We start from the raw sequence: 72,089 nt of genomic DNA, 5'->3' as shown, positions 1-72,089 counted from the left end.
AAAAAGTGGCATTTAATTGAACTAATCTTAAATATCCTCTTAGGCTGGCACCAATATTCTCTCCCCCTTCCCATTTCTCTTTCTTTTCAATCCTCCATAGTCAATCAATAAACATTTATTAAGAACCTACTATGTGCCTGGCACTGTGCTACAGTGGTATACAAAAAGAGGCAAAAGACAGTCCCTACGTTCAGGGAGCTTACAATATAATGGATATGATCAGGATATTCTGCATGCTGCCTCCACTTCCTTACACTTTATTTAGGCCTCATTGCCATTTTAATTGATTATGAACCCAGCCCCTTCCAAAGCACAGTTTGGCATGACTTCTTACAGGGGACCTTTTGGATGGTCCATTTATTAGCACTCTCTCCCTCTTGAAATTGCTTTGCATTACTTGGACATGAATGAAAGGTAAAACACTTATTACTACGTGCCTACGGATACAAGTACCAAAAAGCAGAACAGTCCCTACCTCAGTGAAACTTACATCCTAATGAGGGAAGACATATACAAAGGAAATTTAAAGAGGCAGAGCTGAGTGTGGTTTGGAAACCAAAGGAAACTTAGGTGGAAGTTTGGTTCCAAACCAAAGAAAATAGATGAAAGCTCAGCTATCAGAGCCTGGGATCGAAACAGGGACAAAGTCCAAGTTTCTGATGGGAGGAGGATGAGTAGTTTGAAGCTAACGGTAGCTTGGTTTAGAAATGGCTGGAGACTATTTCTCATTTTTGTCATTGTATCCCCACCGCCTAGCCTAGCTCCCAGGATTGGCCCACAGAAGGGGATGAATTGATGTTTGCTGAATTGAATTAAATGCTCTATGTTCTTGTGCAATTTCTATCTCTAACTTATCTTTGAATTCGGAGAGTATCTTTGCTATGTGCTTGAGGTCTCTCTCTTGGTCGTTTAATATTTCACAGGTATGGAATCTCAGAGCTGGAAGAGAAGTGTGGAGATTGTTTCTAGCTCAATCTGTAACTGAACAAGAATTCTCTCTATATTATAGTGGACTATAAAGGTTGTCCAGCCTTGGCTTGAAAAATTCTAGTCGGGGAGGAAGAGAGGAGAAGGAACCTGCTACAACCCATAGCAGCTATTTGGGGGGGTAACTCTAATTGTTCGGAAGATTTGCCTTACATTAATAGTTCAATGTATCTGTAATTTCAGCAATGTGAATATTCCCTTTAAGAATGCAGATCACATAATTCCAAAGGACCCATGATGAAAAATGCTATCCACCTCCACAGAGATAGCTAAGGCACACTAATTGAAGCATACTTTTTAAACTTTATTTTTATTTTATTTTGTGTTTTCTTTTGCAACATGGTTGATATGGAAACATGCTTAACATGGCTTTACATGTATAATTAAATCCAAATTGCTTGCCTTCTCAGGGAAGGGGGAGGTACAGGAAGGAAGGAGAGAATTTGGAACTCAAATTTTAAAAAATGAATGTGAAAAATGTTTTACATATAATTGGGAAATGTTTCATAAAATAAATTATGTATACATATACATATACATATGCACACACACATGTACAAAGTTCAGATCACAACCCTACCATGCCTGTACACCAATGTGCAACTTTTGTCTACGATTTCCCATAAATCCTCCAAAGGTAATCTACTCACAACATTATGGACTTTCCCCACCCCTGCTTCTAGACTTCTTGACATCAATGAAGCACACAGGTTTTTTGTAAGTTATCTTTATTTTTTAATAACAGAAAAGAAGGCCGAGAGAACATCAATGATCTACCAAATTACATTTATTTGCCTGCTTTTTCATCTACATGAAAATGAAATGAGGGTTATTTCCACATGTACTAAGAGCATCTTCAATTAAGGATATTGGTAGGGAAAAGGGAGACTTTGGCAAGCAATAGTACACATATTTACCATTACACACAAGTGACTGAAAGATGAAGAGAAGCCAAGATCCTATGTGTTTATTGTTTGTTGGTTTTTCCAAAAGCATTTGATTAGTTAGAACAAAGTGCTGTCTTAAAAGATTTCATCCAACTAGGGGTCTGCCATCCATACATCCAAATCACTTATGATTCCTTGAAAGATATAACAGAGAGAACTTTATTCAACAACCCTCTGATTATAAGCACCAGGTAAAGGATATGTAGTCCCAGTCTTAAAGATCATAGGTATGAGACTCTCTCCTCGTTGGTGGAGATAAATACCTTGCCCTGCATGAGGGGCAGGATAGAGTTTTGAGTTTCTTCAGGCCCTGCAGTTGCTTTGGATTTTCTCAGCTTTCAGCTTTGAGAGAGAAGATGGAGGAGCCAACTCCCCTTCAGGTTGCTAAATGAAAAGGCTCTGAGAGGAAGCTAACATGAGAGGAGCTGGCAGTCAGGCCTTGGATATAAAGCTTGGATGAGGGGGTCTTCTTTCCTCCATTAATTAAACAGTGATCAGAAGTTAATCACATCCTTTAAGCTAATAATAAAAGCGATAGATATAATTCTAGCCTGCCACCCCCTCCCTCTGAGGAGAGCAGAGTAGACTCTAGCCTCTACCTCTTATTTCCCCTCCTGGAAGAAATTAAAGTCTCCCTTGGAGAAGGGTAGGGGAAGAAGAATCTAGAGATGTCCGATGCTACACTTGGGTGTCTCACAATATATAAAACAAAGAGATATATGCTTCCTAAAGGTGTTCCCCACTGTGATAGAGGAGATCCAATGTAAAATTTAAATTCAAGAGGGACTTCCTATGAATGGTGTGGTTCTCAAAATGCTCTTGTTTGCAGGTGACATTATACTGATTGCATCAAACTCCAGAACATTTCTGAGCCTCTGAGATCTGTAGCCATTCAAAAATTTGACCTGACCTTCTACACAGAGACAACCAAATGGATGAATAATGTCTGTTGTCCAGATTATGGCATATAGTTGGGTGGACAACCTATATCCATTAGCATTTATATCTGGGACAGACAATACTATAATGTTGATTCCCCTAGTCTTCACTGCCTGAAGGCTAGGTACATTACATCTTCACCCTTCTCCAGGGTTCTCTAGTACACTCAAGGGGGTTTAGAGTACTTAGTCTCTCTGCCATTAGCTTCATCCCCTACCACTGGTGTTCTCCTAAGGGTAGGGGTGGCACTCCAATTCCATTTAGCCACTAACAGTTGGATTGGCTTTTACAAAGAGATATTTACTTCAAAAGGTATAATCACAAATATACAAGCTTACTCTCCTAATAGGAATAACAGGCAGCTAGGTGGAGCAGTGGATAGTGTGCCAGGCCTAGAGTCAGGAAGACCTGAGTTCAAATCTAGCCTCAGATGTTTGCTAGCTATGTGACCCTGGGCAAGTCACAACCCCCATTTGTCTCAATTTTCTCATTTGTAAAATGAATTGGAGAAGGAAATGGTAAACCACTCCAATATTTTTGCCAGGAAAAACCCAAATGAGATCTGAACGATACATAGGAGTACAAATACGCAAACTTATTTCTCCTAACATTTGGGAAGCATAATCCCCCCTACCATCTCAGTTTACGGATGGGAGGGAATTAGGTTCATAGCTTAGCTCAGTTCCTATACAGCACAGTCCCAAATTCCAAGTCCAAAATCCTCTTTGGGCTTGAGTCCAAGGCATTATGACTTCTCAGGGCTTTCCTGCTGGGCTGGCTGGCTGCAACATCCAGCCTGGAATTCAGGATTGGCTTCCTCTAGAAGGTGGGATTTTAACTAGGATTTAGAGGAAGCCAAGGAAGCCAGGAGGTAGAAAAGAATTCCAGTCATAGGGGACTGCCAGAGAAAATGCTCCACATCAGAAGATGGAGTGCCTTATTCAAGGCATAGCAAGAAGACCAGTGCCACTGGATCAAAGAGTATAGGAAAGAGGAAAGTGTAAGAAGCCTGGAAAGGTAGTCAGGGGTCAGGTTGTGAAGGGCTTTGAATGCTGAAAAGAGGATTTTATATTTGATATTGGAGGTGATAGGAAGCCACTGGAATTTATTGAATGGTGTGTTGTGTGTGTGTGTGTGTGTGTGTGTGTGTGTGTGTGTGTGTGTGTGTGTGTGTGTGTGTGTGAAAGAGAGAGCAATAGTGAGAGACAGAGACAGAGAGACAGGCAGAGAGAGAGATGGTCAGACCTGTGCTTTAAAAGGAAGATTAATTTGACAGCTGAGTAGAAGACAGGATTAGAGAGAGTGAAGATAAGGCAGAGAGGTCAACTGAAAGGTAATTGTAATAGTCCAGGCATGAGCTATGAGAGCTTGCACAAAGGTAATGGCAGTATTAGAAGAGGGAAAGGTTCATATATGAGAGAAGTTATAAAAGTAAAATCTTGGCAAGATTTGGCAGTAGATTGGATATGGGGTGAGAGAGGGATATATCAAGGATAATATCTAGTTTTCTAGCCTAGGTATGATTGAGAGGAAGAATGTTCCCTGAGAAATAACAAGGAAGTTCAGAAGATAGAATAAGTGATGAGTTGAGTTTTGACCATGTTGAATTTAAGAAGCTTAAGATACATCTTTTTGAGATGTCAAATAGCAGTTGAAGATATGAGAATGGATAGGAGAGAACCTAGGGCAATATAAGTACATCTGAGGATCATCGGCATAGAGATAATAATTGAATCCATGAGAGTTTATGAGATCACCAAATAAAACAATGTAGTGAGAAAAGTTAACTCTGGGGGGGCACCCAGTTTAACTTACAATATAATTTTAAGTTCTTTAAAAAAAAAAAATCTATGGCCTTAATACTTCCAGGAATTCTTGTTGACTTTGTGGTCAAGCTGTGCTTTCCTTTTAGACATTACTTATAGATATTTTGGAGTTATTTTCTTCTGGGTTTCTGCCTGGGCTATTCTTTTCTCTATAATGAATCTTTATCATAGGCATCTCTTTCTGTTTATTTCATCTTCCAGCTTTTCTTCTTGATTGTGATTTTGCATTAATGCTAAGCTATGCATATGCAGAGAAAGAATGTTTCAGCCGAGTAAAATCGTGGTCTGTCCTGCCTCTGATCTTGTGGTTGTATGGATATGTTAAGTGATTTTTGAGTATCTCAGGGATGGTTCAGGATAGAAAGATGCAAACTTTCAATGTGCCTAAAGTAGTCTGATCTAAGACATGGTCCAATCACTGCTTTCCTCCACTGAGTTTGCAAGCTTTGCACCTCAGTTTGGATATGTACAACTTCAGATTTACCCCTGGGTATAGTACCAGTAGATAGTTGCTGACTCCATCTCCTATCAGTTAGCTAGAAGACACTGAAGTTTCAGAGACAGAGCTGAAGGAAGATCTCTGATCTCAGTCTGAATGTTAAATCCAAGATCCCACAGAGGAGTTCACAGGCCCACCTCTAGACTATACCCCTGGGTTAAATCCATTATCCTGTACTGAGATCAGAACAGCAGAATTGCTAACTCATCCTTGTTCTACATTTCTTGCCATGGTTCCTACATGATAGTCTCAATTTATGATCTTGGCCTTGAAAAATGACTGTGTTTTTTCTTTAGATTTCCCAGTCACTACTTCATCTGGCACTCTTCTTAGATCTTTGTTAGAGTAGGTATGGGAAAGAGATAGGCTGTTCTAATTTCTCCTACTCTTCCATCTTTTCTGGTCTCTGTCCCATTGGTAACTTAGCCAAGTGAATATGAATAATTGTAAAACTTCTTACAGGACTATTCTACCCTTTTGTATTCTTTCTTCATCTTCCTTCCATCTTCTATATACATTTTGAAAATCCAAATTGGTTGAATGAATGAAAAAACCTTTATTTAGCCCTCATTATATCTAAAACATTGTCCTAAATGCTGGAAATATAGACAGAAAATTGCTTTTCTGCATATTCACGTTGCTCCTTTTTAGATATCTTCCCCTTCCCTTTCCTCATCAGAAGAACTTTTCCTTTGGCTTTCAGGATTACATTTTTGAGAACTTTCTATCCTTCCTGAACTGACTCCCTTTAGAGAATTTTAGTTCATAACATCCTGGCTATCTTTTCTTTGTGCCACTTTGGAATCTGTTCTCTCTAATGGTTTAATGAGGAGTAACAGTGACAAAGGGACAAGTCTGATTCATAGCAGGGCTTTATGACCAGAATATGAGTCCTGCAGGTGCTTGTCCAAACTCAGGGACCATCTGGGGCTGGTGGGGAAACAATTCAGGGATTTAGATGCAGCAGAATTTATCCAGAAGATGAGTGCAAAGGATTGTTGTAATGCCAAGCTCAAGGCATGGCTTTCTTGCTGTGCCAAAGCTCTGGAAAACAGAGTGTCTCCTAATAATAATTTTTTTAAAAAGAGAGGAGTGGTCTTGGCATGCGGGTCCCGATAGCATGAAGGGCAAAACAACCAGAATGAAGTGGTTTTTCTTGCCTGGATTGCCAAGGGCCACTGAGATCTCATGACCACGCCTTGCTACCTCATACTATCTTCCCCCCCCCCCCCCCCCACCTCCTAAAAGTATAAAGAATATTCCATGGGTCCCATAATTGGGGAAATCTATTGTACTCTGCACTCATAGGACATCCCTCAGAGTGGCAGGTTTGCTACCCTATAATCCCAATTAAAGACACTTTATTCCTTAACTCATGGCTTTGATTTATTTCAGGATTTCAGTCTTGCTATGCTTTGAGCTTGTTGAAACCAGAATGTTATCTACAAACTGAAGTATCTGGAGGATTACACCATTGATAAGGGACTATCTTCCATTTGAAATCTGTGTAGGCTGCACTTCACGAAAGTGGTGAACACCTTTGGTGTACATAAATGACTGGCCTTTGAGTTATAAGATTGGGCCTGGTGGTCTTGAGCTCACCACGACAATCTCCCTTTAAGAAAAGCTGTAGCTTTTAAAATCTATTCATGAAAAAATACTGGAAACAATATTTTGAGGGCATTTTTTTATTTAGCATTTTACTTTCTCCCGATTACATGTAAAAGCAATTTTCAACATCCTTTTTTCCCCCTCAAAATTGAGTCCCAAATTCCTTCCCTTTCTCTGCACCTCCCTCATTGAGAAGACAAGCAATTTTCTATAGTTTCTACATGTGGCAACAATATTTTTTAAGGTTAAGGCAGTTGTGTATCCAAAAATAATCTTTCCAAGAGTTAGAGTGCTTTCTCCCCAAATCTGTGCACCCCCTAAACATCCCCTGTGTACATTGAACCCTGACATGCAAAGCAGCCAGCTCCAGGTGGACATTAAAATCAGGATTTAAGCATGCCACTCTCAGAAAAGCACTTTAGAATACACCTTTCCAGATGAATGGACCTGTGTCTCTGTATTCCTCAATGCAGGGCTGCCCTTGTGTGAGTTAATACTCTATGTTAATGTGTGTATCTGCATTGTGTATCAGGTCCCCATCTCCTTTTGCTTTTCCCCCTTTTCCCCAGTACTTGCCAATAAAACTTTGCATTAAACTGACTTCCATTGTTTTACATGTTTTCTCAGCGTCTGAACTCTGATGTATCTGGCTGGCCCATGAACCTTCCTTTAAACATAAACTGGGTGTCCAGATAAGGACTTAACCTGTTGGTAGCTGTGCCTATGCTGGGGGAATAGCGCACTGTGAGTTGGGTCATAGAAAGCAAGGGTCAACAGGGGAACTTCCTGGGAGGGACTTCCTTATTCCAGAGGACTGTCATAAAACAGAGGTACTCCATTAATCATCTGATCACAGATTTAGGAGGAAGGGGACCCCAAAGGTCATCTAGTCCAAACTCCTCATGTTACTGATAACAAAACAGGTCACACAAGTAGTGAATAACATTGCCAGCAATGAAACCCAGGTTTCTCAGACTCTAGATTCAATGTTCTTTACACTGTCAGTATATTTATCCTGTCACTCAAGATGGTCAATGAGTTGGGCCTAGAATTGAAAATGAAGAGAACAGACTGGATTGCGTTTGGGACTTTGCAGAGTGCTTTCAGTAATATCAGGTCAACATCAACAATCTCCTGGTGTTGTTCTGTAGTGTGAATGATTGAATGACAAGAGCTGCAAAGAATCAAAATGGCAAATGATACAAGAAATGGCCTAAAGGACACCATCATGGTCATGTGGGATCCAACAAAAGTCAGTTATGGCATGTGTCTAAGGAATTATAGAGAGACCAGTTATTGCACTGATGCCCATGAAATAGTAAGAGACCCAGAAAAAAGCCTCCATCCATTGGGAATATCCTCTATGGAGGATTTAGGAAAGTCCAAAAACTTGGGAACAGCTTAACGAGTTGTGACGCATGAATGTAATGGAATATTACTGTCCCACAAGAGATGATGAAAATGAAAAGTTAGAGAGTCAAAGAAGATAATATATAAATGGATGCAATGTGAAGAAAGCAGAACCAGGCGAACAACACATTTGATGGATATAAAAGATAGCATAATTGGAAGGAACTAAATATTCCCCAAACTGAATACTATATAAGGATAATGACCAAGCTTTTCCTTGGAAAAGTGTTGAGAAAATGTACCTTTCTCCCTTCGCTGTAAAGGTGGAGAACTATGAGTGTGGAATACTACACATAATGTCCAATTTGTTTGATCTATTGCTTGCTTTTGCTGAACTGCTGTCCTCATCCCACCCCATTTCCAACTCTTTTTAATCACTCTTGCAAAGGACAGTTCACTAGTTAGGGGAGGGTAGGAGGGTCATATCAGAAATGAATATGTGGTAAAAATTAAAAAAAAACCAGATAATATAAAGGTTGTTTGTTTTTAAAGGACACAGAATGAAAAGAACACAGAGGTATTTTAATATGTACCAGCAAAGAGAAGACTTAATCAGATGAAGAATCACAAATCTATGGAAACGCCAACTTTCCTGAGCTAATAAAGGATGGCACTAGATGGCACCATATGCTCTAGATAAAATCTATATTGGAAGAGTCCTTCTGTCCTGGTAGCTTTGACTACAGTGCCTTCCTAGGCAACAAGTATTCATTATTTACCTACTATGTGCCTAGTACTGTGCACAATGTCATGGGGATACAAAATAAGTTTAACACATGATCCCTACCCAAATGCACTTTATATTTTAGTCAAACAGGCAACCTCCCCTTCTTATTATGTGCATAAGAATTTATGGCTCTGAAATCTGGAACTATACCCAAAGGGCAACCAAACTTTGCATACCCTTTGATTGAACAAGACCTCTACCAAGGTCTGTATCCCAAAACGATCATACAAAAGGGAAAAGGACTCACATCTATAAAAATATTTATAGCAGCTCTTTTTGTGGTGGCCAAGAATTGGAAATTGAGGGGATGACCATCAACTGAGGAATGCCTGAACAAGTTGTGGTATATGAATGTAATGGAATACTATTATGCCAAACAAAGTGATAGCAGGTGGATTTCAGAAAAACCTGGGAAGACTTACATGAACTGATGCTGAATAAAGTGAGCAGAGCCAGAACATTGTACACATCAGCAGCAACATTGTTCAAAGATTAACCATGAAAGACTTAGGTCTTTCCTGCAATACAATGACCTGAGACAATTCCTTCAGCATTTTTTTGGGTCTCCTTTAGCAGGGTGTGGACCTGCTTTTCATGCTTTTCTTTCATCTCTCTCATTTCTCTTCCCAGTTTTTCCTCCACCTCTCTAACTTGATTTTCAAAATCCTTTTTGAGCTCTTCCATGGCCTGAGCCCATTGAGTGGGCTGGGATACAGAAGCCTTTTCTGCTGTGTCTTTCCCTGATGGTAAGCATTGTTCTTCCTCATCAGAAAGGAAGGGAGGAAATACCTGTTCACCAAGAAATTAACCTTCTATAGTCTTATTTTTTTTCCCTTTTCTGGGCATTTTCCCAGCCAGTGACTTGACTTCTGAGTATTCTCTTCACATCCACTTTGCCTACAGATCCGCCCAGCCAGCGCTTGGGGTCTGAGATTCAAATGCTGCTTCCCAGCCTCAGGGCTTTTGGCGGGGGTGGGGCTGCTATTCAGTGTGAGATTAAGTTCAGGTGCTTGGGTGGGGGCAGGGCCACCTCACAAACTCAGTTCCCTCAGGGGGTTTATGCAGAGACCTTCAACAATGGATCCAGGCTCCTCTCTGCTTGGATAGCCCCTGTCTGCTGCCACCTCTGCTGCTGCCTCCCGAGGGGGCCCGAGTTATGGGGGGACCCCATTCCCCTCTTGGCAAGCCGAGAAGACCCTCTCACCAACCTTTGGGGCCCATGGGTGGAGGGACCTGTGTGGCTGCTGGAGATTCTGTCCCTGAAGCCTGCTGGGATCTGCTCCTCTTGGTGCCGTGAGGTCAAGGCAGGGCTGGGCTTGGCTCTGGGTCCGGGGCGCAAAGGAACTTTTGCGAGAGGTTTTCAGGGCTCTCTGGAACAGAAATCTCCTCCACTCCGTTGTTCTGTGGCTTCTGCTGCTCCAGAATTTGTTGGGAGTTCTTCTTTACAGATATTTTATGGGCTGTGGGTTCGTAGCTAGCGTATGTGTGTCTTTCTACTCCGCCATCTTGGCTCCACCCAACCTAAGACAATTCCAAAAGACAATGTTGGAAAATGCTACCCACATCCAGAGAAAGAACTATGGAGTCTGAATGCAGATCAAAGCAGACTCTTTTCACCGTTTTTTGTTTTTTCTTTCTTGTGGTTTTTCCCTTTTGTTCTGATTCTTCTTTCACAACATGACTAATGTGGAATATGCTTAACATGATTGTACAAGTATAATCTCTATTGGACTGCTTCTTGTCTTGGGGAGGGAAGAAGGGAAAGAAGGAGGGAGAAAAATTTGGAGCTCAAAATTTTACAAAAATGAATGTTGAAGATGATATTTACATGTAATTGGGAAAAACTAAAGTGCTACTAAGGAAAAATATTATTAAGGAAGAATTTATGGCTCTGATTCTCAGAATTTTGTGACATCCTTCCTCATCCTAAAGAATATAAATGATTCAATATTACATGTTATAGAACATATATGTGCACATGCACATTTAATGAGAAATGGATTGGCACAGTGAATAGAGGCACATTGGGCCTCAAATTAGGAAGACTCAAATTCAATCGAGTCTCACTTACTAGCTGTATGTCCCTGGGCACTTAACCTCTGTTTGTCAGTCTCCCCATCTGTAAAATGGGCATAATAATAGCTTTGTCTTTTCTGGGAGTTTCTCATATTGGTGAAACAACAGGTGCAGTCTCTGTCTCTCTACATACATTTGTACAAAGTTGTATTAATGAGTAAAATCAATGCGAGAATCAAAGAATTAAATGAAATGATATTTGAAAGTTGATTTGCAAACCTTAAAGTGTTATGGCATGTGACCTACTATTCCTTGCTAGCTTTGAAGTCAGGCAGACCTGGGTTCAAACCCTATTTGTGACCCACAGCCCCACAGTAACAGATATCATTGCTTAGATCTTTTACGGCCCTCCTTGTTAGCTAACCTGACCCAATCAAGGGACATTGTTTGACTTTCTAGTGTAATACCTTCATGGGCTGTGAGAGAATTGATTTTTAAATAACTAATTGTTAATAGTGAAGAGATCCAGGATTTTTCCCTTCCTAGATCTTTACTAGGCTAAGCCAGCATCTGAAGGACATTGTTAATGGACGAGAGTATCAAATCTCCAGAGTATACGTATGCCTTTTGGTCCAGGTGGGAGACCTCATCCAACTAGAGAACCTCACAAAAAATGTAATTTAATCTGGGTAAAAACCAGGCCCATTGTGTTCTGGTCAGACATATCTGAATGATCAAAGTCAAGTTCCCCAGCCCCTCCTTAGAACAGGTCCATTTCTCGTTATAATATTCATTCTCTCTCATGACTTGTTAATCAATCAGAGTCAACTGCCACCCTCAGGAACACCCACTCCTCCAAAGGCGTGGGTTCCATGAGGTGTCTTTTGGCATTTGAAAGGGTCACTGACCTCTTTCATTAATTATTGCTTGACTGTAGTGCCAATGCAATATTCACAGCACCCACAGCAGCCATGAATATCATGGTGCAAATCAGAATTGTGAAACCACAGATTCTCCACATGGAAGGCAGGATCAAAACATTTATTCAGACCCAAATCCATCACAGCAAAAAAATCTATTTATAATAACAACGCAGAGGACAACACCATCCCCAAGCCTTCCCCCTGCTAGGCTTCCCACAAACTAGGTCCATTACACTCATCACAAGCAGGCTCTTTAACCAAATCACAATCAATCACAAAATCACTCATGCTCCCCAGCAGCCTGCACCCTTCCAAGCTCTGACTGCTCTCCAGACTAACTCCCTCTCAGCATTGCCCCTTCCTGCTCCACTCATTCAGCAAACTCCTCCCACCACAGACTCCATGTGACTTAATGGGCCTATTAACGAGTAAGAAAGATTTTCCAATTCAAATTACCATGACACTCAGCCCCAAGATCTTTCATATTCATTACATAGGTTGGAAATTTTCACATTGGAGTGAAAAACAGAGACAATGATCTACTTTCCTTACATAGGGAGGATGAAAGATTTGTGAGGCAAGAATAACTCAGATATAGGCTTATTCTCCACAAAGGCATCCTGGATAATGTTCTATAACAATACTAATACGGTATAATGAAGACCTACCGTAATATAGTAAAACTCAGTGTAACAGGCGATGATTCCACGTCCTTGATTGAAGTAACATTTTCATTTTCTTTTCGGATTACATATGTGCAATCATGTTAAGCATCTTTCTGCATTAACCATGTAACACATGGGATCACTTAAACCATTTATTTACCAATATAGTAAAAGCAATAGTAATCATCATAATATCACAGATAACCACTTCAGATAAATACAAAAATCATAAATATATCACAGTCTACTCCAATGGCGTCAAACTCAAACAGAAATCGGGGCCACTCAGCTGTGGGTTACACGTTGATTTGGAAAACCACATGCTATTTATCTAGGTTTTATTGCATTTTTACTTATTTTGTTAAACATTTCCAAATTACCCTTTCATACGATTTGGGCTGCACTTGTCAGTACTGGGTCTGCATGTGGCTTGAGGACCATGTATGTGATAATGATGGTTGACACGATCTATCACAGCATCAATTTATACAGCCTTTACCAGTCTGTTTATTTATTTTCTTGTTTGTTTGATTATTTATTTATTTATTTGTTTTCGAGGCATTTGGGATTAAGTGATTTGCCCAGGGTCACACAGCTCGTAAATGTCAAGTGTTTGAGGCAGGATTTGAACTCAGGTCCTCCTGATTCCAGAACTGGTGGTCTCTACCATTTTAGAAAGAACTTATTTAGAAAGAACTACCCTTTAGAAAGAAAGCTGGAATGTATAGCAACCTCCCCTTAAGACCTACAAGTTCCCTATAAGTAGGGAAGACTCCTTGCTATGCTAATTTTCCTCTTTTTTTCCCTCTATCTAGTCTCCATAAACTTACGTCGTATTCTGTCACCCATGTATTCAGTATCTATGGGGAAGAGTGGGCATATATTAACAGAAACTCGACTGTAAGCACACTGAGTGAGCAAAACTCATAACTAACTCACTATTCTGGAACTATACATTTCAGCGTCCTCTTCCTGTCTCAGAAACTGTTCATAAAGGTTCCTTTGGTGAAGATAGCTTCTGTGTTGCAAAAATGCTTCCACTGATAAGCTGAGTTCATTTTGTGCTTGACTAAAGTCTCACTGGGCATATGGTCTCAGTCAAACTAATTGACCCACTGGATGATGTCTCTGATTCTCTACTTCCAAGCTATTCCTCTGCTCACTCCTCAGTAGCAACTGTAGTATCCATCACTCCCAGCATCGCACCTACTGATGCTTTCAGTGAAGAACATTGTTATGTTCTTTCAGGAATAGATTATGGTGACCTTTACCTTACAGTTGTCAAAAATCTCTTCAACTCTTTTTTCTTTGCAGGATTCTTCTCTATCTCTCAGCTACAGTTGGCAATACAGAGAAATCTCTTCTTGGCAGAAAATCATAATAGAGAATATATTCTCTCTACTGCTTCTTGGTAGCAGTTCATAGTAGACAGCATAGCATATTTTCCATATTCCTTGTCTCTGCAATACAAAGGTTTTGCAATTTCTCTTGAACACAGCTTTGAAATCTGCCCTTTCATAGTTCTCTTTTAATCTTTCTGGGTATGGATTCTGGGTTCTCTCTGAAAATTGCCCCACATTAGCCTGTAATTAGTAATCAAATTTTCACCCTCTGCCTATGATTAAGTAAATTACATATGTCCCATAACTGTGGAATAGTTCTGCTGTCTACATTCCCCAGTAATTTTTTAGACATGTTTTTACTGATGTCTTTTCTTTGTTACATCATCATAGTTTTCTCCAGTATCTCTTCCCCTTCCCCTCCCAGAGAACCATTTAATATAATAGCGTTTCTTAAAGACAAAAGGGAGGAGGGGGAAATCACTTAACAACCCTTCCTCAGTTTCCTCCCTCTGATAAATGGGATAGCAATTCTTCCATGATGGGGGACAGTGAAATTCTCCCTTAAGGAACAAATAAAATAATATATGCAAAACACTTTGTAAACCTTGAAACCGCCTATCAGCTGTTATGAAGGGAAACCAAGAGGCACAAGAATTACTTGAGTTCTCTAAAGCCCTTTGTCGCCACCTAGTGGTCTTGTTCGTCATTTTTTCATACTACGGATCAACCTTATACATAGGAGCTCAAATAGTCCTCAGATGATTATTGTGAAAAAACAAAGGATTTTGGGTCATAGAAGTGATGGGGAGAGCCTAGGAATAGCTGCAAGCAGAAAGCACACGCATTGAATATTTCATTTTCTTGTAAAATATGGTGGGAGAAATAGAGAAAGGCAGAGAGAGAGAGAGAGAGAGAGAGAGAGAGAGAGAGAGAGAGAGAGAGAGAGAGAGAGAGAGACAGAGAGAGACAGAGAGAGAGACAGAGAGACAGAGAGAGCGATTTGGGCTAAGGAACTTCTGCCTGGCTGTGTGAACCTGGCCAAGTGACTTCACTTCTCAGCATCTCAGGAAACTGAGGCTGTAAACTGCAGAGTTATCAGTCTGGATGGGGAAAGGGAGTTTCCTCCCAAAAGAAATTTATTTCACTAAAACTTAGCACAGCTCCTGGTACATAGTAAGCACTTAATACATGTTTATTGAAATTGAATTAAATTGAAATCATAGGGCCACTCTCACCTGCCAACTCCCATTTCTCCCAGCCCTCCAATTACTCACTTAAAAGAGAGAAAGAAAATTTGGTGGGGATGGGGAGAGACTTTCTGTTATTCTTGTTAAAATGACTCAAATTGGAACCAGAGCTGCCTTTCATATATCTTGAAGCGGGTGTCCAGCAGACATCTTAAACACATGTCCAAAGCAGAACTCATTATTTCTCCCCGCAAATCCTCCCCACCCCTCTGACCTTTGCTATTACTGTAGAGGGACCACCATGGTCCCAGAACTTCAGAATACCAATCTAGGAATCATCCTGGACTCCTCACTATCTCTACCGCCTCCCCCATTACTGTTGTCAAGATCTGTTGATTTCACCTTTGTACCATCTCTGGAAATGTTCCCTTCTCTCCTCTGACACTGCTGCCCATCTGGTGTAGGTCCTTATCACTGCACATCTGGTCGGTCTACTGCCATAGCCTGTAGGTGGATCTGCCTGTCTCAAGTCTCTTCCTGCTCCATTCCATGCTCCATTCAGCCTTGAAAGTGATTTTCCTGAAGCATGTCTGACCACATCCAACTCCCACCCCCAATAAGCTCTAGCGGTTTCTTATTGTCACCAGGATCAAATACAAAATGTTCTACTTGGCATTCAAGGCTCTTCCTAACCTAGCCCTCCTACCTTCCTGCTTTTCCAGTCTTGTTACTCCTTCCTCCCCACCATGTACTCTTCCATTCAGTGACACCGGTGTCCAGGCTGTTCCACATTGGAGACCCTCCATCTCTCAGCTCTGGGCCTTCTCTCTGGCTGTCCCTCTTGCCTGGATTGTTCTCCCTCCTCATCTCTGTCTACTGGCTTCTCTAGCTGCCTTTAAGTCCACGCTAAAATCCCCCCTTCTACAGGAAGGCTTTCCAACCCCTCAATCTCAATCTCTCCTGTTGCTTTTTTCCATTTATTCTGTATGGCTTGTTTGTTTGCTTGTGGTCGTCCCCATTAGGATGCCAGCTCCTTGGCAGGGACTGTCTATTGTCACTTGTATCTCCAGAGCTTAGTATAGTGCATGACATATAATAGATGCTCAAGAAATGGTTATTGACTGATGGATCAAAGGGGCTTTGGGAACGATTGGAGGGAGAGAGAGATGGTGTGTGTCTTAGAACACAGGGTGTCAGAGCTAGGAAGGCCCTTAGAACACATGTCAGAACTGGACACAACACTGGTACATAGACTTTGAGAGCTGAGAGAGAGACCTTAGAAGACAGAATGTCAGAACTGGGAAGGCCCTTAGAACATAGAATGTCAGAGTTAGTAGGACTACATAAAAAGGTGGTCTCCAGTGGAGTGCCCCAGGGATCTGTGTTTTGTGCTTGGCTGTGTGCCAACCTACCAGTTTTGTCCATGGCATCGTTAGCATGTTTACCATATCTGAAGATGGCACAAAGCTAGGAAATGGAGTTAACGTGGATGAGAGAATCAGGATACCAAAAGACTGGAATATTGGGGGAAATCTAATAAAATGAAGCATAATACAGATAAATGTAGAATTTTATACGGGTTTTTAAAAAGTCCACTTTACAGGTATAAAATCAAGGGAAGAGGGGCGAGCTTATGAATTCTTATGAAAAAGACCAAAGGAGCTTAGTTAGTGGTCTGCAAACTCAACATGAGTTAAGTGTGATACAGGAGCCAAAACCTCAGAGTGAATTTAATGGATTGTGGATTGTATCCAGAGTTCCTGTGTCCAGGACCAGGGAGGTGAGAGTCCTTCTGCCCTGGTCAGAGCACATCCGGGGTACCATGTTCCACACTTTAGGAAGGGAAAGCAGTGGTGAAGAATCTGGAGCTCATGTTGTTTGGATTTATTGAAAGAATTGAGGATAGGGATGACTAGAGCACCAGCCCTGGAGGCAGGAGGACCTGAGTTAAAATTTGACCTCAGACATTTACTATCATTGTGACCCTGGACAAGTCACTTAACCCTGATTTCCTCCAAAATGTGGATGCTTAGCCTGAAGAAGTATCTGAAAAGCTGTCGTGTGGAACGGAGATCAGAGTGCTTTACTTAGTCGTGAGGGCAGAAGGAGGAAAAGATGCAGGAGTGGGTGTGAGAGACAGCAAATTTCTGATCATGTGTCCTATGTTAAAGCATGTTTGGGAGGGGGAATCACACTGTGGGGGGGGGAGGTTGTAGAGATGGGCACGTAGAGAATATGGTGACCTAATGGACCAATCCATCTCCTGGTGAGAGGATCTGTCTTGAACTAAGGGTATATAGCTTATCTGGCTTCTGTGCTCCCTCCTTCTGAAAAGAGGGTAGGGGTCCACTTTGGCCAAAGTGTTAAATTCCTCTGAACTCTGCTGTAGTAAATTTTCCTTGATGCCTCATTAATGTCAAGAGTGTTTCTAACAATGTGGAACCTGCAGCCATTTGTGACTGTCTAGATCCTCAAGTCCCTTAATCAAAGGATTTGTTCTGTAACACTTGGACTCAGTCAAAAGGCCACACCCAAGGACCTAGAAGGCCACAGGTTCCCCACCCCTGGAATAATGGGGTGGTAGTTGCAGAGAGACAAATTTAGGTTCTATAAAAGATGGAAAGAATCTCTTAGGAATCACAATGATGCCCAAGAAGAGTGGGCTGTCTAGGGAAGGTATGCCTTCCTCCTAACCAGAAGCCTTCCAGGGAAAGCTGTAGAGAGTATTCTTCAAACATGGACTGGATCAGATGGCCTCCAAAGTCCTTCTGGTGGAAAGAATGTTGCATTTGAGTCAGGAGAGAATTCTGCCTCTGACACCAGCTATACAGCTATGAGCACATCAGTTAAGCTGTTGAGTCTTGTTGGAAAGAGAATTGGACCTGGGTACCAGTCCTAAAGTGCAGGTCTGACCATATTATCACCCCTCCCCTTCAATAACCTCCAGTGGCTCCCTATTACTTCCAGGACCTAAATCAAATCCACCATTTTTCAAAGCCCTCATAGCATTGCTCCTACCTTTCTCCAACTTTTCCAGGCTCCTTACACCTTACTCTCCACTCTCTAGTCTGGAATCTAGTAACACTGGCCTCCTTCTTATTGTTAATTCAAGAAGCTCCATCTCTGGACCCCGAGCATTTTCATTGGCTTCCGTCTGGAATCCTCTCTTTCCTCATCTCTGCCCCTTAACGCTTCCCTTTTGTGGAGTATGTCCATTTATCCCATCTATATCTCATTTGCAGTTGTTTGCGTGTTCTCTTGCCCATTAGACTGGGAACTGGGAGCGGAGACAGTCTGTCGCCTTTCTCTGTGTCGCCGAGCACAGTGCCTGGCATATAGTAGGTGCTTAATCAATCCTTATTGACTGACTGACATTCCTGTCTGTGACACACAGGGAGGAGGAGAACCCGGAGAGGAGTGTCCCAGAAACCTAGAGAGTAGAGAGTATCAAGGAGAGGGATAGTAGTGTCCAAGGCTGCAGAGAGGTCAAGGGGAATGAGGACTGAGAAAAGGCCGTCAGATTGGGCAGTTAAGAATCATTAGTAACTTTGGAGAGAGCGGCTTCCGGTGAATGAGGAGGTCAGAAACCAGACTGAGGAGGGTTAAGAAAAGAATGAGAGGAAAGGAAGTGTGCCCATCTGGTGCTGATGGCCGGCTCAGTTCAGATCTTAATCGGGGGCTGAGAGGTGAAACATTAACAAGAATTTAACACTATTTACACTGACAAAAGAAACAAGGCTCAGAGCCTGGGGGTATCTTTGCACTTTCCCTATGGCCTGGCACGGGGCTCTCGGCACATTTTTGGTGGGGGCTGGGGATGAGAAGGGAGGTAGGGACCTGGGATATCATCTGCGTAGGGAATTCTTGCTGTGAAGCCTCCTCCCTCCAATTTTCAATGTTACCTTGTATCTGCTTAGTGTGTTTTGTAGCCTCTCTCTCTCTCTCTCTCTCTCTCTCTCTCTCTCTCTCTCTCTCTCTCTCTCTCTCTCTCTCTCTCTCTCTCTCTCTCTCTCTCTCTCTCCCCTCCCCCTCTCCCTCCCCTCCCCCCACCTCTGTCTCTGTCTCTGTCTCTGTCTCTGTCTCTCTCTTCTCTAAGTAGTGTTATGGATAGAACTGGCCAGGAAGCCCTGGGTTCAAATCATATAGAAGGTTGATAAATGTTTGTTGATTGCTTTGAGTTGCCCTTCCAGAAACTCACCGGCAGTTTCTAGGGTTCATTTAAAAGAGCTGCTTGGGGCAGTAGAGATGAAAGGCTTCCTGCTTTCTCGAAGTCACAAAGTAAAGATAGCCGCTGGATTTCCAGGCTCCAAGGCGGGTCCTGTATTCACTTTTGGGGTGACTTCTCACACAGGGTACTTACTGTGGACCTTCAGTGCTGGACCTGTGATCTCAGAAATCCTAGTGTGGAGTTCCAAAGCATCTATTAAGCTCTTCCTGTGAGCCTGGCACATAGTAATTTGAGCCATCGACAATAACTTACAGTTTTAGAGAGGAACCTGGGGCACTGAGAAATTAAGTGATTTTGCGCAGGGATGCATAGTCAGGAAGCTTTAGAAACAGATCTTGAACTCAAGTCTAGATTCAGAGGTCAGTTTTTAAACCGCTAAGGCACATTGCTTCTCTACACACAGCAGCTGCTTAATAAGATCAAAGATTCATAATTGAATAGGAACTTATTGTCTGTCTCCCTGATGAGGGACCTGTGACTTCAGTGCCATGGAGAAGTTCTCCATGAAGCAACTACCTCTCGGGACTTCTCTGCAGAAGAAACTGAGGCTCAGAGGGAAAGGGATTTGTTTAAGGCTGTGTAGAAAGTTAAAAAGTGGAGGGAGGATTTGAATCCAGGCCTTCTGCTTCCAAATACAGAGTTATGTAGTTTACTGACTTCTGTTTCTAAAAACGTATTTTTATAGGCAGTTTATATCATTACCCTCATGTTAAAGGTGGGGAAACTGAGCAAGCAACTGGTAAATGACTCACCCAAGGTCACATTGCTAATGAGTATCTGGTGCAGAATTTAAACTCAGATTTTCTTGAGTTAGAGGTCGGCATTCTAACCATGCTACTTCTCCAAACTGCTTATTTTGAGGGGCCTGTGGGCTTTGTATATGAACCTTTCCCCGCCAGCAGCTGGGGAACCACCTTCTTGACCCTCAACCTTGCCTTCCTTGGTCACTACCTTCGTTCTCTCTGTGTTTCAGTATGCTCCTGTCAAGTCAGAAAGCCCCAAACATGAAGCAATCACTCTAATCTGCCAGGGAAGAAGGAGAGGGCTCATTCTGTTCCCAGTATAAGGTCTTGTGAAACTTCCTTCTAGCTGAAGTGGGGACCCATTTCACAGGATTTTCAGTTTTGATGTCAATAACAGGGCACCTGTGGCTTTAAAACCTCCACCCCACCTCCAATACTTACTAGAAAACAGGAAACTCTTAAGTTTAAAAAAACATTCTCTTCCCCTTTTTTCTTCACCAAATTTTCCCTAGTGAGTTGTTCTGTATAATGGAGACCCTCAAGAACATGAGTAAATATAAGCAGGTGGACGCACGCTACCAATGCCATTTGGCACCTGAGGAGTAGTCCAAAAGACAGTATTAAGGATGTGGATAACAAGAGAGGGAGAGGCTGAACACACAGTGAGAAAGACTTTTAGCCATCTAGGGATGCCAAGGGATCAGCTAATACCATCATCTGCCACCCATGGGGCAGGCAAGTTGTTAGTAGGTTGTACCCTGATTGAAAGATAGGAGGCAGCATGTTTCAGGAAAATCAAATCATTGGAAATTGAGGGGATGCCCATCAATTGCGGAATGGCCGAGCAAGCTGCACTATGTGATTGTGACAGAATACTATTGTGCTATAAGAAATTATGAGAAAGATGGGTTCAAAGAAACCTGGGAAGACTTATGAACCAATGCAAAGTGAGATGAGCAGAACCAGAACACTGTATATAGGATTAACTGTGAAAGATTTAGCTACTCTGATTAATACAATGATCCAAGACAATTCCAAAGGATCCATGATGAAAAATGTTCTTCACCTCCAGAGAGAGAACTGATGAACTCTGAGTACAGAATGAAACCTACCTTTTTTTACTTTCTTATTTGTGCATGTGTATTTTCTTTTACAACATGGCTAACATGGAAATGTTTTGCATCACTCCACATATCTTCTCAAGGAGTGGGGGAAAGGAAGGATGGACAGAGAAAAATGGAACTCAAAATTTAAAAAATGAATGTTAAAATTTTTTTACATGTAATTAAGAAATAACAAAATAAAATATATATTTAAAAAAGCATCACCATCTGCTTTGCTGCTATACCCTAAGGACTATGGGATGTTTCCATCTGACTTGTGGCTGAATTTGTTATTTTCTCCATTAGATCTTGAGTTCCTTGACAGGAGGGACAGTATGACTTATCTATGTTGGTCCTTAGTGCTTAACCCATAAGTGCCTAATAAATGCTTTATTCATTCATCCCCCCCTTTTGTATAGCCATCTCTATACCTAGAATACACACTCTTTTTCCTTGGTTTTGGCAAGATTCAGGTCATCTGCAACCTCCCCCAAGAACTCTTTTCTGACTCTCCTAGTAGTTTGGGGTCCCTGTCTGCCAAGTCAAATGATCAGGTATTTAGTTGTTCACATAGTGTAGCTCTCCAGCAGAAACAGACGCTTCTCCAGGGCAGAATGATTTCCATTTTACCTCTGTATCCTCATTACCTAATGAAGGACTGGCTTTAACGAATGCTTGTGCAATTGGATTGGAGAGGGATAATCGTTAGACCACCTGATACCACCAGATACACCTGATAGACAAGAGTCACTGCAAAATCCAGAGGCCTCCAATGTGCTGGATGAGTCTTCCAAGTAGCATTTATCAGAGGACATGGGTAAAATTCACAGATAAGGATGTAAATGGTGACCTGCACTGACACAGGGAGTACTTACATGGAAGTATTAAAATTGACCTTTTTGGGCACCCCAAGGATAAAAACCAGGTGTCCTATGAGGAGGACTCTTCCTATTTCTGTGCAAAGGTGGGGGGCGATAGATGTGGAACACTGTATACAACCTCAGATTTTTTTTGATATATTTGGTTTTGATGAACCGTTTTTTCCTTTTTTTATTCTTTGTAATAATGGAAAGTATTCTGGGAGGGAATGCAGGTGGGATATATTGTGAAACACAGGTGATGTAAAAACAAAAGATACCAATGAAAATTTATTAGAAAAAAAATTAAGTAAAGTTAGGCGTCCCTTACCCTGTTGCTGCCTTCAAAAAAAAACCTGAAGAGGTACCCCCTCCCCCTCTGTCATATAGAGGCTACTAGTTGCCTCAATTGATCCTTTTGCTCAAGGGTCCCTCTGTTGGGAGAGAGGAAGAGGGAGAGGGGAGGGAGGGGGGGAGAGAGAGGGAGACAGGGAGGGAGAGAAAGAGAAAGGGGAGAGAAAGAGAGAGAGACAAGAGAGAGAGAGAGAGAGAGAGAGAGAGAGAGAGAGAGAGAGACGAGAGAGAGACGAGAGAGAGAAGAGAGAGAGAGAGAGAGAGAGAGAGAGAGAGAGAGAGAGAGAGAGAGAGAGATTCCATATTCTTCAGACTAAGATCCTTACAGAAAGCAGAAACAGGGGAAGGGACTCACATTGTAAGTCCATTCATTGGTCAATGAGAGGGATAGACCCTGGAAGTGCAGATTTTCCAATAGCCAAGATCCTCCCACCCTTCCTACTGGAATCACCCTGTCATGGGGAGGGGACACAGCTGGCCTGATGAGCCGCCAGGGTGGGCATCAAGCCCTATACCTCAACAATGTTCAGCTGGTGGTCTTAGCAGATCCCAGCCACCATTAAACTAGACTTGCAAATATCCACCAGCCCAAGGAAATGATTATATAAAGGCTGCTGCCCTCACTTGACCAAATTACTTGTGAGGAGGGTGAAAGAAAAAGATTACAGGTTGTTAAAAACTAAAAGGTTGGTTCTTAAATTCCCCCAAGGTAAATTAAAATATATTAGTATCACACAGAGAACGATGTTAAGAGTCTAGGCAAAATGAAAATTGCTTAGATGATTCTGACTGGATTTGGATAACAGAATTTCATGTATAGAACTTTGGAGAGAGGAGGGATCTAGGCTTAACTTAGTTCAACCACCTCATTTTGTGGGGAAACTGAGGATCAGGGAGACAAAGCCTGGAAGAAAAAAAACCAAGATCATGGTGGGTGTAATAAAGAGTCCCATACTTGGAGTTAGGGGATTCCTAGGTGTCTGCTTTTAGCTATATGACCATATGCAATCACAACCTCTCTGAGCCTTATTTCCTTCATCTATAAAATGGGGCTAAGGTGTGTAAAGTGTTTTGAAAACTTTAAAATGTTCTATAAATGAAATCTGTTATTATAGTGAGAGGACTGCAGGTCAGGCCATGTGAGGACAGAAGGAATGAGTCACGTTATCCTGAAGAACAGAAGACTGGGGAAGGGGACATCCATGAAGGCTGTCTTCAGTTATCAGAAGAAAGGCTGTCCTGTGTAAGCAGAGAATTTAGATCTGACCTGAAAAGGCCTTTAGAGGTCATCCGGTCCAGTGCTTCTAGGGGTTATGAATGGAAAAAGTTTAAGAAACCCTGATTCTAGTCCAACCACCTCATTTTACGGATTAGAGAAGTGAGGTCCACAGAGGGAACTGACTTGCCCAAGGTCATGCAGATAGTAAGTTGAAGAGACCAGACATAAGCCTTCTGAACTCAAAGTCAGGTGCTTTTCTTCTATGCCATCCTTACACCTTTTTGGCCTCAGTCATTGCTTGAAGAAATGGATAGAAACTGCAGAGAGGCAGATTGCAATTCGATATAAGAAAAGCTTTCAAAGAAACTTCCACTTGTCCCCAAGTGAAAACAGGCTGCTATGAGAGGTGGTGGCAGCTTCCCTGTTCCTGGAAGGCTTTAAGCAGAGGCAAAATAAGCTTGTATTAGGGATGTTAGAAAAAATTCTGAGTTCAGGTAAAAAGTGGACTAGATAGCCCGAGTTCCCTTCTAGGACTGAGAAGTTGAGATTTCACGGATGGCCAAGGTCACATCCACAGTGAGGCTAGCACAGTCCAGGTCTCTGGGACTCCCAGGCCAGCCCAGGGTCAATTGAAGTCATTTCTCCCCAGGCCAGACGCCTTGGGTTGGCCGTAGGACTGCTGAGTCAAGGCTTTCTACTCCCTCCCTCAATGAGGGGGATGCCCATCACAAAAGAGCCCAGAGAGAGGGTGACAATGACCCCACTGTTCAGTCACACCCGAGTGGGCCTCCCAAATATCCTGGGGCCATGGCTGTAGGATTACTGTACACCCACAATGAGCTGTGGCACTGGGTTTTTTTTTTTATAGCAGGACAAAAATGCCAATTTGGGGTATATTTGGAAAGGACATTTAAAAAGTCAAGAGCTCATCTCTCTCCCAGACTAAGCCCTACAATTTTCAACTAAAAATAAATTGGGGGTTGGGTTGGGTTGTTTATTTATTAAACATAAAATCTAAAACAAATTGGTAAAAGTCCTGCCTCTCCCCTGCAACACTCTCTGCTATACAAGAGACAGTATAGCTCAATGGACTCAAGAACCAGGGAACTTGAAGTCATGTCCCAGCTTTGCCACCTAACCATATACCTCTGAACAAGTGGTTTTTCTGTGCCTCAGTTTCCTGCTCTGTAAAACCATGACACTACTACTTGCCATTCCTATTTCATAGGAGTTTTATGAAGATAACGCTGATGAGGACAATGGAACCAGGAAGCACTATCCAAACCTTCCCCATCATCATCATCATCACCATTTGATTTCTCCTGTGCCCTCTACCCCACTCTTTCAATCAATAGAGGGGCAGGGATAGAGAGGCCTTTGATTTCCATGACAAAGTGAACTCCCAGAGGAGGCAATTCCCTTTAACAACGCAAGATGGCGTCTTCTCTGCATCTTGCAGTCTTTGAGAGTTGTCTAGAGCAGTTGGAGGTAAAGTGACTTGCCTAGGGTCACACAGCTACTAAGTGTCTGGGGCAGGATTTGAACCAGGTCTTCCTGAATCCACTATTGCCTATGCTATGCTGTCTTCCTAATCTAGAACAAACTGGGGTGACTACATAGCGTTCCTCATTAGAATTATTCCCACTCCAAAGCCCTTTTCGGAAAATACTAACAACTAATATTTATAAAGAATTTAGAGCTTTGCACAGTATGTTACATGAATGATCTCATTTGATCCTATTAACAGTCCTCCAAGGCAGGTATGATAGGTGATAGCTTTCCATTTTACAGATGAGGAAACTGAGGCTCAGAGTGTTTAGGTCCACAGTCACACTAGTAAGTATCTGAGTAAGGATTTGAACTCAGATCTTCCTAACTCTAAGTCCAGTCACCAATCCAGGACACCAAGATCAGAACCAAGGGGGTTAGAGAACAATGAATGTTTGCATTTGTACTGGACAGAAGAGAGTGTCTAGGGCAGGTTCCCTACCCCGGTCCAGGGTTAAACTCAAGAGCTAACATCTGGTAGGTTAGGCAGTAACAATTTTGGAGAATAGGCTGAGGGGAGTGGGTGGGATGGGATACCCAAGGCCCAGTCAGAAGCCTTCACTCCTTAATTTTGTGAGGTGTTGAGGGAAACACTACTCAGCTTCCTTGGGAGTTGGCAATTCTGAGTCAACACCAGACATTCTGCATCTTTGGCTTCTGCTTGGGATTTTGTTCTTGTATGAAATTTGTGGAAAGGAAGGAATGTCCTGAGGCTGCAGCTGACTGATCAAGCCATCAAACAACATCGACTTACAACCATCATACCTCCCACCTCATAATAACAGCTCCCATTGCTAAAGAAATTCAAAGTTTGCCAAGATCTTTACAGGTGTTCTCTCATTTGAACCTTATAATGACCCTGTGAGCGAGATTGCTATTATGATCCCCATTTTACAGATGAAGGAATTGAGGCTTAGACAAATCTCAGGTAGGGTTGAAAAGCTAGTAAATGTCTGAGGCTGGATTTGAACCCATCTCCATATAACTATCACATTCTCTTTTTGACATAATCCCTAACGTCTTTTTATGGAGACAAAACTGACATAAACACATCTGAGCACCAGGCATAATCACAATCCCTGTCTCATGGCTTCTCTTAGCTTGTAATAGGAGTGAATTCTCCTACTAGACAATAATGGACAAGAGGCTGCCATCTTGTACACAGCAGACTGAGGATTGTGGGCTTCAGGGACAAGATACCACTCATATGACCATCCACTCCAACTAACTCACATTACACAGAAGAAAATTAAGCCTTGGGGAGTGGAAGTGACTTATCTAAGGCCCTACAGCCAGTGAATACTAGGGCTGGGATGGTTCCCCAGACTCTTGGATCCGAAATCCAGTGTTCCTGTAAAGAGCTTGAATGCCAGGCTTGGGATCTGTTATCACTAGGAACTACCCTCATGATGAACTACAGTATGTCAAAGTTGGGTCTGGAGAAATAATAGATGGGATTAAGGTGCTTATTCTATAATGTTTCAGGGAGCAGCTCCCCCATCCCAGCCAAGATGTATAATCAGTGAAAGATCAGCTTGAATCCTGGGAGTCTACCTCATAGAGTAGCCTTGACTCCAGAATCAGGTGACCAAAGTTGGAATCCCTGGTGAAATATTTACTAGATGTATAGCCTCAGCCCTTCTTTGAACCTCAGTTTCTGTACCTGTAAAATGGAGCCAGGAAAACTCATACTGCCCATCTTCACAGTGGTTTGAGGAAAATACTTTGTAAACCATAAAATGCTACACAAGTGTGAGCAAGTATTACAGGTCAGAACGAAGTGGGATAGGGGAAGATGTGGTGATAAGTGGGGAAGTATCAACATGGCAGTCAAAACGAGGAAAAATGGAGAGCCTGTCTCAGTTCTCTAGCTCTGTTTAAAGAAGACACATACTCTGGCAGACACAGATGTTGGGATTCTGGTCCTGAGCTCAGGAGAAAGCTATTTTATCAACTCGTCTCCCCTGTTGATGCTGTCTCCAGATATGGAGTTGGGGGTGCCTCACATTTGGGTTTGCTGCCTTCTGTCCACTGACACAATTTACCTGGGGAGGAGGCAGTATATTTTATTTAATTAGCCCAGGCCCACAGCCCATTCCCTGATCACAGAGTTCCTAGGAAAAAATGGTTTAATTTGCAAACTACACATGCCTAGATGAAGCACTTGGACAGATGCCCCTTTCATGGGTTTCTATCATCCTGCATCCAGCATTTGAAATAATTTAATTGTTTCTGTCCTGGCTCAGCCAGAAACTCAAACTCATCTTGTGGTCTTCTCTAGACCTCATTTTCTTGTGGGACAAGTCACTTAACCTTCCTCCACCTCAGTTTTCTTATCTATAAAAAGAGATGGGTGGAGCAGATAGCCCATTGAAGTCCTTCCCAGCTCTACGGGTCTATGATCCCATGACTCTTGTCTATAAAATAAGAGGGTTGGGCTGGCTTGTCTCCCAGGTTTCATTCAGCAATGTCATTGTTTTAAAATTCTCCATTTAAGTTCTCTTCTAGCTCTTAGATTGTTTTCTAAGGTTCCTGCCCCACCCAGTTCTGCCACTCTCTGTTCTAAGAGCTTTTCCAGATGCTCTTTTCAGTTCTGATGGTCTGTCATCCAAGAAAATGGATCAGGTCTTCTACATTCTATCACTGTATAGTCTAAAGTCCCTTCTGCCTCCAGTCTTCTAAGATTCATTATACCTTTGAACCAGCTACAGAGATCAGGGAGAAAGGAGAACATAAATGTTAATACACATCTGACATAGTTTGCCACTGTGTCAATGTTAGGGGACCCACAAGAGTTACTTAGGTTTTTAAACTAGGGGGAAAAAGAGATGGTTAGGGTTTGTTCTCAACTCCAATCCCATACAGAAATGCCATCATCAGCTTGACACAGACTCTGCCAGGAATCTGGCTCTTTGTTATCCTTCTTCTCAGTGAGGGCCCTCTGAATGGACAGGAGATCTGGCTGAGGAGCCCTGAGAGACCTTCTCTGGTCATCGACTCTCCATGTGGATGTCAACAGGAATGAATGTGACGGTGGTGGGTTGGCTGAAGCTGTTGTTGCCAGGCTGGCCCGTGGAAGATGCTGGGGAAGTGGGCTTGGGGCTCTTGGGTTCCAATTCCCGTCTCATTCTCATTTTTCTGTAACAAACAACATGTAAGTGGTTTCTGTTGTACAGTATAAGGATTCACAACAGAGGCTACAGAGGATGTCAGCAGAGCATAAAATTAAAAACTTGTAAAAAAAGAACCCCATTAATTGTTCCCCTGTACCAGTATATTGTTAGTGTATTTTTGCATAATGGGAAGATCTTTCTTATCCATTAATAGGCCTATGTGACCTCCCTGAGTCACATGGAAACCTGAGTCACAGGAGTCTGTAGTGAGAGGAGCTTGCCAAATAGGTGAAGCAAGAAGGGGTGGAACAAGATGGGGTGGAGCAAGAAGGGTGAAGCAGAGCTGAGAGAAAGTTGGACAGAGGAGTTAGAGTTGAGGGAGAGAGAGGAAGCAGGCAGTGAGCTGTGAGTGTTTGTTTGTGGGAAGGCCCTAGCAGAGGAAAGGCTTAGGGATAGTGGTGCCCCCTACACTGTTATCATGAATAGATTTCTTTGTTGCTATGAAGGATTTGGCTTTCTGGTGTTTAAATAAATGTTTTAGTTCTGTCCTCCACGTGGAGAGTCTGTTCTATTTTTGCGAATCAGAATTATACCATCATATTCACAGCCTCTATAAGCGCTATGAATATTGCATTGGCACTACAACCAGTTACGTGATAGGCTCAGAGAGTTAGTAGGATTGGATTTAAATCTTAGTTTGGTTATTTATACCATGAGCGGTCTTGAGAAAGTCACTTCACCTTTCTAAACCTCAGTTTCCTCATCTGTAAAATGTGTGTGTGCATGTGTGTGTGTGTGTGTGTGTGTGTGTGTGCGTGTGTGCGTGCACATGATGCTCTCTAAGGTTATTTCCAGTTCTCAGTCCCTGAAGTGCTAAACAAATATCAGTACTAAGTATGTATTATTATCCCATGAGCCTATGTGTGTAAATACTAGAAAGAAACAGAGTTCATCTAGTCTTGGTATTAACTGGTAGAAGTCTGGGGAAGCCTGGGGCCCCTGCTCAGAAGAAGGCTTTTTTTCCCATTTTATTTTTTAAATATATAATTAATTTATTTTCAGTTTTCAATATTCACTTCCACAAGAATTTGAATTCAAAATTTTCTCCCCATCTCTTCCCACCCCAGGACAGCATGCACCCCATCCCCTCCTTCCTCCAGTCTGTCCTCCCTTCTATTATCCCCTCCCAAGAAGGTTTTTAAATGGATAAAATAAAACGAGGAGGAGGAGAAAGAAGGAAGAGCGAGAGGGAGGAAGGAGGAGGAGGAAGGGGAAGAAAGAGAAGAGAGCAGGGAGGAGGAGAAGGGAGAAAGAGGAGGAAGAAAAAGGAGAAGTAGAAGGAGAACTAATATCTATGTAGTATTTACTATGTTCCAAGCACTGTGCTAGGTGCTTTACAAATATTGTCTCACTTGGTCCTCACAACAATGCTTTGAGGTAGATGCTATTATTATACCCATATTACAAATGAGGAAACTGAGGCAACCAGAGTTAAATGACTTGTTCAGGGTCACACAGTTAGTAGGTGTCTGAGGTCAGATGTGAACTAAGGAAGATGAGTCTTCCTGACTCTGGACCCAGTGCTCTTTCCACTGTACTTCCTAGCTGCTGGTCTCTGCAATAGGAAGTGCTTGTATGCCTATAAAATGCTACTCAGAGAACAGAAATATCTATGTATTCCTCGGCTAGTTGCCCTGGTTCTGAGACTTTTTCATTCATTAGATCCTCTGGCAGGAAAACAGACAAATTCTAAGAAGCACAGACAGGTCCTGCTTAATGGTGATGCCAGAAACTAGGATATGATGACTGGTGCTTTGTCCCAGGGCATTAAAATTTGGAATGGTGATGGCAAAATTTTTAATCTTTCCCATTGGTGAGTTCCTCCTGGGGGCCTCTGTTTTGTGGAGGGACTAAAGTCAGCTTTCATTTCTTTCCAGTTGTATTCTTGACTTCAAAACCATGCCTCTATATCATCCTGAAACCTTCCTAAGGACCTAAAGTCTCCTCACTCTAGAACATTTAACCACTCTTGCAACCTTCTTAATCTAAGGCCCACCTCCTTTCCCACTGAAGAGATCCACCTGGGACCTCCATTTTGTGGAGGGGCCTAAGCCAACCTTCATTCCCCTCCTGGCCCTGTTCCATCTCCCCCCACCCCCACATCAGGATGTCTTCATTCCCACCCTACCCCACCCTTCCAGCCCTCCAGCCCCCACTCCCAACTCCCAACCTCAGGACATAGTGACTTTTCCCTCATAGATCACTCTAAACAAATACTAAATGGCCACTTGTTGGGGTCACCATGCAGGAAATAAGTCTTTTCAGGTATGGGGCAAATTAGACAGTCTCTGGGATACCTCCCATTCTGTGACATCCCCATGGGTACCTGTTGTACATTTTGAGCAAGATGAGCACCACGGTGAAGATGATGATGACACCAATCACGATGGCCGCTACAATGGCTCCTGAACCTGCCTCAAGGCAAAGAGAGAAGGCAATGAGAAGCCACTGATCAGCAGAACCAGGACTGGAACCATGGTCTCCTGTTGCCTTTCACCCATACTCTGCTGCCTCCAGCACAGAGTTCCTCCCCTTTTTCTAGCTTTGTCCCCACATGGTCAAAGCTCTGGCCAAACTGGACTGGTCTCTTCCCCAGAATACATTTTAAGTTTTCCCACCTCCAGACCTTACTCATGCTGCTCCCTGTTACATTCATTTTGTTCATTCAATAATTACTAATTATAAATCCATATGCTCAATGCTGGAAAAGTATGGAAGATAAATGAAGCTTGGTCCCCACGTGGGAGGTGAAATATACCTTCCTGAAATCGCTGGTTACTGACTCCATAACAGAACTAACTCCTCTTCCCAACATCCTCCCAAGCTTGGGGAAAGACTGTCCAAAAATGGCTGTGGAGTAAAATTCCAGGTATTTCCGTAAATCCATCTTCATAGCTCCTTCAAAAAGTTTGAAGATGGTCATTTGTGACATCTGTTTTCTCTGGGCCACTGTGGACTCTCAGGGAAAGTCAGGAATCTTTTTGGTCAAATACACACATCTGGTTATAATACAGAAGCAAGGACAGCCAAGTGAGGATGAATTCCTAAGAGTAGCAATATCCCAGAAGGAGCTAGGGCTGTTGATGACTGCAAAGGGCAATCTTTAGCTATTGTTGTTAATAGATATGTTGGGGGAAAACGAGGGTCAGATAATGTGATAAAAATCACTCCTTGGAAGTGTATGGGATAACGGACAAGGGAGAGAAGGTAGAATTGCCCAACTCTTCTTTTCCCACAATTTTCTTTACCAGGGAAAACACATTTTAGAATTGGACTAACTGGATGGATAGAATAAAAATGGTACCCAGGGAACGGAAACCAAGGATGAGTGAGGGCACAGGAAGAGATCATCCAATCATCCTCCATGAGCCCATGTCCACTGGGCCAAGGTGTACTAGCTACTAAGACAGTTAAGGAATTAGCGAATGGGATGACTGATTGGTGATTGGCTGGTGATCTCTGAAGGACCCTGGAGAATGGGAGAGGAGCCATGGATCGATCTGATGGCAGCAACCGTGGTCCCCAAGTTAAACAAAATAAAGAACTAGGGAGAGTGCAAATCTTAGCCCAATGAAGCTTAGCCTCTAGTTCCCGGCAAAATTCTAGGACACTTTTTCAACAAGGTTTGTGAGTGCTCCAAGAGGCCAAAGCAACTTGATCCAGAATAGGTCATGCCATACTTGAATCACTTCTCATATTGACAGGATCACTAGACCAGGAGATATAATATATTATGTAATAACTAAATAGTAATTGTTTCTCTTTTATCCAGGAACCCTGAGGGTCTTCCCCTACCAGTTTCATTGTTTTTTTATTAAAGGGGCCATCACTTGAGTAACTTAAAGAAGCCTATTCATTGAATGAGCATATCTCACTCAAAGTGAGAATGTGATAAGACTTTAGCCTGAATGGACCAGGGTCTCCCACTGCATCCTGAGCCATCTCCAGTCATCCTGATGAATATCAGGCCACTGGATCCAGATGACTCTGGAGGAGAAAGGGAGGTTGGTGACCTTGCACAGCCCTCCCTCACTCAAAACAAAGTCAACTGCAAGTCATGTCACCATCTTGATGTCATGGTCCTCTTCAAGAACGAAGGACAAACACAAGACAAGACCAGGAGATACTGTAGCTATAGCATAGTTATATTTCTGTGAAGCATCTGACAAAATCTTGAGTGACTCTTGTGAGTTAATGGAGTCAGCTAGGTGGTGTAGTGGATAGAGCACTAGATCTGGAGTCAGAAAGACACAAATTCAAATCCAGCCTCGGACCTTACTAGTTTTGTGACCCTGGGCAAGTCACTTAATCCCCACCTACCTCAGTTTTCACATCTGTAAAATGGGGATAATAATAGCACCTACCTCCCCCCAGCAATGTTGTGAAGATCACATAAGATATTTATAAAATGCCTAGCACAACACATGACACATAGTAGGTGCTTAGTAAATGTTTACTGAAGATTAATTGCTAGCTATTATTATTCTCTATTATATAATCATACATAAAAATATATAATTTATACATTATGTATAATAATTTTCCATTGTTGTTATTATTGTCATCAGCCAAAGTGGACTGCTCTCTGCTCTGAACTTTCCTGTTTCTGCGTTCATGTGTTCATGCTGTCCCTTTGCCTAGAATCCATCCTTTAGAGTACAGCTCAAATGCTGCCTCCTCCATGAAGCCTTCCCTGATCTTCCCTGTCAACAACAACCTTTGTCCTAAGACCTCACCTTTGTGGCACTTGATTCACCTCTTTTATTAGCTTTTTTTAGGACTACACCTGTGAATTCATTCCCATGGGAAGCTTCTAATTTGGAAACTCCCTCCACTGATGTAGATCAGAGACTCTTCGATAAGTTTTAGTTTTAGAGTGGCCCAAGGGACTGTTGGTTGTCCAGCACAGTGCCTGGCACACAGTAGGTACTTAATAATGTTTATTGATTGACAGAGGTCAAAGAGCTAATACGTGTCACATTTGAACTTGGGTCTTCTTGACTCCAAAGCTGTCTCTCCTTATACACTTATGGTGGTGTACTAGTAAATGTTTAATGACTGGTTCTCCCCAAAATGCCATATACATTTCTAAGTTTATATTATCCCCACCACTTTCTTTTATATCTTTCTTTCTTTCTTTTTTTTTTTTGGAGGCAATCAAGGGTAAGTAACTTATCCAGGGTCACACAACTGAGGCTGGATTTGAACTCAGGTCCTCCTGACTTCAGAGTTGGTGCTATATCCACTGTGCCATCTAGCTGCCCCCCCCCCCCCACTTTCTTAAGGTTGGACAGTCAATCACACAATAAACCGAGCCTTCCCTCATTTGTATTATTTGCCCAATTTTCTTTCCCAAGCCAGCTCTAGCATATCCCTGAGCCCTTATCATATAATATGATGTAATGCAGCCATAGGTGAGTGTCTTTTCCTGCTACCAGTTCCATGATGTAAACTTGATATCTCTTCTAGTGCTGAGTACCTGGCTCAATATACTATAGGCGCTCAATAAATGTTTATTCAAAGAATGAATGAATGAATGACTACCTGCTTGGAATGCCTTGCCTCTTGGCTTAGCCCACAGCCACCCTTCTAGAGAACCCCCAACACAACAGCCTCCACCTCCATTCCAGCAGCTATTTTCTGGCCCAGCCCCTGGCACTCAGTCACCAGTCCTTACTCTTATAGAGGAAGTCTTCTGTGGACATCGCGGTCTCATTTCCTGGAAAGGTGGCACCTCCCAACGGGGCCACAGTGGTCATCTTGTCTTGTCTACAAAGAAAAGAAAACAAGTTAAAAAACGCAGACCTCCCTTTAAGCTTGAGCTTCAAAGCTGACCTCTTTGATTTCTCATGAACACCCAGGTAGGTGTCATTTCCTGAAAGCAAATATCAACAAATATTGACCCAGTGTTTCTTACACCGTAAGTGCTAGGCCCGGCACCATGAAAGTTTTAAATTCAACACTCATTCCAATGCTAAGTGCTGGAGGAGAGCAATCCATCAATCCATAGATTATTAACCTACTTATTAACCACTTATTAACCTACAAGGTGCCAGGGATACAAAGATACAACCCCTTCCTTGATGAGCATCCATTTTATCAAGAGATACAAAATTTAAGTCAAACATAATCCCTGCCCTCATGGGGCTTATAAAGCAGTAAGCTGTGATTACATCCCTCCTCCTACAACTTGGAAAACTCTGGTGGGTAAAGACAGTAGTATTTGAGAGACTATTCTAGGAAAGAAGGATTAGACTTCATCTGCTTGTCCCCTGAAAACAGAAACAAGGAGCAATGGTTGGAAGGCATAGAGCGGTAAATTCAGGTTTGACATCAGAGGATGAGAGCTGTCCATGAGAGAAGTGGGCTGCCCTTCACTGCTCCCTTGCAGCAAAGGCTGAATTGTCCACTCATCAGATATAGTGAGGGGAAATCCTTTCTCAGGGCCTGGCTTAGATGAGATGATTCCCTCACTTCCCTTCCAGGTCTCTTCTAATTCAGAGATTCTGTGATAAGGTGGGGGTGGTTGTTGTTCAGTTGACTCTGACTCATAGTGACCTATTTGGTGTTTTCTTGGCAGAGATGCTGGAGTGGTTTGCCATTTCCTTCTCCAACTCATTTTACAGATGAGGAAACTGAGGCAAACAGGGTTAAGTGACTTGCCCAGGATCACCCAGCTAATATATGGATTGGAATTCAGGTCTTCCTGACTTGAGGCCTGATGCTCTATCCACTGAGCCACCTAGTTGCCCTCTGTGATATGGGCAAGTCATCAGTGAAGGTGGTAACTATAATGTACACCTAACAGGTGCAAAGTACTACGTGAGGCAAGTCTGGGGATTGTCACTGACTGTAGGAATCAGGAAAAGCTTTCTGGAAGCAATGCCATTTCATAGGATCATGGATTTTTCCCAGAGGGGAGAAGAACTTAGATTTCCTTTAGCTGAATCCAGGATTTTAAAATTTAATTTATTTTTTTAGAGGAAACTGAGGCCTACAGAAATGAAAGGGCAGGACAGTATAACACGGAAGATTCAAACCGATGTCTTCTGACTCCAGATTCCTTGTTCTTTCTACATACCATAACTCAGATGGGCTTTCAAGATCCAGAAAGAATTCAAAAAAGCAGAAAGGGAAAGGGACAACATTCTGAGGTGGGGGTGGGGTAACAGCATGAACAAAGGCATGGAGGCAGAAAAATACAGGGTATGTTTGGCTGGCAATCAACAGTTCAATATGGCTACAATTTACTGTATATGGAATGAAATAATATAAGTGAAGGCCGGTAAAAACAAGGGGTATCAGATTGTGCTAGGCTTTGAATGCCATGGTCTTGCTTCCACAGGTTTGCATCTATGATGAATCTAAATGAACCTCAGAATCTCAGAACTAGATGAAAAGCAATTTGAAAGACTTCAGAACCCTGGTCAAGGCGATGATATATCCTGATGCCATGTCTTCCTGAAGAAAAATGTCATGGATTTAAAAGACAGTCTATCTCTGGACATGGTCAATGGGGGAATTTGTTTTCTTGAACTATGTGTATTTGTTATGAGGTTTTTTTTTTTTTAAATAACTGTTCAGTTTTAGGAGAGAAAACAAATGTTCCCCAAAAGGAATAAACATATAAATTAAAAAAGACAGAATCAAGACACGGAATCCTAGATTCTTATTTCTGCTTTAGTTTCTCCTATTGTATAACCCAGAGAACTTTGCTTATCTAGTGCTTAGTACACGATGTGCCTGGCACATAGTAGGTGCTTAATAAATACCTGTTGACTTGTCTTGACTTGAAGGCTTCTGGAAGCTTTTCTGTTCTGGGGAACACCACAGATTTAGAGCTCAAAGGGACCTCAGAGGTCAACTAGTCCAACCACCCCCTTTACAGATGAGGAAACTGAGACACAGAGAGGTTAGAGACTTGCCCAAGGCCACATAAGAAGAAAATAGCAGCGAAAGAAATTGCACCCAGGTCTTCTGACTCTAAAATCCAGTATGGCATCGCAATGTGCTGCATTTCAAGCATTACAGAGCTTTCCCCTCATAACCGTCTTGTGGGGTGTGTGGTACAGATACTATTCTCCCTGTTTTCCAAATAGGGAAACTGGGGCTCAGAGCGGGGAAATCTGTGCAATCACACAAATAGTAAGCACCAGTATGTGAACAGATCACTAAAAGGAAGTTGAATGCTGATCAATAGAAAAACTAATGAAAGTTCTTGAAAAGAAATAACAAAAGATACCTTCTTTCTCCTGGCCCTCCTTGTGGGGGGCCACCAGGGCAAAATACTGTTGACATTATCAGATGTGGTCTCTATATTGGACAGTTTTGCTTAATTGTTTTCCTTTGTAATAAGGGAGGGTTCAGTCTGGAGGAGGTAGGGGTGGGAAAAGAATGTGCTTTGAAGACAAAAGGCCTCTATAAAATGCCTTTAAAAAAAGCACCCTGGCTTGGAATCAAGCTTGGGACTCCTGTCTCATCCAGCGTTCTTTCCATGCACTATCCTAGGCAGCCTCTGCATTTTTACACAGAAATGCAAGGAATTTTGCTGGATGATTAAAAAAACAACAAGTAAAGGGAAAACAAGTTTGGGTCCAGCGGTTTCTCTGATGCCGACATATCAGTGTTAGAGAGAGCAGGGTCCTCTCTCCCAGTGCTGACCACAGCAAGTTTCCAAGGGACTCTATTTTTATATATTTCTATACCCTGTTTTTATACAGCCTATAGCCCATTTCTCTTTGATTCCTCCATCTGGCATTAACTACCTGTGTGACCTTGCATAGGGTGTTTAACCTTTCTAGGCCTCAGTTTCCTCATTTGTAAAATGGTGGGCAGAGAGCCTCTGAGGCCCTTCACTGCTAAACTCTGAGCATTCCCTTCAAAGAAGCTTCTTTCAGGCTCTGCTCCTCTGGTGTCTCCATAATATCTCTGTCATATCTTCATCTGGGAATTCACACCTCATCAGTACTCTGCCCCTGGGGCCCCTTCCTCTGATTGGCCAGCTCCTCCCAACCAGATTTCCCTTTTCCAGACTTCTCCATCAAGCTCCCCTAGTCACTACCTTCTTTTCTCCATCCTCCCCCACTTTCAGTTTCCTTGTATATGTGGTCTGCACCATTAGAATGTAAGTTCTCTGAGCTTAGCATTGGACGTGGCACGTAGTACCCACTTAATAAACACTTGCTTACTGACTGATAGACAGTCACTTTTACCCATCTCTCCTAGTTCTGCTTTCTGAGGCTAAGCAGAGCACTCCCTTCTCTGGGATGGTCCTCCCAGTGGATCCACACTAAGCCTTCTCTCTTAAAGCTAAAATCCCAGGTCCTGGACTGACTTTCCTATGGCCTGAAATCAAAGCCCTTTGACATATCCTCCTCTGAATGGATTTATTACTGGCCGGCTTTACTGATGTCCTTTCTAAAATGGGGATGCCCAAAACAAAGGAAGGAAGGAAATGAGTATTGTTAAGGTGCCTACTATGTTCTAGGCACTGGGCTAAGCCCTTTCTCATTATTCTCTTCTATTGTCACATCAATCCTAGGAGATAGGTGCTATTATCTTCCAGATGAGGAAACTGAGACAAGCATCGATGAAGTGACTTGCTTAGGTAAGGGTAGTAAGTATCTGAGGCTGAATTTTAATTCAGATCTTCCTGACTCCAGGTCCAAGGGTCTACCCACTATTACATAGTGAGAACTGCATCCAATACTCCAGAACCTAAGGCAGGGAACAGCAGGTTATTCACCTCCCTAGCTGTGGCCCCAGGCCTCTCTTAATAAAGTCTCAGATCACACTCATTTTTTTGGCTGACTCCTAGGGAGCTTGCCATACACTCAAACCTCTTCAGATGAGGGGCGCCTTGCCACTCCTCTCATTTTTTCTTTTGCCTTTATAAGCCAGATTAAAAAAAAAAATAACCTAAAGGTAAGTCTTCTGCATACTAAATTTTATTTTTATGCATATTTTATGCACACTAAATTTCATTTTATTGTTCTAGGGTCAAGGCTTTTGTGATCCTGACTGTGTGTTTGCTAACCTTGATATGCAGAACACCTCTGCCTTCATTCAGTGCACTGATAAATATCTTACATAGCACAGGACCAAGCACAGATCCCTAGGGTACACCACTGGAGACTTTCCAAGTTGACATTGATCCATTCATTCTGAACTTGAAGTCCAGCCATTCAAGCAACTCTGAATCCTTCTGATTGTCCAGTTCTGTGGGCTCCATAACTTTCCATCTTTCCCATTAGAATACGTGGAAACACTGGTGCCTTGCTATAATCTAGGCAAACTCAGGTTTCAGGACTCCCAGGTTACTGAGCTTTCTATTGTACCCTGAGATATCAATACCGTTTCCTTATGAGCCTATTTAAATATAAAAGAGGGAAAGGAATAAACCCATGGAGTTAGCTCTCAGAAGGCCACAGGGTAGCAAGTGAGTCAGTGCCTACTAACAGAGTGATCAGGTGAGGCAGGGCACAAGCAGGCCAGGCAGGGTCCCAAGGAGCCTTCCCTTACGTTTTTCTCAGCCTGGGAAGGCTCAAAATACACAGGCCCCAAAATTTCTACTGTATATTTAGCTTTATTTGTTGGTACTTAATGAAGAGTCCAGTCAAGCTAACTTCGTATTCCTTGTGGAGGACACTCCATCTCTGTTACTGTATCATCACCCTGGCTGGAAAGCCCTCCCTCCTCAGTTTCCCTTCAAAACTCCATTCAGGTACCACCTACATGAAGCCTTTCATGACCCTCTCCCCCATTACCTAATGGTATTTGTTCTATAAATATGTCTGTCTATAGAAAGGCAGCTTGGCACAATGGATAGACAGCTGGAAAGACCTGAGTTCAAATCCTTCCTTGGACACACCCTGCTGTGCAAGTCTATTACTTTCTCTGTGCTCCCATGCATATCTGCAGGACTTCATAAGCTGCAGGGTGGGAGTCCATCTGTATTGACAGGGGGGGTTTCTCACCAGGAGCTTCTGGCTCTGATGAAGTCACAAATTTGATCATAAAACAAATATTTTGTATATATTTCTAGATCTAACTGTCATCTCTCCTAATGGATGTAAGTTCTTTGAGGACAGGACCTCTTTTTTTGTATCCCATTGTCAGGCATACAGTAGGCACTTAGCAAATGCTTACTGATTGATATTTCCATAAAATACTTGATATTGTCCTAAGAAGTTGCTTTTAGAGGCCCTATTTCACACTCTTAGTACTAAGCTGGGAAGCTAAGTGGTGCAGTGGATAGAGTATTGAGCTGAGAGTCAAGAAGACTCATCTTCATGAGTTCAAATCTGGCCTCAGATATTTGCTAGCTGTGTGACCCTGGGCAAGTCACTTAACCCTGCTTGCTTCAGTTTCCTCATCTGTAAAATGAGCTGGAGAAAGAAATGGCAAACCACTCCATTGTTTTTGCTGAGAAAACCCCAAATGGGGTCACAAAGAGCTGGACATGACTGAAAAACAAGCCCACCACCATCACAAATCAATCACTGAGGTGTAGATGTACGGATCTCTTCAGCTTGCTGGAAAGGGCTCATCCAGCTTCAAGAGGCACCATGGAAAGTCAGAAGACCAAGGTTCAAATCACAGCTCTTCTATTTATGAGCTGTGTGATGTTGGGCAAGTCCCTTAATCCCTCTGGGCCTTGATGCCCTCATATGTGAAGTGAAAGAACTAGATGAGGCCCCTTCTAGCTCTAAATTGGACATGTGAGGAGGGCTTGACAAATCCAATAACAGTCCAAGGGTTAAACAACCTTGTAAGACACAAACATAAACAGCCACGAGGCCTCATAGAGTAAATACTAAAGGAGTGGAATAGAAAACAAGGGCCCCAGGTCCGTAGGAGGAGGCCAGGCCCGTGGGCTGGGACTGCCCAAGCCCAACCAGAACTGGAATGTGACCCAGGGCTTCCAGTGGCCTGTTTGTCTTTTGGCTACAAGTCAACATTCCTACTCCCAAGAATCCCCAGTCTCACAAAGCACACCCCTTTCTCTGAGCCCTCAGAGCCCGCCCCACCAAATATGTACCAGGTTGGATGACCATCCTCCTCCTCCGTAGTGAAAGTGAGTGATGAAAACAATATAGCATGGAGAAACCTGGCAAGTGGGCCAGTCTGCCCCCACTGAATGGCTCCTTTGTTTAACCCTGGCTTGGTTATGGTAACATGACCCTCCCATCTAGCAAGGGGACTTGGTACCCTAGAGAAAAAAACACTGAATCAAACGATTCTGGAGACCAGGTAACATAGGAAAATGTTTCATTCCCCTTCCCTGCCTCCTCACTGTACCCTGGGCTGCATGGTCTGATGGAAACAGCCCTAGAATGGGGATCTTTCATCTACCATAAACTAGTTCAGTGAGTTTGGGTCTCAGCCTCCCTCCTTTATAAAATCTGGGATTTGGACTAGATTATCTCCAAGGATCCTTCTAGTCCCAAGCGTCTTTGTTCTCACATCTCTTCTGGCCCTAAGAACCTACAGTTCTATGATACCTTGGTGTCTTCCCTTCACTTTAAAAAAGACTCTTTGCCCGCCCAAATTCCAACTCTCCCATTCAAACACTTGGTGATCTCCATCACACACTGAGCACTCGGCCTATTTGAGTCCTACCTTTATCTTGGCTGTTCTCTTTTCCCAGGTGGAGACCACTGGGAGCTCAGGCATATGCCAGAGACAGCCTCAGAGATGGTTTCTCAATACTGTCCTTAGATGTCAACATGGCACTCCCTCTGTGACTCTATGGGGAGACACCAAAGCCTCAAGCTCACTGGCTAGAGACACTTCCATCTCACCATCTTCACACACTCTCAGTTATCCTGAGAATCCTCAGTGGAAGGCATCCACCAATTGCTAGGCATTTCTGAAGGCCACTTTCAAATTTCTCAGGGAGGCTGTCCCTAGACAACTTTGGTAAAAGTACAATCATTGGTTCACAGCTCTTCCTCCAGCTCACACCACCTTCCATCATTCAAACCAGGACAACTCACTCACTGCTTCCTTTATGTCTTTCATCATACCCTCTGCCCCCTCAACTGCCTAGCATATCCTGGGTACTTAATACATGCTTGTTGATCGATTGTTGTTGCTACCATTGTACCCAGGGCTCTAAGAATGTTGTACTTGATTGATCTTGAAAGCATCTTTCTGTTTTGGATCTATAGGCCAATGATTGGGACTGTTTCTTTTTAGCGTGAGGATGGTTGGAAGTCAATGACTGTGACCAGAAGCTGTAAACTCTACGCCTTGAGGAGTTGTCGCTGAGTCATTTTTCAGTCAAGTCTGATTCTTCATAATGCCATTTGGAGTTTTCTTGGCAAAGACACTGGAGTGGTTTGCCATTTCCTTCTCCAGCTCATTTGACAGATGAGGCAACTGAGGCAAACAGGGTTGAGTGACCTGCCCAGGGTCACACAGCTATTACGTGTCTGAGGCCAGATTTGAACTCAGGTAGATGAATCTTTCTGACTCCAAGTCCAGTATTCTATTCACTGCCTCAACTAGCTGTTTCTTCAGAGTCTAATGCCATCTAATGTGTGAGACTCACTAAGGCCATCTTTCTCCACCCTTTCCCTCCTTGGGACTCCAGAATTAGGAACTGTCTACATTATTTATTCAATCACATTGTGATATATATTTACATTGGCATTTAATTTTTTTGTGTTCACGTGTCTCTTCTCCTTAGCTAGGTTACCAACACTTCAATGATAAAGATTATATTTTAGACCTCTTTGTATGCTCCACAAAACAAACAGTGGCTAGAGAGTTGACCTTGGAATCAGAAAGACCTGGGTTCCAGTCTTACCACTGAAACACACTGACCAGGTGACTCTAGGAAAGGCACATAACCTCTCCATGCTTTAGGCAACTCTTTTTGACTGTATATGTTAGAGCTGGTGCTGACTTGCATTGACAGAGAAAGTTTTCTCCTTTAGGAGTTTGCTTGGAGAATAAGATCATTGATCCAATCCCTACCCAACAATTTCTTGCATCTTTCATAAGATCCTAAAGCTGGAAGAATCTTAGAGGCAGGTCACCTACGGAGGTGTGTGATCATGTGAGACAAGCAATAGTTTGGATATGACTTTATATGATAACAATGATCAGGCGTGTGTTTCTAATAACACTAGGCTGGCTGGAACATTGACCAGATGAAACTGGACTGTGCTGATTCTCCAACGTTTAGCTAAATTTCTGTTAGTCTGGTGTTGGATTTCGGGCCATACAAATGGGTTCCACTGCGCTCTTTTGTTGTCTCTTTAATTTTGTGGTCTTTAGGAATGGATATTACTACAAAGAAGCACGCCAAAGTTGTAGCTCTTTTTAAAATGGAGCACTTTTCAATCACTATTAAAGATATGGCCCAAGTTATTAGTGGGCATTTAAAGGATCATTCAAGCTCAAGATGAAACAGGATCAGTCACACCTAACTGAAAAGAAAAGTTCAGTAAAAAAACACCAACAAGAACCAACAAACTATTGCTGCTAAACAGCCTCAGAAACAAGCAAAGACCTTCAGAGTAACCTGGTAGCAGGATGGGCTGAAATTTATTCATCTACAATGCAATATAAGTATAAATAAATAAATATATGAATGTATGTATGTGTGTGTGTGTGTGTGTGTGTATATATATATGTGTGTGTGTGTGTGTGTGTGTGTGTGTATATATATATATATATATATATATATATATATATATATATATATATATATATATATATATATATATATATAAAAGCTGCCCAAACATTACTAAAAAGAAAAAAGAATCGCTTGTCATGACAAGACAATAAAATACTGGAGTACTGAAGATTGGAAGAAGGTATTTTTACTGATGAAAACCACTTTTTCATTCCCCAAACCATTGTTAGAAGTCCAAGTAGGCCTAGATGGCTTGAAAACGCTGTTTTTGTTTTTAGCTTCCAAGGCACTGGAAGTCTCGTCTTCACTGAAGCAATGATGAGTTTTGATAAATGCAATGAAAAAAAGAATTCTTCTGAAGTTGCAGATATTCCTGAATGGAGATGGGATATTAACATGCCCTCATTCCATACCACACAACACGAAAGGTTAGAAATGTGTCTAAGAGATGGAGATAAAGTTTTCATAGCTGTGGAGTTCACTTCATTTCAACCCTATAGAAAACTTAGAGGCTAGATAAGCAAGGTTAGACTTACAAAAAGGAATTGCTTGTCAAGGGTAAGCTTTATATCCAGTGTGATATAATGATATGATTTTCATGATGAAAAACTAAAAGATCGTGGATCAAATTCTTGTGATCTCAATAGCAAATAGTGTAAAACAAGGGACTGGAGCATAAAAAAGACATTTTGCATATTCAAAAGTTTTTTTAAAAGTGTAAAAGATTTCAGACTTTATTGTATAAGTCAATAAATTTAATCGTTTTAACTCGTTCCAAGTAACCAGCATAGTGCAGTAGTCCAACCTCATTATTTAACAGATGAGGAAACAGCCCCAGATAACCGAAATGACCCACCCAACGTCACACTCCCAGTAAATGGCAAAGCTGGCATCAGATGCCAACCTCAACATTCTTCCACTGTAATAGGTGGCTTTTCAACTATTCTCCTTGTTTTCCTATCTGAATTCTAGAGGCTTATGGGGGGATCCCTAATAAATCAGAGTCCAATTCTACCAGACTGGGTTATGCATTCTATTGTGCAAAAGTGGACCTATAATGCCTCTCTACCCTCCAACCTTCTCAGTCTCAGAACAGTCCAGAAAAGGAATAGTGTGAAGGAAATCTATTATCTATTCCCATTTTCTGGGGGAAGAAGTTAAGACACAGGGAAGGGATGCAACTTGTCCATGACTACCCAACAAAGCAGTAACCCTGCCTGGGTGAGGACATTACAAGTGAGAAAGATCAGTTAAGTTCTTTATAGTGCCAGGCTGGCATCACTCTTCCTGAGGTTAGCTAGATGGGGGTTAGTTAGACTATGTCCTTGGCCACATGCTGCCCATGCTGCCCTGCTGCTGATGTTGCTAGACCCTGGAAGGTCTTGATTGGTGAGAGCCCATGATATCTAGCCAGCCCCAGATACAAAGAAGAGGAGGACATGGTCCTGGCCCTCAAGTAGCTTTACAGTCTCCCTGGAGAGTGAGACATAAATATGGCAGAAGTTAAATGAGTTCTGCTCAAGAGATGAGTGGAAGTTCAGAAAAACAACAGAAGATGCCACAATGTCCTATGTGATTAACTGTCTAGTAACTCTTATGGTCACTGCCAGGAATGAGAAGTTGCTTTGCCATGAATGACTCAAGGAAAACTTCTCAGCAGAGGAGCTAACTGAGACAGGCCCTAAAGGATCAGAAGAGGTCATCTAAGTAGAGAAGGGGAATTTTAGGGCAGAAGAGGAGCATGCGGCATTGGCTAAAGAGTTTAGATGCAGCCAGAGGACCTGATTGGAATCCTAGCTTTCACATACTAGCTGGAGACCCTTGGTGAAGTCCTTGAACTATTTCAGGCCTCACCTTCCTCTTCTGTAAAATGAGAGGGTTAAATGTGACAACACAAAGTCTTTTTAGGATAAAAACCTTTAACATCTTGATCCATTTTAGTTATAGAGAATGTTGTGAGCCAAAGTCTTGAATCAGGAAAGCACAAGATATGTTTATGGGACAGTGAGACTGTCTGGCTGGGACATCCCTGGACTGAGAATCAGAACACTTGGATTCACCTGCTGTATGACCTTTGGCAAAGCCATTTCCTCTCCATGGGCCTGTTTTCTCCAGTACAAAATGAAGGGGTCTGGATTTCATGAAATCTAAGGTCCCTTCTTGTTCTAACAACCTACAATGCCATTTATCTTGGGATTTTTCCAGTCTTCTTGTTTGGGATGTGGCCCCTACCCTGTTGAGGGACTGCCTTCCATACCCCTTATCCCAGAAGTAACAACATCACCTTTCCCTGTCCTGCCCACCCCCTGTCTTCCTGCTGAAAAACCCCAGACTCCAGAGGTAAGGGGAGTTGGGGGAAACAACTACAGCTGCTCAAGAGAGCTGGGGGCAAGTTCAAGCAGCCCAGAGACACAGCTGGCCATCAGCCAGCCACAATAGCTCCAGAGATACACTGGGATGCTTTTTTGAGTGACTAAGTTTCATTTAAAAACTCTCTCCCCCTTGTGCCTCACCTCTCCTCCCCTCCTCCCTCTCCTCTCCATTCCCCTCCTCTCATCTCTTTCCTTCTTTCTCCTTATCTCCTATGATTTCAAGCCACCATGTTCTTCACCCTGTTCTGTTGAGGGCTGAAAATTCTCCAGGCTCTGGGCCTAAAGAAAGCCCTGAGGGTCCCCAAATTGGAAGACGAGCAATGCTAACAAAACCCAAGTTTCCACCTAAAAAATTTACATTTTTATACATTTCATGGAATTTTATATTTCCCAATCTGCCTAGGAGGCAGATAGCATTAGTGTTATTATGAGAGACAGAGATGAAAGAATGCTAGCAAACAAGAAGACTTGAGTGTACATCATACCTTTGATACTTATTAGCTTTCTGTCCAACTTAACCCCTCTCAGCCTCAGTTTCCACATCTGTCAAAGGGGAATAATAATAACACTTCTAGTCCCTGCTTTGTGGGGATCTCGGTGAGGATCTAATGAGATAATAAGAGGCAGCTGGGTGGCCTAGAGTGGACAGAGCGCTGGACTTGCAATCAGGAAGACCTGAATTTGAATTCTGCCTTAGACATTTCCTAGCAGTGTGACCCTGGACAAAGCACTTAAATCTCCCTCAAGCTCTGGTTTCCTCATCTGGGAAATAGGAACAATAACTGCACCCATCTCCCAGGGTCCTAGTGATGATCACATGGGATATAATGTACACAAAGTGCGTGGCAAGCCTTCAAACATTACTTGAACTAAACTATGATTATTACATAAAGTATTTAACAAATCTTAAATCACTATAGTAATTATAATTATACCCATTTTACAGATTGGGAAATTGCCTGGAATGATTCCACAACCTGTGGGATTCAGAGCCCAAATCTGACTCCAGGTCCATTGCATTCTCTCCACTCATTACAATAGGAACCCTAAGAAAGGGCACCTTTATTAGGAAAGAAAGGAGTTTCTTCCTAGCAGTCAGCCATCACCTTCATTCCTCTGTTTTCTGTATTACCTTTGGCAAGTAGATGTACCTCTGTTTTACAATCTGTAAAGTAAGGGGGAAGGATCAGACTTAACCATTTCTTGACTTCACGAGGCTGGGAAAAACCAAGGAGATCATGAGCATAAAGACTTCTGGGGTAGAGGACAGAAGGGCGTTGATTCAGTAGTCCATGTCTAACTCTCCATGACCCCACTAGGAGCTTTCTTGTGAGAGACAATGGAGTGGTTTGTCATTTCCTTCTCCAGCTCATTTTCCAGATAAAGAAACTGAGGCAAACTGGGCAAATGATTTGCCCAGGGTCACATAGCTAGTAAGTACCTGAGGCCAGATTTGAACTCAGGAAGATGAGTCTTCCCAACTTCAGGTCAGCACTCTATCCACTTGGCCACCTAGCTGCCCTTTATCACTCTAGATAGGTTGTTACTCCTCAGGAAGGACCAAAGTTTCTATAGTTTCTGTGTCTCAGAGACAAGAGAAAGATTTACCTGCTTCTGCATCACAAACTTGCTAGATGGAATCCAGAGCATGATTTCCCCAAGGCTCCAGGTCTCAGGGGAAAGTTGTCTGGGCAGCTAGTTGTTGGACCCACGGTGCTACCTCAAGGCCAACTAGGCAAAGGCCTCCTCATCATCATTGAGGAGTCCTGGATCAGGGAGAGAAATGGGATGGGACTCTCCTTCCAACCCACGAGCACCAAAGGCTCTCAGGTTCAACAGTGGTCCCATACTAGAGATGGCGGTGAAGGGAGAGAAGCCAATTATTTTTGAGTATCAGCTGCAGAATACTCATGGACATCCCAAAACACCACTCCTTTATATGTTGTCTCCTGTTATGAGAAGTAAAATGGTTGAGAGCTATCTCTCCTTGTGTATGAGAATCATCATGGCTGAGCATAATGCTTGACACTTATGTTTTATCATTCATTCATTTATTTATCTTTCACAGGCTTAGAACTGGGAAGTACCAGGGATTTCAACTAGTCTATTCTACTCATTTAGTCAACATTCCATTTCTTAAAAGAGGAAACTGAGGCCTAAAGAAGTGGTATACAGGTAGTAAGTATCAGGATTGGAACCTATATCTTCCAGGTACAAGGAAGGACTTTATGAACTACTTGACCTAAGGGCACCATAGACACCCACTAAACTCTATCCACTACTTTCACACAGTCAAGTACGGGTGACTGTAATAATTGACTATAGAACTGAAATAAATTGCAGTAGTAATAGAACCATATGAAGTCTGGGAGGAAAGGGTAAATTATGTGTGTAAGATAAAAAAAAATGTGAGCCTACTGGAGTGAGAGTGGAAGGCTAAGAATAAGGAGGTAAGTGAAAATGGTGCAGAATTTCTGATGAGGAAGATTCCTTTAAAAGGATCATCTGGTCACACCTTAACCTCAACAGGAGGCCTTCTGACAACATCCCCAAAGAATGGTCAGCCAGCTTCTCTCTACAAGAAGTTCTCTAATGAAGGGGAGCCCGCAGCCTTCTCAGGAAGCCCATTCTACTTTCAGGTAGCTTTGATTTTTAAAAAATAGCTTTGTTAGAAAGATTTTCATTGTCAGGCCCAAGTTTTCCTAATTGAAACATCTACTTGTTCTGTAACCTAACACCATTTAGAATAAATCTAATCCCTTTCTAGCTGGTCTCTTTCAAGTCTATGCCTATCTTTGTGTCCCTTGTATTTAGCACAATACCTGGCTCAGAGAAGGTGATTACTAATGTTTATCAATTCTGACTTCCTAAGATACAGCACCTAGAACTGAGCACAGTACACTAATTGTGGTCTGATCAAGACAGAGCAGAGTGAAACTAGCACCTCCTTATTTCTACATAAACTCAGCATCTCTTAATGAAGTGCTAGAACATATGAGTGTTTTACTTGTCACCATAACTGATTCATTAAACTTTCAGCTCACTCAGCAAGCAGACATCCTGCCATGTCTCTCCCATTCATACTGGTGAAATTGAATTTTTAAGTCTAGTTATAAGTCTTTACGTTGATTCCTATTAAATTTCATCATTTGGTTTGGAAAAGTGTTCTGGTCTGCCAAGATCTTGAGCTGTCCTTCCCAGTTTTGGGTCGTCTGTTAATCTGATGAACACACCATCTCTGCTTTTGTCTGAGTCAGCCAAAAATTCAGCTAGAGCAAAGAGTCATGTACAGATCCTTGAGCATTTCATCTTCTTCCAAGGTAGAGCATTCATGACTACTGTCTGGGTCTAGCCATTCAGTCTAAGTCTGACCACAGCTTTCTACGATAGATGGATAGATAGATGATGGATAGATGGATGGATGGACAGATGGATAGTAAAATGGATAGAGTATAAGACTTGGAGTCAGCAGAATCTGATGGATGGATGGACAGATGGATGGAATGAACATTAATTAAGCACTTGCTATGTAACAGGCACTCCCACCAGGGGGTAGGAGGAGTTATCCAGGATGATTAGGCTGCTGTAACAAAGTATCTACTACAGTGGGTCCAGACTCTTGAGGAGATACTGAATTTCTTCCCTGAACAATAAAGGATACCAGTGCTTAGCCCTTGCAAGACCTACTTCCAACAATGCTGCCCTACAAGATAAGAAGAAATTTCAGCTTGTTAGAGAAGGCCCTTCTAGCAATACCAGCACCCCTATTGGACTGCTGGGGCAGCGAAGGGTCTGCAATGTGGAGCACCTTATGGAAGAGCATGAATAGTGGGAAAGAACTAACAGGAGATACCAGGCACAGAAGGAATTGGAGTTCGCATATTCCCTAGTTTGGCTGATGGCACAATAACGAGGTGGGATCGCTCATACTGTCTAGGTCCAAGTCACATGAGGAATCAAATGGAGCTGGATAAACTTGAGGAGAGGTATCAAACACTCATCAGAACCAGATTAAAATGTATTAGGAAATACTTAGCAAAATAAATAAAAATACAACCTAGACAATGGCAATCTGGTTTGCGAGCCTATGCATATCTCTAGGTAATGCCATGGACAGAATGCTGGGTCTGGAGTCAGGAAAACTCATCCTTCTGAGTTCAAATCTGACCTCAGACACCTATTAGCTGTGTGACCCTGGAAAAGTCACTTCCCCCTGTTTGCCATAGTTTCCTCAACTGAAAAATGAGCTGAAGAAGGAAATGGCACACCACTCCAGTATCTCTGCCAAGAAAACCCCAAATGGGGTCACAAAGAGTCAGATATAACTGAAATGACTGATTAACAACAACTCATTTCTCTAGCCCCAGTTCTGTCATCCTTTGCCTTCTCTGCCTCCTTGTCCTTATATTAGAATGTGAGCTCCTCTAGACCAGGGACTGTCTCACTTTTGTCTGTGAATCCCCAGAGACTAGAAGAGTGCCTGGGACATAGTAGGCATTTAAGAAATGTTTATTGACAGACAGCTGTCTGTCCTCCTTCCTCCTGCCTTCTTCCTTATCCTCTGCCTCCACCTCCTCTTCCTTTGCTTTCCCTCACTACATGGATGATCAGAGATGGAAGGGCAAATCCCAGTAGGTGATATGGCTCAGGGACCTCTGAGGATGCAAAGCATCTTTTTCAGCCTCTGAGAAGAAACCGAGGGACCCAGCTGGCACCTGCTTTTTCCAAAATGTGTCAAAAGGCTTAAAAAAATAATAGTACCAATGATTTCTTTCCTTTTGGTTCCTGCCATGTCAGCTCCCAGTTATGTAAGGGCTTCTTTGGGAGGTACCCCTTGGGGGCCTCCGGGAGGCAGAGCCCGGTGGTGACATAGATAAATATTATTCTGCTCTCTGCCCAGGGCTCCACATTCCCGGCCTGAGCAAACACCACAGCCCATAACATTCCCGGGACATCTCTCTCCTGGGATTTGGGGAAAGGAGGTGGAGTCACCTCTAGAGATGCAGGCTCTAGCTGTCCCTGCTTTGAGACTGGAACATAGGGATGTCATAGGGCACCAGCTTGCCTCCTGGCTTCTATCATGTCTCTGCAGGCTTGATGTACTAGCCCTGTCTCCCCCTGCTTCCTGCCTGCTCTCCTGGGAGCCCATTCAGCCAAAGGAGCCCTTTGGGGAGCTCAGGGTCCCCCCCCAAAGGGGAGGAAAACATCTATTAGGGAATGACTAAACAAGTTAGAGTGCATGAAAGGAGCAGAGGTAAGAAACAATGAGTAGGAAGAACACAGAGAAGCATGGGAAATGTGAACAGACACGAAATGCAGGTAGGAGAACCAAGAAAACAAGAGTCATGATGACGACAATGGAAATGGAAAGAAAAACCAACAGAACCATCAAACATGAATGTCGTCTGGCTATAATGACCAGAGACGAGAAGGTAGTCCCTGCCTTCTTTGCAGACTGGGGAACACTACATATGTCAGACTTTTTCAATACGTTGCTTAGTTTTTCCTCTTTTTGCATTTTGTTCTAAGGCATGGTACAGTAGAGGGGGAGAGGAAGAGAAATGCACTAGAGGTGTGATCTAGATCATATAAAGACAAAAGATGTCAAAAAAAAATTTTAAGTGAAAAATAAAAAGGTGGGAGAGGGTGTAAAATGATAGATAAAATGCCAACCAGTGACTAAAAGGTCCTTCTTCCCTGGAGCTCCACAGGGCAACCACGGTGTCCACAGCTGTAGCTACTGTCCAGGAAGACACAGAGATCTCTGAAGTTTTTGTTGTTCAGTTGTGTTCGACTCTTCGTGACCCCCATTTGGGGTTTTCTTGGTAAAAATACTGGAGTGGTTTGCCATATCCTCATTTGACAGATGAGGATACTGAGGTAAACAGGGGGAAGTCACTTGTCCAGGGTCACACAGCTAGTAAATGTTTGAGGCTGGATTTGAACTCAGGAAGATGAATCTATCTATCCACTGCACCACCTAGCTGCCTTGACCTCTGAGGTAGAGGGAACAGATGTCCTCTCTCCCAGGTCATCTCATCAGTGCTGACAGCAATACCTGAGCCTCTGAGACCAAGAGTCATACCAATTCCAAAGAAAGTCAGAGAATTCTGGCCTCACTGAATGGCAAAGCTGGAGATGGAGGGAAACCTTAATTTATACCTCCTTCCCATTTTTATCATCAAATAAAGACATCAGATGTCAAGAGAAGTCAAAGAATCCCAGAGTTAGACGGCATTCTAAGTGTGCCTAATAATCCTCTCTGAAAGGTCCAAGCTTTGCTCAAAGACCTCCATCAAAGGGATGCCTAATGCCTCTGGAGGAAGCCCAGGTCATTGGGGACAGCTCTCAGCAAGCTTCTTCTGCCATCCCTCCATTGCTCCTAGTTCTCCCCTCTAGGGGCAGGCAGAGCTAATCTAATAATCCCTCATTCACACAACAGCTCCAGAAACATGAAGAGAGACAGGACCCCTCTTAAGCTTCCTCTTCTCTAAGCTTCATTTCCCAGCTCCTTCCCACGGTCTTCATTTGGCATGAGCTGCAGCCCCAACATCCCACATCTGCTTGGAGTCAGAGGTTCAGGGGACAGAGAACTGATTTTTGGAGCTGGAGGACCTAGGTGCCAACCTGGATTTTCCACTTACTACCTATGTGACCTTGGCCAAGTGCAGATTTCTAGATCTCAGTTTTCTGGTCTATGAAACGAGGGGAGAGGGACTAGATGAAATTAAAGCTCTCGGTTAGCTTTGCATCTATGATCTTACAAAGTTTCAGCAATAGTAAGTCTTCCTCTCCTCATCTGAAAGACTATATTGAAACATTTACTGAAAGCCAACTATGTTCTGACCTGTACAGAGGGAACATGTAATGCAGGAAAAATATGTCACATAGTCCTGTTTACAGAGTCACTGAGAAGGGGCAGTATGTGATTGAAGAAAGAATTACAGTGCTGGAAGGAGATCAAGAGAGAAAGAGGAAGAAGAGTATATCTAGAGGAGAATGAGTCCCATAGTTCCTACCCAGGAGCTTTAAACATTTTTATCATTTCCTACTATGTGAAAAGACCTCATTTCCCAGGACTGGGGAGCGGCTCTAGCTTGTAGGAAAGGGGGGTGATATAAATGGCTCTAGGATGGAGGTAGAGAAGAAAGCTCAGGCACCAAGGGTCCAGTCTTTCTCCTTGCACTGCTGCCACTTCACCATCTCTTAGGGAGGGGCTGGGCAACGTGCCATACTGAAAAGAGTCCTGCACTACAAAAGATGGCTTGCTGGGTGGATGATGATGGCGCTATGTGGAGATGAAGGTGACAGAAAGGATAGCAATAAAAATTTTAAATTAAAAAAGAGGGGGAAAAAGAATGATATCAGGACATAGAGTTGAGACTTGAGTTCTGGTTTGGCTCTGCTAAGAACTCATTGGGAAACCTCTTGCCACTTAACCTCTTTGCGTTTACTCCACTGTAGAACAGGGCTATTATTCATGCCACATCAATCTCATAGGGTTGGGTCAAGGCCCAAATAAGAGGATAGAAAGGTATATTCATGGAGGGGTGTACAATCTATGCATTACTTGCTGTCTTCCCACCTCACTCTCTCCTCCATCCTAGATTTCCTGAGAGGCTACCCCAAAGGATTGGGCAGAGTTGGACTGAAAGTGCCTGGCCAACACATACCTGGCATCATCAGGTTAGAACTGGAAAGGACCTTAGAAGTCACCTCATCTAACACCTTTATTGCACAGAGGAGGAAACTGAGGCCCAGTGTGCTTCAGTGGCTTGCCTGGGATCGCCAAGCTAGTAAGCAATAATGGGGCAAGAATCAAATCTAGTATCTCTAACTCCAAGTCCTGGGTTCTCTCCACTCTAAACACTCATCAACAGATCCTCTTCTAGCCGATGTCCACAGGGAACCCTGCAAAGCCTGGCTGGGAAGCCTGCTGGATGCTGGGGACAGTTTCATCTTATTATTACCTTAGGAACTTTAGAATATTTAAAAACTGCTCTAAGCTTGAGCTGCTAGAAGAGCATGGTAAGTAGCTCTAGGAAAAGGAGGCTTGGTTCTCTACTCCAGTGATTTTTCCCTGGGGCTGAGCAAAAATAGCAGTCTTTATCCTGAATGTTAGAACTAACCAGTTAACTGTATGTCTTGAGGAGTTCATCCCTCTGGACATCATTGCTTGACCTATAAAACTAGGAAGTTCTAATGACATGATCTTTGCAAAGGACCTGAAAACAGAGAATGTCAGACATAGAAAGAACCTGGAAGGGGACTTAGAACACAGGATGTCAGAGCTAAGAGGGTCTTTAGATACAGAATGTCAGAGCTGAGAGGGCCCTGAGAACACAAGATATCCGAACAAAACCTTCCCTCCAGCCTTTTCAGTCTTCTTACAAAATATTCCCCCTCACTTCCCCTTCCATTCAGTGATGCTGGCCTCTTGACCATTCAATGAACAATAGAGTCCATCTCCAGGCTCCAGGTTTTTCTCTGGCTGTCTCCTATGCCTGGAAAGCTTTCCCTCCTCCACTTCCTTTCAGTCCCAACTAAAATCCCACCTTCCACAGGAAGCTTTTCCAACACCTCGTAATTTCATTGTCTTCCCTCTTAAATATTTCCTCTTTATCCTCTCTACATCTTGTGTGGATATGGCCTCCTCCATTAGATTGCAAGCTCCTCCAGGGCAGGGCCTGTCCTTTGCCTCCATCCCCAGTGCTCAGCACAGTACCTGGCATACAGTAGATGCTTAATAAATGCTTACTGATGAACAGAAATGCCCAGGGGTGGGGTTGAGTAGAGAGGTTCATCCTAAAGACCTCAGCTCTGATAACTCAGGGGAATTTGCTTCTGATCCAGGACAGACTTGCTGACAAAAGCCTTACCATTTAAGATTTTTATTTGAGTCTTACAACAGTCCTGTGAGGTAGGTTCCGCTAGCATCACTACCCCCATGTTACAGATAAGGAAAATGAGGACTAAATCTGTTATTTGCCAGTTGTGAGATATTGGGCAAGTCCCTTCTTCCTCCTTTGGGCCTCAGTTTCTGTCTCTGTATAGGGAGGGGGTTGGCCTAGAGACCTCTGAGCCCCTTCTAGCTCTAGCCACAATGATCCTAGGGTCTTTCCCACTCACTAGGGAAACATTTAGTTCCTAGGAGTAGAAGACATTTTGATCAGACTCTAGATGGAGAAGGAGGAGTTGAGATGTGGAAGAAAAGACATTTGCTCATCTGATCACAGAAGAAAAGACAGTCACTCAGTCATGGTGGGGTGGGGAGGGGGGCTTCACAGATCCAGCTGGCTCGCCTCTGTCCAGACCCTTTTCCTGGGGCTTTGAGGTAGAAAGCTGAGCCTTGGTATCTATTGTGGGGGCTCCAGGGGCCTGAGAACAGGACTCAGCACTTGATCAAAACAGAAAGCAAGAAAGAGCTGGATCAGGCTCCTTAAGGGAAGCGTGGGTGTGAGGAGGGAGGGGGGAGGGAGGAAGATAGAGCAGGACGAAATTACCGGATCTGAGGGACATGAAGGACCCAGAGGAAGAAGCAGGAAGAGCCTCATGTTTCTCCTGGCTCTGGGAAGCATTCCCAACTGCAAAGCATGTCAAAGATTTTCCCTTGGGATCATTTGCTTGTCCTCCCAGACCCTAGAGGATCCCAGGATCATCAAATGTTAGAGGTAGAATGCCCTTAGAACATAAAATCATCACAGAGCTGAGAGGGCCCTAAAACACAGAATGTCAGAGCTGGTGGTGGGGGGTGGTATTAGAACACAGAAAGTCAGAGCTGGGAGGACCCTTAGAACAGAGAAAGTCAGAGCTGGGAGGGCCCTTAGAACAGAGAATGTCAGAGCTGGGAGAGCCCTTAGAACACAGGATGTCAGAGTTGGGAGGGCCCTTAGAACAGAGAATGTCAGAGCTGGGAGGGGTCTTAGAACACAGAAGGTCAGAACTAATTGGGCCCTTAGAACACAAAATATAGGGCTGGGAGATTCCATCTTGTCCAAACTCTTCATCACTTCCTCAAAACACAAGCTCTTTGGCTGGACGGTAGTTACCCTGGCTCCCTATCCTCATCCCCACTTCCCAGACATATTCCTCTAGGTCTTTTAAGAATAAGTTTATTGGTGCCTTTTGTTTTAATATCACGTTCATTTCCAAATGTACTCCCTTTACTCTCCTCTCCCCAGAAAGATTTCCCTGTTCAGCCAAATCTAACAGCACATGATACGTTTCTCACCTCCAGTTCCCTGCCTCTCCAGGAGAAGGAGGAAGGTGTGTTTTCCCCTCTCTCCTCTACCTTGGTCATTATAATGCCACAACCTTCTGTCTCTTTCACTATAGACACTGGCTTAGTTATTCAAGGAGTAGGATTAAAGGGGCTTTAGAGGTCAGCAAAAACATGGAAGCAAAACATTCCCTGCCCTCATGTAGCCCATGCTCCACTGGCTGGAAACCACAAAAAAATAAATACAAGACATATACAATATATATATAAAATAATTTCCAAGGAGGGGTGTAGAGAAGGAGCATGATGTAGGCCATCATCAACACAGACTTCTTGCAGGAAGCCCCACTGCAACCTGATCCCACAAGAAGGCACACCCCTGCTTCTTTCTAACTTAGAAGGGGAAAGTCTGCTCCAGGGCTTGAAGGATCCAGGCCATACTTGGACGTGGCAAGAGACGGCTGCCCTTGATGAATTCAGATCACCAGGTCCAGTTAGCTACATCTTTCAATCCTGAAAGAATTGGCAGGTGGGATTGTTGAACCAATGTCAATGATCTTTGAAAGATCATGGAAAATGGGAGAGCTACCAAAAGATTGGAGAAGGGCAAATGTCCTAATTTTGGGGGAGGGGGAGAAAGAAGAGGGATGGGGGGAAGGAGAAGGAGGAGGAAGAGGAAGAGGTGAGGAGGGGAGGAGGAGAGGAGGAGAGGGAGAGAGGGAGAGAGGGAGAGGGAGAGAGACAGAACAACATTTCATGCCAGACTGAATTTGCCAGCTGTTTGTTTTTGGGGGCGGGGAAGGGTTATTAAGGCAGTAGATCAGGAGGATGCATAAATAGAGTTTACCTAGATTTTAATAAAGGTTTTGATCTATTATCTTGTGCTATTCTTATGGAAAAGAGAGATCTGAACTAGACAATTTTCCAGTCTGAGAGATTTATTTAGACTCAAACTCAAGGAGTAGTCCAGTGGTTGGGTGTCCAGTGTCAGTGACACACAAGGTCTCCAATGGAGTATCCCAGGGATCTGTTTGGCCTAGTGTTCTTTTTCTTTTTTATCAGTGACATGGAAGATGGCTTGGCAAACTTGGGCTTGGCTTCTGGACAAATATCTTTTTTTCTCCCAACATTCATTTTTATAAGATTTTGAGTTTCAATTTTTTTCTCCCTCCCTCCCCTTTCCCTCCCTAAGACAGCAAGCAATCTGATATAGGCTATACATGTACAATCATATAAACACATTTCCACGTTAGTCATGTTGTGAAAAAGAATCGGAACAAAAGGGGAAATGCATAAGAAAAAAAACAACAAAGTGAAAAAAAGTCTGCTCATCAGATGGAACAAGGCTAGAATGGACACCTAATACACTGGATGATAGTCAAGATTCTAAAGGATCTTAACAGATTAGAACACTGGGCTGAAACTAAGATGAAATTCAATAGGAAAAAATGTAAAGTCTTGCACGTAGGTACAAAAGACCAAGCCCCAAAATATAAGATGGTAGAGAGGTACGGATAGACAGTCGCTGTTCCGAAAAGGATCTGGGAGGGGTTTGGTAGATCAAAAGCTCTTTATGAGTCAGTAGTGTGATATGTGTGCAATCCGAAGCTGCACTGGGTAGAGGGTCATAGCTTCTGAGGAACAGGAAGACAATAATCCCATTGTACTCTACGCTTGGCAGATCTCATTTCTGTAATACTGTGTTCAGTTCTGGGTGCTATAGTTTCGAAGCCATTGATAAGCTGAGAATGTCCAGTAGGATAGTGAAAGTATTGAATTCATGATATAGGAGCATTTTTTGAAGGAACCCAGCATGGTCAACCTGGAAAAATAAGATTCAGGGACACTGGGAGTGGGACATGATGGTTGTCTTCAAGTATTTGAAGGTCCATCATGCATCTGCTTTCTGACCCCAGAGGAAAGAACCAGGACCATTGGGTGGAAGTTGCAAAGAGTCAAACTTGGGCTTGGCTTCTGGACAAATATCTTTTTTTCTCCCAACATTCATTTTTGTAAGATTTTGAGTTTCAATTTTTTTCTCCCTCCCTCCCCTTTCCCTCCCTAAGAGAGCAAGCAATCTGATATAGGCTATACATGTACAATCATATGAACATATTTCCACATTAGTCATGTTGTGAAAAAGAATCAGAACAAAAGGGGAAATGCATAAGAAACAACAACAAAGTGAAAAAAAAGTCTGCTTCCATCTGCATTCAGACTCCATAGCTCTTTCTCTGGATGTGGTTAGCGTTTTCCATGATGAGTCTTTTGGAACTGTCTTGGATCATTGCATTGCTGAGAAGAGCTGGGTCTATCAAAGTTGGTCATCACACAATGTTGCCATTACTGTGTACAGTGTTCTCCTGGTTCTGCTCACTTCACTGAGTATCAGTTCATGTAAGTCTGCTGAACAAAACTCTTAACCATTAGAATTGTCTAAAAGTTTGACAAGGCTTGAGAGGTGATCAGTTCCCCCTTCTCAGAGGTCTTCAGAGACTGGATGACCATTTGTAAGGTACATTACAATGAGGATTCTTTTCATACATGAGTTGGACTAGAAGGGTTCCTTCCAACTCTCAAATTTTGGTATGTGATTTATTAAAGCATCTACAATGCACTAGGCACTAGGAATGAAAATGCCCCTCCTACCACCCCTCCTCCCCCAAAGGAAACAATCCACTCTCAAGGAATTTTCATTCTATTGAGACTATGTCATATTAATATGTGATGTAAGAAGTTTCTACCAAGAAAAATTTAACAGCCTGCAGGCAACCTCAACTCAATTCAGTGAGCATTTATTAAGCACCAGCATTGTGCTAGGTATTAGAGACACAGAGGCCAAAATGAAACTATCTCTACCTGTAAGGATCTTATTTATGCTGAGTGGGACACAGCATATACATATGTACATAAATACAAGATATTATGAGGTGGGAGAGTATTAATAATTGGGGAGGGTCAAGGTGGGGAGATCAGAGAAGGTTTCCCAGAGGGAACAAAATGTTATTCTTGTTTATTCTTCATTGTCAAAGAAGACCATGACATCAGGAAGGTGATGCCATGACTTGCAAGTGAATTGGATTTAAGTGAGGGAGAGATGCTCAAAGTCACCAGCCTCACTTTCTTTTCCAGAGCCATCTGGGGCCAGTGGCAAGATATAGATCAGGACAATTGGAGACAGCTCCTGGAGGCAAGATGAGCTGAATCTTGAAAGAAGCTAAAAGATTCTAGAAGCAGAGGTAATGACTGAATGCATGCATTCCAGGGATGGAGGTATAGGGGAGGATGGAGATGTTGGTGTACCTCAGGGAAGGAACACTGGCTCTAGAGTTAGTCAATCAAATAGCATTTATTAAATATCTACTGTGTGCCAGGTGCTGTGTGCTAAGCACAAGGGACACAAAGAAAGGCAAACAGCCCCTGCCCTCCAGGAGCTCCCAGCTGAACGAGAGAGACAATACGCAAACAACTACGTACAAACGATATACATATATAATGAATTCTGTTTTGGACATGTTAAGTTTGAGACATCCTATTCAAGATATCGACAGAGTGGAACTCAGGAGAGAGACTCAGGCTGGATAATGTGGCCCCTTCCTACCTATCCAGGCTTCTTACACTTTACCCTCCCCCGACCACTCCCCCCTCTCCACCCACCGCACACATACTTCTCAAGCCAGTGACACTGGCCTCTTTGTTTCATGAACCAGACTCTCCATCTCCCATCTCCGGGGGAGATGTCCCCCTGGCTGTCTCCCCGCCCCGACCCCCCACCCGACTGAGAGATCTGGAATTCTCTCCTTCCTCATCTGTCTCCTGTCTTCCCAGTATTCCTTCAAGTTTCTGCTAAAAATCTCACCTTTTCTGCTCCCCCTTAACACTAGGGCCTTCCCTCTGTGGATTCTCTCTTAATTTATCCTGCACATATTGGCACAGTAGATAGAGCAATGGGCCTGGTGTCAGGAAGTCCTGAGTTCAAATCTGAACCCAGTCACTTACTAGCTGTGTAATCCTGTTTGCCTCAGTTTCCTCATCTGTTAAATGAGGCAAACCTCTCCAGTATCTCTGCCAAGAGTAACTCAAATGTGGTCACCAAGATATGACTGAAAAACGACTGAACAAGAACAAAATGTGAAACAGCTTCTATGCTGGTGAGAAAAGTGCTTCACAAATAGTTATATGGACTACTCTTATTCGACCACAGGTTTGGAGCTGGACGGGACCTCAGAGTTTATCTGAGTCAATTCCTTCATTTTAGAGATGTGGGAACTAAGGCTTAAGGAGGAACAATAAGTCTGGAAAGGTAGGCAGGAAAAAATAAAAAGTATTTACTAAAGGCTTACTATAGTACAAGCATGGGACTAAGTGACTGGGTATATGAAAAGACAATTCCTGTCCTCAAGAAGCTTATCTTTAAAGGGGGAGACACACATAGAGGGGAGTGGTGGCTGGGAAGGGATGTTAGGGTTTAGAAAGGCAAGAAGATGGTGAAGGGGGCCAGTGGGAAGTAGGCTAACATATTCTTAGCTTGGTGGCCTTGATTTGATTATGATTTCTGGCCTGGGTATGATGGGAATGGGGATGAAGGTCACACGAGTACTAAACAGAGCTGGAATTGAAATGCAGTCCCCCATCTCCAAATACAGGGGTCCTTTTCAGTGTATCCTATTGCCTCCAGTTCACCATTGTGCCAAGGGCCAGGCCTCATCCCAGTAGATGCCCACTCTCCCAAGCAGGAATTGGTCCCTTGTAAAAGTTCCAGCACCTCCATGGGCCCCCTGCCTCCCTCAGCAGCACAACAGGTGCCAGGGAAACCAGCCATTCCCCAGATTGCTCAACAAACCAGGTGTGCACAGCCCAGCCAAAGAGGCCATGCAGGGGCAGCCAGAAAGGCCTGACTAAAGAACAGACCCCTCTGTTTCAGAGATTGGCAGAGCCTCCTGCTTCTTCCTCAGGCAAAACAGCAGCTAGCTTCCCCCGGGGACCTTGCAAACCACATGGAAGGCTCAGCTTCCCCAGCCTTCTCTCTAGTTCTGCTCCAAAGGATTGGGCTGGGCTGTGGGGCCCCTTCTTGACCAGTTTCCCCAGCTCAGGAATTCATGTGCTGCTTGGCAGGTACCTCGACACTGCCTCAGGAGCCTTGCTCCCTTTTTAACCCCTTCCCCAGATCAAGACTGCTCCAACAAGTAAACTTGGGCAAGTCATTTTCCATTTCTGAGTCTCAGTTTCTCAAAAAGTCACTGCTAAGTTTTCTTCAAACTCTACAGCCAATGATTCTCTTTGTATGTGGGATATCTGTCTAGCACCACCATAAAATAGTTAGGTTGATTATTTGCACAGATGATCTACCCTAAGGAGTTAACACTGAACAACTTCTTGGTGGAAGATTGAATACAATTCTTCTTGTAGTTGGTGACCAGGATTAAGGCTCAGAGGAGTAGGCTAGAGCTGACTTTAGAACCCCCAGCCCCCTCCCTAATGACACTGTCCCAAGATGCCTCTTCTGCAACGATCAGCCTCTGCCCCCACCCCAAGAGATTTCCAATTTGACTTGAGATAAGACAGAATGGGTGATAAATGGCCACTGAAAAGAGAGGTTTGGGATTTCAAATATTGCTTCCCCGTCAAACTCAGGAGTCCTGATCACCGGTCAAGGAGTTCCCAGAGAATTAGAGTATTGGAAAGAGCCTTGGAGATCATTTAGCCCAACCTGTTCATTTTGGAGATGAGCAAGAGGGAAAATGAGTAGCAGAAGGTTATCCGGAAAATGAGTAGCAGAAGGTTATCCAGCAAACTCGTAACAGAATGCCAGGATAAATTCCTAAGGAATACTGCCTCCTCTTTCCCTTTTATCTTCCCTTCAAGCCATCCTCCCCTACTCTTCTTCTAAACTCTGCTCCTCACTAATCCAAGCTGCTGTATGACTTGGGACTAGTCATTCGTTCTCCTCCAGACCTCATTTTTCTCATCCTGTAAAAGAACAGACCTGTATCTGTCAATTCTATCTCTGTATCATCACTATTTAGCACAATGCCTGGCACTCAGTCAATAAATATTTATTTAGCGTCTACTGTGTGTTGGGCATGAATGAATGATTTTGATTGATGGCTGATCAGCTATGACCTCAAATTCCCTTCTAGCTCCCAAAGTCTGTTCTCTGATTCTAAGTGACTTGATCCATCTAAGTGAGCCAAAGCAGGACTGTACAGCAAGAACTCAGTAAGGATTAAAGCCTCCAATACCTTCGCCTGAGGTTCTATGACCCTAAGGGAGGGAGGGAGAGCATGGGAGGGGCTGTTGACACCTTGGCCTTGACAATGCATTTGTACCTTTTGTGTCATGCATTACTGTATATTTAGAGTTTCTGGAGGATGTGCAATATTCCTTTACTTTTGCTACCTAAACTTCATCAGGAAGTAGACACAGTAGGCACTTGCTGCTGTTTGTCCTTCATTCTTGAAGAAGACCATGACATCAGGGAGGTGATGCTTATGATGTGCAAGTGAATTGGATTTAAGTGAGGCAGGGCTGTGCAAAATCACCAGCCTCACTTTGTCCTCCTGAGCTATCTGGATCCAGTGGCAAGAAATAGATCAGGACGACTGGAGATGGCCCTGCATACTGTATATTGAATGAATGAGCAAGCAAGCATTATTAAGTGCTTACTCTGTGCCCAAAACTGCCAAAATCAAGACAGTTTTTCAAGGAGGTTATATTTTAACAGATAGCAATAATACATATAAGGGACTGGTGACCAGAGAAGAGTGTTTTAGACTGGAAGTCACAAGGGATGGTGAGTGAAGAACATAAAGGAGTCGATCAACTTTTACTGCTTTTAACTGAAAGAGCTCAGCCTGCAAGGGTGATGGCAGAACTCAGAGCCCAGGCCAGTGGAGAAGGCTTGGATATTAAAACACACACACATACACACACACACACACACATACACACATATGTGTGTGTGTGTGTGTGTGTGTATGTGTGTGTGTGTGTGTGAGAGAGAGAGAGAGAGAGAGAGAGAGAGAGAGAAAGCAGATTTGCAAATGCCTCACTGAGTATCTGAGTGATTTCCAACACAGTGACATACTAGCTGAGGTCTATGTTAACCCTGTGGTTGAACTGTTAGCTACCGCCTTCCCTTATCTCTGAGCCCTCCCTGGTACCAACCACTCACCTAAAGAGAGGGAAGAGGGTATGCGAATGGAGTGAGGAAGTGGGCAGAAGGGGAGGTAGACAGCCAGCAGTGGGGATATCAGGGTCTTCCTCTCCCATAGGTGATCTGTTTCTGAATCCTAGAAGGTTAGAGTCAGTAGGGACCTTAGAAATCCTCTATTTATGCCCCATATCCTACCCAGAAGCCTTCTCTTTAACATTCTAGGCAAATGGTCAGACAGCCTCAGCTGTGGGAGCAAAAATACAGGATTTGGAGACAGATCACCTAGACCTGTTTGCCCTCTAGTTTTTACTTGGGTGACTTTGGGTAAGTCATTTCCCTTCGTTGACCCTCAGTTTGTTTAGTTATTTCAGTCACATGTCTGACCCCTTATGGAGGGTTTTCTTGGCAAAGATGTGGGAGTGATTTGCCATTTCCTTCTCCAGCTCATTTGACAGATGAAGAAACTGAGGCAAACAGGGTTAAGTGACTTGCCCAGGATCACACAGCTAGGAAGTTTCTGAAGATGGATTTGAATTCAGATCTTCCTGACTCCAGGCTCAGCACTGCCCAGTCTACTCTTCTATAAAAATGGGGGAAGGGGGAAGAGGGGAGAGTTTGGGTCTGATGAGCTACAAGGAGTTTTCTCACCATAGTGTTATAATGTAAACATTCTAGTGATGGGCAGCTCTCCAGTGATCAACACTAGCGGTTACTATCGTTTCCAAAATTTCTTAGGGTGTAGTAAGATGGGCTTTATACTCTCAATAGACTAAGATTTCATTGGCACAGGCAACTTCTAATAGAAGAAACTCCCAAGGACCAGCGGCTGCTTTGCAATCTATAGTTTTAGAGAATGCCTTGGTGCAAGGGATCAGGACACTGACCCAAGATCATCTAGGCAATCTTTAAGGGAATTTCCACTCACTCCGAGATCTTTCTCCTTCCCAAGCTGGTTCCCTGTCTTGATATGCTGCCTCCCCCATCCCCGTCTTCCTGGGCTTCATTAGATTTATTCTCAGGTCTTCCGAGCTAGGACAGATTTCAAAACAGATTGTCAGAGCTGGAAGTGGTTTCAATATCAAAGCATCAAAGGTTAGGGCTGAAAAGAACCTTAAAAAACCATTGAATGTCAGAGCTGAAAGAGTCTGACAGGATGTCAGAGCTGGAAAGGGACCTTAGAATGTAGAATGCGTTGGGAAAAGACCTTATAACATAGAATAGTAAGAGTTGTAATCTGGTTCAACTCCCTGACTCAAAGATTTCACAGGAGACTACCAACAGAGTATGTACTAGAATGCAGCTGAATTCAGGCCTTAGAATCCAGACTTGCCTCCTGCACTCTTTCTTCTACCCAAGAGAACTCACTCTTGCAAGGGTTTTGTCAAATGGAGGAGTGGCACAGAGGGTCAAAGCACCGGACCCAGAGTCAGGAAGACTCCTCTTCCTGAGTTCAAATTCATCCTCAGATACTTACTAGCTGTGTGACCCTGGGCAAATCACTTAACCCTGCTTGCCTCAGTTTCCTCATCTGTAAAATGAGCTGGAGAAGTATAAGACAAACCACTCCAGTGTCTTTGCCAAGAAAACCCCAAATGGAATAGGAGAAGACTGAAACAAAGGCAGGGAAACAAAGTATCTTTATCCCCACTGTACAGAGATCAAGGAGGCCCAGAGAAATGAGGGGGAAGCTTGACTGAATTCAGGTCTTCCTGACTACTACTGTGTCCTAATCAACAAAATGAGAATCCTATCAGCCCTCATACCTGTTACCAGGAGCACAAAGATAGAAGATTATTAGCTCACCTGGTAGCTACTTCCTACCTAAGTGTTTGGGGACGAATTAATGCACCATTCGGGACCTGTCTCCTCATCTGAAAAAGGAAGGAGTTGGGCCAGATCAGGGTCCCTTCCAGAGATGTGGGATTCTACTACGGACATAATAAGGACCTATGAGAAGTACATGCCTTACTTTGGGGCTCATTATTATTAAATGAATGCTAGTTCCAAGCCCCATACAAAACAAAGACAGGCAGTAATCAAACAGTCCCGGCTCTCCAGCAGTAGGATCGCGACTGCCATCTCCCAATCCGATCCTTGGAGGATTCTTTTGGGGGTTAAGGGCAGAGACCCAGGATAAAGGAAAGACAAAGGTCAAGTCTAAAAGGAAAAAAAAAGGCTCGAAGTCCCAAAGGAAGGAGCAATTGACCACTCCCTTCCAACTTTCTCCCCTGGCCCACGTCCTCTGGTCCCTGGCCCAGGTGGACTCGCCCAGGCTGCCTCTGGGACTCTGCTCTCTGCCCATCCAGACTCCGAGGGAGCCAGGCAGCCCCCAGAGGTACGCGCACCGATGCCCACCGAGGTCTGCTGGCAGAGACCTCTCCCTGCCCGCGCCCGCGCCCGCTGGCGAAGACCTTACCTTGTCTGGCCGCGGGCCCCGCTCACAAACTCCCTGCCCGGGCTTTCATCGCTGCCCCGTGTTCTCCGTAGGCTCGGTCCCGGAGCTTTGGGCTCAGTACCCTCGGTTTCTGGGCTCCGACGCTCCGGGCTTGGCGTTCCTCACCCAAATCCCACCCCAGCCCTACTGTCCTGCCCACTAGCCGGGTCTCAGCGCAGGTGATCCCCCTAAGGGGAGGGCTCACTGGGACCGCGCCCCCTCCTCCTGCCCCACGCTCCGAGCGAGGCAGTCCCAGGCTGCCCGGCTGCGCCAGGTGCCCAAGGGGTCCGCAGTGCGCGGAGCCGTGGCGCCTCCCCATGGCCACCTGACTACTCTCACCCTGCCGGGCCTTTCCCCACCCCTAACTCCGCATCTTGAGGCTCGAGTCCTCCAGCTCCGGCAAAGTGTCTTGTCTCTGACTTCTTCCTGACTTAAAAATAGGGATCGTAGACTTCAGAACTCGAACGGGATCATCTGGTGCAACATCCCTTTTAGGGCTGGATTCCCCAGTTTACGGAGGAAGCTGAGCCCAGAGCAGTCGAGGTCACAGAGGCAGTAAGAGCTGAGACACTCAAATCCTTTGTCTCCAAACCCAGCCCCAAGATAGCAATAGCCCGCTTATCTGAAAGGGAGGTGATGAAAAATGCTTTGTAAATCTTGGAGCTCTCCGTGTTGTCTGGTGGTGTGATCTCAGTCCCATGTGAGAGATGGATGGGGGAGAGTCAGAGGGTCGAAGCCTGATTTTTTTTAATCAAATTTTTTTGGAAGGGGGATGGCAAGGGAATTGGGATTAAGTGACTTGCCCAAGGTCACACAGCTAGTAAATGTCAAGTGTCTGAGGTCAAATTTGAACTCAGGTCCTCCTGATCTCAGGGCTGCTGCTGCTACATTTACTGTGCCACCTAGCTGCCCCACGAAGCCTAATTCTTCTACTTATTTTGAGGATGACTTTTGAGTAAGTCACTTGGCCTGTAAAATGAGAGCTAGCACGAGATGACCTCTAACGTTCCCTCCAGCCCTGAATCTCTGACCCTGAGGAACAGAGAGGAGGCCAGGGTCACTGGACCACAGAGCATTTCAATCAATCAACCAAAAAATGTTTATTAAGAATTTACTATGTGCAAGGCAGGGGCAGCACCGTGGAGAGAGTACCCAGCAGGGAGTCAGAAAGACCTCAGTTTAAATTTGGCTTCACATACTTACTAGCTGTGTGACCCTTGGCAAGTCACTTAACCTGGTGTGCCTCAGTTTTCTCATCTATAAAATGAGCTGGAGAAGGAAATGGCAAACCACTCCAGTATCTTTGCCAAGAAAACCTCAAATGGGGTCACAAAGAATTGGACACGACTGAACAACAACAAAATGTAGTAGACATCAGGCTAAGTACTGGAGATACAAAAAAAAGGCAAAAGACAGTACCTGCCTTCAAGGAGCTATTTGGAAGGGGGTAAGGTGTTGGCAGACTAGAAAAGTAAGAAGGGGCCAGGTGGAAGTTCAAACCCAACAGGGATGGGAAACCACTAGAGTTTATGGGGAGAGGGGAGGTTTACAGTCAGACCTATGCTTTAGGAGTCACTTAGGTACCTGAATGGAAGAAAGACTGGAATGGGGAAATATGTGATTCTGGGAGACTAACCAGCAGGTTTTTACAATGGTCTAGATGTGAAATAATGAACTTCCACCAGGGTGGTAGCTGCATTAGAGAGAGAAGGAGGCATATAGGGGGGAAATGTTTTGAAGGTAAAATCAGCAGGATTTGGCAACAAATTGGATATGGGGAGATGAGAGTAAGGAGTAGATAGCACCCTGGGGGACTGGGAGGATAGTGATGCCCTCCGCAGCAGGAAGAAAGTTAGGAAGAGGGGAAGTTTGGGGGGAAAGATCATGAGTTCAGCTTTGGCCATGTTGAGTTTAAGAAGTTTTTCAATAAATGTTCACCATTCATTACTAATAATGGTAATTTCAACAGCAATCCTACTCAAACAAGGCAGTGAACTGAAATACTATTTTTTAAAAAGCAAGATGATGAAGCATGTTTTTATCATTCTTTTCTGACAATGTAGTTCCAAGGGTCCGAGCTTTAATTTTAAGCAATACCACTACACAGCAATCATTATATTGAAATCAATGCAACATATCCTAGCATAAATATCTTTTGTTTTTTACAAATTAATTTGTTCCTCCCCCCTCTACCCCAACATCGAGCAAATTAAAAAAATAAAACAAAATTCAGCTAAAGCCCTCAAATATATAGCTGCGTGCAATTCCCACATTGGTCATGTCCAAAAATGTATGTCTCTGCATTTTAAATTCATTACCTCTCTGTCAGAGAGTGAGCAGTGTTTAATCTCCGTGTTTTGGACTCCTGACTTATCACTGAGTTGATCAGAGCACTAGACTCTTTCAAAGTTGTTTTTCTCTATAATGTTACTATTATTATAAAGCTGTCCTCTTAATTCTATTCAATTCATTTCTCAGCAGGACAAGAGGTCTTTCCTGTTTCTCCAAAAAGCAGAAATGGAAGAAACATCACCAAACGATAGAAACTGAATGTGACAACATGACAAAAATAAGTTTGGTTTCAAAGAAAAAAATGTGAGAAGACATCTACTGAAGTGGGGTCCAGGGGTGTGGAACGCTGCATACAATCTGACTTTTTCTGATGTGTTGACCAATTTGGACAATTAAAAAAAATTCTTTGTTATAAGGGAAAGTTCTCTGGTATATAAGGAGAAGTTTAGGCAATGTAAAAAACAAAAGATATTTATATAAACCTATTTTTAAAAAGTACTGTGTATTAGATTGCTTACCATCTCAGAGAGGATGGTGGAGAGTGAGGGAGAGAGAAAATATGGAATTCAAAACTTAAAAGAAAACAATGAATGTTAAAAATTGGTTTTCATACAACTGGGGGGAAATAAAATACTATTAAAAGGAGAAAGAAAAAAAGAATTCTAAGGATGACAGAGGCCTGCTGGTCCAAGCCCCTCTTTTTATAGATGAAGAAACAAAAACCCAAAAAGGAGGAAAGAGTAACTGGGTTAGTTTTGAATAGAAAGCTTATTATGCCCGAGTTAATGCTTTTGTCAGTATATCTCACTGCCCCTCTTCCTTTGACCTCTCAAACCTTCAGTTTTCTAATCTATAAAGTGGGGATAATTAACTTTGTACTTCTGACCTTGCAGGGTTATTGTAGGGGAGATTTAGGAAGGTGGAGGAGACTGGGGTCCAGACCTGATGATTCTTCAACATGGGGAATTCTGGTCATGAAACCTTCCCTTCCTCAACTGTCCTAGAGAGTTCCCTGGGGCATTAGAAGGTGAAGTTATCTTTCCTGTGGTTACATGGTATCAGAGGCAAAACCAAGGCCATATCTGCTACACCATGAAATCATTATTGAAATTTGTTTAATCGTCTTTCACCCATTTGAGGGTTTTTGGCAAAGATATTGGAGTGGTTTGCCATTTCTTTCTCCAGCTCATTTCACAGATGAGGAAACTGAGGCAAACAAGGTTAAGTGAGTTGCCCAGATTCACACAGCTAGGAAGACTCTGAGGCCACATTTGAACTCCGGTCTTTCGGACTTTAGGCCCGGCACTCTATTCATTTCACCACCTAACTGCTGTGTGTGTGTGTGTGTGTGTGTGTGTGTGTGTGTGTGTGTGTGTGAACATATGTGAGTGTATCATTAAAATAATGTGTATATAACTGTTTTAGAGCTCCCACATGGCCAGTGAGAGCAGGTAAGGAATATCTGTGAGCTCTGTACAAATACACGTGATGTATTTAAAACCTTAAAATGCAACAGAAATATTTACTAGAATGACTTGACCTTCACCACGATCCTGTAAAGTAGATAGGCAAGGATTGTTCCCAGTTTAAGTCAAAGAAGCTGAGGCCCAGAGGAAGTGACTAATCCAAGAACTGACAGCTGGGTTAGAACTGGATCTAAGATTTCAGATTTCTCATCCAGTTCTCTTTATGATCAAATTCTCTCTTTCTGAGACTTGGGGAGAAAAGAAAACAAAACAAAAAACCTCTTTCCCAAAAGCAAGAAAGTCATCAGAGAACTATTTACTACTACAAATGGAGTCATGAAGAGTTGGACAAGACAGAATTGAAACCCTCCCCCAACACTTTCTCTAACCTAAATCCACCATGTTGGGTCCTGTATGTTGGAAGATTAAAGGGTTCCTGAGTCTCTATGGAAAATGCCCAGATCCATTCTTTGGTTGGGACTTTTCCTGCCCTCTTCTCTTATTAGCTTGTTCTGACTCAGCCTTGGGAGTTGAAGTCTTTATCTCAATTCTGGTCGCTAGTTCCCTGGTCCTCCACCTGAAGCTTTAATCTGTTGTTTACCTTCGTTCTAGGAAGTTGCTGGGGAAACCAGCTAAATGACACGTAGGATTAGAATGCAGTTTCAGGGTAGGGAAGCAGCAGCATTGAGAGCCAGGAAAACTGAGAAACCCAAGACTAGGCTGGATTAACCCCAAACAAAAACCGAGTTGGGGAAAACTGTAGCTAGAGGCAGATGGGCTAGCAAGTAGATCCCCTGACCCCATTCCCCACAATGGAAGGGGAGTGCCTGGGGTGTAATTCAATGGAGGATCTAATCTTTAGGTGACTTGGCTTAGTCTACATGGTTCCTGTTTGACATCTGGTGTCAAGGACAAATAGATTATCATTTCCTCTATGCTGAGAAAACCTCAAACTTGTAGTACTTTACTTATTAAGCACTTGTAATGTACCAAGCACTGTGCTAAGTGTTGGGGATACAAATAAAAAAGGAAAAGACAGTCCCTTTTCTCAATGAACTCATATTCTAAGTAGGGGAGACAATGCATATGGTAGGGTTAAACTGTAAGGCTAATGGATGGGCCCCACAGTCCCAAGGGTGCTGCTGGAGGGAAGATGTCAAAGTTCAGGGATTCTTAAGGGGTATTGGCAGATCAGATAGCAATACCTGGGGAGGGGGAGGTTGGGGTGTTGTGCCAAGATGCAAATGGAAGGTTCTTCTGCCCTTCTGGTTGGACATTACCTCTTCCCTGCCCCCATCCCTCTGGAAGAGAACCCAGAGTTCCCACTTTAGCAGGAAGATTGAGGGAAAGCCTAGTTGAGGGAAAGCCTAGGTATCTACTTCCTTTTGGATCTATTGTGGAGGTTTAGGGGAGCTGAGATGCCAAAACAGTGACACATAGGTCCTGCCCTAATGAATTCAACCCAAACTTTCTTTCAGTCAAAGACAAGGTTTATTAGAACACCAATAAAAGGTGTGTGTGATTCTAAAAATCTACCATATTGGCTAGACTATTAAGGAGGTTTCATGGACACAAGATGGATGTTGTATACATAAGACTATGGGAACAGAGAAGGAAATTAAGAACAGGAATTAAGGGAGTAGCAGTCTAGGGTGGGGCCAGATGAAAGGTCAGTTAATTAACTGGGAAAGGCTGATTGCCCCAAGTAAACCCCTGGAACCTGAGCCACAGGTGGGAAAGTCCTGGGGCTTTTCCTTTTCAGGGTCCAGATCACAAAGACATGGTCTTTTCCTTTTGGGGGTTCAGATCCCATCCCCATCACTGCCAGATAGAGATTTTGGGGAAAGCAACACTGCTTGCTATAAAAATACATGCATGTGAATATTTACTTTCAGCTATATTAATAAAATTTTTTCTTCCTTATTAGGTTCTCTGTGTGTTACAAGTTTATTACCTCTCTCAGAATCTGAGTATTTCACATACAGATTCCCAAGGAGGGAAAACAAACAAAAACAAAACATAAGCATCCCTATGAGACCTACGATTCCTCACTTGAGAGAATAGTCCAAGGCTATTGTCTTGGCACTTGACAGGTAAACTGTAAGTTATTGTCCCTTATTTTTTTGCTTTCACCCCTTCATTTAAAGCCAGATGAAGCCCTCTCTTTGCCCAATAATAATCTGATAAAGTGCCCATCAGGTTCCATGGCACCTAGCATCATACGTAAGCCAACCCTGAGTAAACCAAGGAACATTCCAGTCTATTACCTCTTTTCCTCCCTCTCCAACTAATTACCAGAGATCCCAAAGAAGTGGAGGTGGATCTGGAAGTAGAGGTATCAGGAAAAAAATATAAGAGCAGTCCAAAAACATCAAGAAAATTATTAGAAAGTCAGCCAACTGGAAAAAGAAATCCTTCCCCAGTTGATAAATGGTCAAAGGATATGAACAGGTAGTTTTCAGAGGAAAAAATTAAAGCTATTTATAGTCATATGAAAAAATGCTATAAATCACTATTGATTAGAGATGTAAATCAAAACAATTCCGAGAAACCACATCACACCTATCAGATTGGCTAACATGATAAAATAGGAAGATGATAAATGTTGGAGAAGATATGGGAGAGTTGGAATACTAACTCATTGCTGGTGGAGCTGTGAGCTAATCCAAACATTCTGGAGAGCAATTTGGAACTATGCCCAAAGGGCTACAAAAATGTACATACCTTTTGACCTAGCAATATCACTTCTAGGACTGTATCCCAAAAAAATTATAAAAATGGGAAAGGATCCCACATGTACAAGAATATTTATAGCAGTTCTCTTTGTGGTGGCCAAGAACTGGAAATCAAGGGGATGTCTATCAATTGGGGAATGGCTGAACAAGATGTGTTACATGAATGTAATGGAATACTATTATGCTATAAGAAATGATGAACAGGAAGACTTCAGAGAGGCCTGGAAGGACTGATACGAACTGATGCTGAGTGAAAGGAGCAGAACCAGGAGAACATTGTACAAAGTAACAACCACAGTGTGTGAAGAATTTTTCTGGTAGACTTAGCCCTTAACAGCAATGCAAGGATCTAAAATATTTCCAAAGGACTCTTGAGGCAAACTGCCATCAACATCCAGAGAAAGAACTATGGAATTGGAATGTAGAATGAAGCAGACTATTTTCTCTTGTGTTATGCTTT

At 43.2% G+C, this 72,089-nt stretch overlaps 1 protein-coding gene and 1 long non-coding RNA gene across 3 annotated transcripts; one reads left to right on the top strand and one right to left on the bottom strand.

The window, feature by feature from the left end:
• Nucleotides 1–22,276: 22,276 nt before the first annotated feature.
• On the bottom strand, nucleotides 22,277–65,438 carry NCMAP (non-compact myelin associated protein). 2 transcript variants are annotated; one of them, XM_072609331.1, is made up of 4 exons: nucleotides 65,119–65,438; nucleotides 33,983–34,074; nucleotides 30,632–30,716; nucleotides 22,277–28,270 (listed from the first exon to the last, which is right to left on the bottom strand). In XM_072609331.1, the coding sequence occupies exons 2-4, from the start codon at nucleotides 34,062–34,064 to the stop codon at nucleotides 28,123–28,125; spliced, it is 315 nt and encodes a 104-aa protein (XP_072465432.1). In that variant the 5' UTR covers nucleotides 34,065–34,074; nucleotides 65,119–65,438; the 3' UTR covers nucleotides 22,277–28,122. The 2 variants fall into 2 exon arrangements, with proteins under 2 accessions (XP_072465432.1, XP_072465431.1); XM_072609330.1 differs by having other exon boundaries at nucleotides 30,632–30,720; nucleotides 65,119–65,432.
• Nucleotides 64,785–67,838, top strand: LOC140504424 (uncharacterized). The gene is made up of 2 exons (XR_011967099.1): nucleotides 64,785–65,037; nucleotides 67,618–67,838. It is a non-coding gene; the product is annotated as an uncharacterized lncRNA (long non-coding RNA).
• Nucleotides 67,839–72,089: the final 4,251 nt, after the last annotated feature.

This window comes from Notamacropus eugenii, chromosome 5 (assembly GCF_028372415.1).
Source record: "Notamacropus eugenii isolate mMacEug1 chromosome 5, mMacEug1.pri_v2, whole genome shotgun sequence".
NCBI lineage: Eukaryota > Metazoa > Chordata > Mammalia > Diprotodontia > Macropodidae > Notamacropus > Notamacropus eugenii.
The sequence above is the reverse complement of the archived record's forward strand: the minus strand, read 5'-3'. Positions and strand labels throughout refer to the sequence as shown.

What these genes read in the sequence shown, in the direction of transcription:
- NCMAP (XM_072609331.1), bottom strand. Translation starts at nt 34,064, where the DNA reads ATGACCACTGTGGCCCCGTTGGGAGGTGCCACCTTTCCAGGAAATGAG. An exon ending in AGAAGACTTCCTCTATAAGA is followed by an intron (nt 30,717 to 33,982) that starts GTAAGGACTGGT and finishes GCCTTGAGGCAG; the next exon opens with GTTCAGGAGCCATTGTAGCG. An exon ending in TTGCTCAAAATGTACAACAG is followed by an intron (nt 28,271 to 30,631) that starts GTACCCATGGGG and finishes TGTTTGTTACAG; the next exon opens with AAAAATGAGAATGAGACGGG.